Source organism: Balaenoptera acutorostrata, chromosome 11, assembly GCF_949987535.1.
Source record: "Balaenoptera acutorostrata chromosome 11, mBalAcu1.1, whole genome shotgun sequence".
NCBI classification, from domain to species: Eukaryota; Metazoa; Chordata; class Mammalia; order Artiodactyla; family Balaenopteridae; genus Balaenoptera; species Balaenoptera acutorostrata.
Window position 1 is genome coordinate 49950116 of NC_080074.1, and position 72089 is coordinate 50022204.

The window sequence follows — 72089 nt, forward strand, 5'->3', positions numbered from 1 at the left end:
TCTGTGAAATTTTCTCTTTTTCTTCCCTTTTACAATCTAGCCATAGTTAATTGCTCCATCTTCAGGACTGGCCAAGCATAATCTACATCTCTCTCTTAGCATTTATCACAACAAAGTTTAATTATTTATGTGTCTGTATTGAGAATGTTTCAAGGACAGGAACTATTGTTCATCTTTGTATTCCAGGAACTAAAAATGCCTGGCACTTTACAGGTGCTTGGTAAATGTTTAGTGGATGAATGCATAGAGGATGGAATAGGATTCTGGGCCCAAGGACCTGGAAAAGCAAAGGGTTGGAGACATGAAAGGGGACAGAGGGCTCAGGGGAAGGTCAGAGGTCCAGTGTGCCTAGAACTCAGGTTGCGTGGGCAGATGCATGAGGCACCTGGGCTAAGGCAATTCCTTACTAGAATCTAAGCTCCGTGAGGTTAAGGGTTTTGGTTTGTTTTGCTTACCATCTGGAGTATTGCCTGGAACATAGGAGGTGCTCAATATATATAAGGTCTGCATATATGCATATATATCTCCTATCTTAGTGATAAGATCTGCTATGAACAGTAGAATGGTGTGTGTGTGTGTGTGTGTGTATAATTTTGAAGGAATTAACAAATATACTGATTCAGGACAGAATCACATAAGACATTAGCACCAAAACAAATCCGTAGGAAGGATAAGAGACCTGTCATTAGCTGGTTCCTGCCATCAGAGAACACCCAGGCCTGTAATACAAAAACACAGATACATTTAACTGCAGTAAAGCAGCAGCTGGTGTATAGGAAGTTATGAGAGAAAGATACAGAACAAGAAGCAGTAGCCAGCACCCCCAGCGCAGAGCTGCATGAGAGGTTCCCATCAAGCCCAGATGCTCAGCTGATCGGATCCTCCTACGCATCTGGTTTGGTTTGAAATGCAGAGGAGAGACAGGAAACAATATCAAAGGCAGAGGAGGGGATGCCCATTGTGAGCTCTGTAGATTTCATAGGCAAAATGAGAAGATAAAGAGCTGCTTGTGGCTGCCCAACGTGGCTCAGAAGTGGGTCGAGCTCCCAGAGCAGAGTTTATTATCTTTATGTCAGCACCCAAACTTCTCTCTCCTTCCTCCTTAGAGCCCTGACTGTCTTTTGGTCTTCTCTCACCTCACAGGGCATTCCATGGTGATGATGGAGGTGTAATCAGTAATCCAAGAGCATTTATTGAGCACATACCATGGGCTAGTCTCTGTTTGGAACCGAGGCAACAGCAATGACCAAGCAGAAAAAAATTCCTGCCCTGATAGAGCTTAGATTTTAGCAAAGGGAGATAAACAGTAAACAAAATGCATAAGTGAAAGATATGTAAGATAATGGTAAGGAGTTTGGAAAAATATAAAACAGAAAAAGGAAACAAAGGAGCTAGGAGTGAGGTTAATTCTCTTTAGGGTACTGTATTAGTTTGCAAGGGCTGCCATAACAAAGTACCACACAGGCGGAGTGACATAGTTCTGGAGGCTAGAAGTCTGACATCAAGATGTCAGCAGGATTGGTTTCTTCTGAGGCCTCGCTCCTTGGCTTATAGATGGCCACTTTCTCTCTGTGTCCTCACATGGTTTTTCCTCTGTGTATGTCTGTGTCCTAATCTCCTCTTCTTATGAGGGCCTCAGTCACATTGAATTAGGGCCTGCCCCGATAGGTAATTAACTTGATTACCTCTTTAAAGACGCTACACCTCCAAACACAGCCACATTCTGGGGTGCTGGGGGTTAGGCCTTCAACATATGAATTTTGGAGGGACAACCTTCAGCCCATAACAGGTATCCTAGGAAAGCCTAGCTGGGAAGGTGGTATTTAAGCAAAGACTTGAAAGACTTAAAAGAGCTGGCCATGCAGATACCTGGGGTGGGGTGGGGTGGAGTGGGGAAACATTTCAGGTAGAGGGAACAGCCAATGCAAAGGCTCTGAGCTACAGGCATCTTAGTGAGTTTGAAGAGCAACAAGGAGGTATTGTGGCTAGAGGAGGTGAGCAAAGGGGAGAGCAGGAGGAGAAGCCAAAAGGCAAGGAGAAGAGCAAAATCAGACAGGCCCTTAGGCCATTGAAAGGATTTGGCTTTTACTCTGAGTGTGACAGGAAGTCCTTAAGGGAGAAATCATGCTTCTAGTGGCCAGCAAGTTCAGGTTCAAGTGCATTGCTTAGTCTGAGTAGAATCCATCAGGCACTTATGCTGACTGCCCCAGAACCACAGGGCTGAAGAGATGGACCAATGATTAATACATTTTGACAGAAAAGATGCATCTATTTCTAGGACTATTGCTATTGTGATTTCTAAACTCTATCTCAATTCTTGTGGTTTTTACTGCCAAACTTCTTTTTGATGCACTTAGAAAATGAGGTAGAAAGGCTATTTTTAAGTCATGTACTTTGATAAAATTTTGGAGGATGCTTGGATTGATGTATCCATTGCGTATCTTTTTCTTCTGCCGGGCTAAGAGTGAGGGGGACAGCAGCAGAGGTCTATTTCTGTCATCCATTGTGGTGGTTACTATGGGAAATCTGCTTCTGACTTCTTATTTTTTATTTTGAAATCATGGTTAGGGTACCATATTCTTCGCAGGTTTTAGGGATGACATGCCTTTCATTGCCGGAGAATAAATGGTCAATATGTACACTACCATCATGTCAAAACTGAAAATGCTAAGATAACCAAAAATCTACAAAGCTATGAAGAAGATCGGTACTGCATAAGAGCTATTGGAATGGATAATACTTTTTTTGTATTTGTGTGTTGGTTTATTCTCACACTGCCCATCAGAAGATCTTGGACTCATACATACATAATGTTTATTTATTAACCCAGAGTCAAAATGGTACAGTGGAAATGCCACTGGATTTGCTGTTCGAAGACATGGGTCAAAGCCCAGGTTTGCTACTTCCTGTCTTTGTGCCTTCAGACAGTCATTTAACCTCTTTCAGTCTTAGCTCTCTTACCTGTAAACTGAGAAAAACAAGACCTCCTTTACCTTTTATAGAAATGTTGGGAAGACCAAGTAAAGGAAAATCTTTATGAAGTATTACATAAAATTAGATATTCCTATAGTGAATATACAAGGGCTATAAAATACCACAAAAAATTTCGTTATACTATTCCTTAGGTTTTTTTTCTTTTTGTTCCTTTTTCCTTAAGTCTCTGTTTTCTGTGATCTCCACCACAGCCTCAGACACTCCTTGTATCCTGCTCTCCAGTGTGGAGGAAGGCTGCACAGGGACTGGGAAACACATGGGCTTGGAGTCTTACAAACATGGATGGAATCCTCTGCCTTTTTGAGCTGAGTGTCACTGGGCATGTGATTCAACTTCCCCGGACCTCAGATTCTTCCTCTGTAAAATGGAGCAATGCCAGATGCTCTAAGACTAACTACATTCTCAAGTATAATGGGGAGCATTTAGTTATACCTCGAACTTTAGGATATAAAAGCATTCTCCTCCCAACAAGCTCCAGTAAGCCTGGGAGATGACAAGCACTCAGTTTAGGTACTTGTTGAATGAGTCAATTAATGATGAAGGGTGAAAACATAAGAGTACCAGCCACCCAGCACAAGGCTGGGAACATAGGCTGAGACTCTCAGTGAATCTCCACGCATGTTTCCTCTTCATGCTGCTCATGCACCCGACCTCAATAGCTCCCTCTTTTCCCATGCAGACCATTGACAGCACTCTTCTTCCCCTCTCTAACCTGTTCTCATCCATCCCTCTGAGGATGTAAACATGAGATAAACAGGTTTCCTGGGTGGAAGTGTTCAATAGAATGGGATCTACCATTTCTGAGGGGACGAGAACCAAGCTATCATTGTACTGAACAAATTTATCTATCTATGACTATTTCTTATCTATATCTTCTGGATCTATCCTGGGAAAAACATTGGATTTCAGTGAGTTTTTGGTGTTTTTTTTTTGGATGACTGGTTTAAATAGATCTATCTGCTTCTTACTGACATCTGTGTTGATTTTAGGATTTATGATCCTGAGGAATTATGCCAATCACTGAGGTCATTAAACATCGTATTTCAACAAATTTAAGATACAATATATTGGAAGTTGCAGCATTATTTCATTTACCACTGAGAAAGGAAAAAAAAAATGTTGCTGAATAAACTCCGATGCAACGCTTTCTTAACATTGAGCACTTGGCTGTTGCTTTGCAAGAAAACATGTATTTTTGGTCATTCCTCCAAAGACAAATATTTGCTTCTCTAAAAGCAGATTTGCAGTTCACTGCTGTTCTGTGCCTTTCTGTGAACACATTAACTTTAGTTTCAATGCCAAATCATAGGGTGTCTTTCCAAAGGCATTTGAACAGCACGTAAACTCAACACCCACAGTAACAACCATGCGCGCAGTTCAGCGGAAGTGATGACGTCATTAGGGACCGCACAGAACGGACTCCTGACTCGGTGACGTAATTGTAAAACTCCGTGGATTATAAAACAGGCTGGGTCCCCTCCCCGGCCCCGACGGGCTGGCGGGCTGCCCTGAGGCAGGGGAGGGGAGGGCTGGGCCGGCCGGCTGGCAGACGACCATGCCGAACTTCTGCGAGGCCCCCAACTGCACGTGGAAGAGCACGCAGTCGGACCTGGCCTTTTTCAGGTTCCCGCGGGATCCAGCCAGATGCCAGAAGTGGGTGGAGAATTGTAGGAGAGCAGACTTAGAAGACAAAACCCCCGATCAACTAAATAAACATTATCGATTGTGTGCCAAACACTTTGAGACTTCTATGATCTGTAGAACTAGTCCTTATAGGACAGTTCTTTGAGATAATGCAATACCAACAATATTTGATCTTACCAGCCATTTGAATAATCCACACAGTAGACACAGAAAACGAATATAAGAATTGAGTGAAGATGAAATCAGGACACTGAAACAGAAAAAAATTGATGAAACTTCTGAACAGGAATGAAAACATAAGGAAATAAACAACGGCAATGCTCAGAACCCCAGTGCAGAAGGGGTGAAGAGCAGGATGAAGGCATTTTACCTTTAACCCTTGAAGAGAAGGAAAACAAAGAATACTTAAAATCTTTGTTTGAAAATTTTATTTATTTATTTATTTTTTAATAAACTTATTTATTTATTTATATATTTTTGGCTGTGTTGGGTCTTCGTTTCTGTGCGAGGGCTTTCTCTAGTTGTGGCAAGCGGGGGGCCACTCTTCATCGCGGTGCGCGGGCCTCTCACTATTGTGGCCTCTCTTGTTGCGGAGCACAGGCTCCAGTGGCGCAGGCTCAGTAATTGTGGCTCACAGGCCCAGTTGCTCCGCGGCATGTGGGATCTTCCCAGACCAGGGCTCGAACACGTGTGCCCTGCATTGGCAGGCAGATTCTCAACCACTGCGCCACCAGGGAAGCCCCTTTGTTTGAAATTTTGATTCTTATGGGAAAACAGAACACACCTCTGGATGGACATGAAGCTGATGAAATCCCAGAAGATCTCTTTACTCCTGATAACTTGCAAGCACTGCTGGAGTGCCAGATCAATTCTGGTGAAGAGGTTCTGAGAAAGTGCCTTGAGACAATGGCAGTGAACACATTGTTCTGTTCGAAAACACAGCAGAAACGGATGCTAGAGGTCTCTGAGAGCTGCGGTAACAGATTTTGATTTCATCGTTACCATTGTTGTTCTTAAAAATGTTCTATCTTTTACAAGAGCCTTTGGGAAAAATCTTCAGGGGCAAACTTCTGATGTCTTCTTTGCAGCCAGTAGTTTGACTGCAGTGCTGCATTCACTAAATGAAGTGATGGAAAATACCGGTTTATCATGAATTTTGGTTTGAGGAAGTCACAAATTTGGCAACCAAACTTGATATTCTGATGAAACTCCCAGGGAAATTTCGCAGAGCTCAGCACAGTCACCTGGAATCTCAGCTAACCCCTGAGAGTTACTATAAAGAAACTCTAAGTGTTCCAACAGTGGAACACATTATTCAGGAACTGAAAGATATACTCTCAGAACAGCACCTTAAAGCTCTTAAATGCTTATCTCTGGTACCCTCTGTAATGGGACAGCTCAAATTCAATACATCAGAGGAGCATAGTGCTGACGTGCACAGAAGTGATTTACCTAATCCTGACACGCTCTCTGCTGAGCTGAATTGTTGGAGAATCAAGTGGAAACACAGAGGGAAAGATATAGAACTTCCGTCCACTATTTATGAAGCCCTTCATCTGGCAGACATCAAGTTTTTTCCTAAAGTTTATGCATTGCTGAAGGTCCTATGTATTCTTCCTGTGATGAAGGTTGAGGGTGAACGCTATGAAAATGGGTGAAAGAGTCTCAAAGCATACCTGAGGAACACTTTGACAGACCAAAGGTCAAGGTACTTGGCTTCACTTAACACAAATTTTAATATAAAACACAATTTGGATTTAATGGTGGATACATATATTAAACTCTATACAAGTAAGTCAGAGCTTCCTACAGATAATTCAGAAACCACTGAAAATACCTAAAAGACTTTTAACATAGGCTTTCTCTTTGATATTTGAAAAAATTTGTAAGAAATTTGAAAATATCTTACAGAAAAGTTGTAAGGTGTACGTAGGCCACTTAATCACTGAATATCTTGACCTGTAGGCCTCCCATTGAGTACATTAGTCCTTGATAATCTGCCTGTTTAAATGGCCCGTTTGAAGTCCCATGCTTTGGAGACCTAACTGTTCTTCCAGAAGATAGCCTTGAAAGTACCACGTTACACTCTGTGTGATCTCTGCTAATGGCACTTGGGACTTGTATTAGTTAAGTCATTTTACACATAACATTCATCACTGTGGATCCAATTGTCAGGTACTGAGTTATCAGTTCTTTGAAGAAATAAATTTTGAGGAGGTATGGGAGGAAGGAATACATTCTATAAAACATTACAATGAAGCTCATGACTGACCTTTGAATAGTAGGAGTTTTAAGTATGCTGTTAAAAATTTGTAAGGGACAGTTAAGAAAATTATCAGACTGTAAGAGAAACGTGTGGGCTCGCCAAACAAGCATTTCAGTGTAGATTTCATCTTTATCAAATGAAGTTAAAGGAACAAGTTATAGTTAAAGTTTGAAAGGAAGAGCCTGCCATTGTTGTTCCACATCTGGTTGTTGCTGTTTGCATTCCTTTATTGAGCCTACATCTTCATAAGCTTTTTGGCAGGTATATGTTGAACACTTCAGTTTCATGGTCAAGAGAGGATCAGAGGCCATGGATACTGACAACTGGTTTGTCTGTTTTCTTCTGTCTTTTTCCATGACTGTATCTACTGCCTCATCTTGATTTACAAGCAAAACCTAGAAACTACAAAAATAAGTGTTTTGTGGTTTATCTAGGAATAATACAGAAAATCTTGCCATTATTTTTGGTGAAGAAAATCAATTTTGTATAGCTTATTTCAACCTAAATAAAATGTGAATTTTTTGTTTAAAAAAAGAAAAGAAACAGGCTGGGATTTCAGAGATACTAACATGTGGAAGGAAAGCATCTTAGAGTCAACAAAATGGTTTAGCAAATTAAAAATCCCCAATTGTTTTTTCCTCCAACAGAGGGGCAGATGCAACATTGTATCATCGAGGACTCAAAGTGAGCTGTGATTCTCTGCCTGAGCTGGTGTGCTCATTTTGCTTATTGGACATGCTTGACCATCAGAGAGGGCTGCTAGCATTCTTCTGGGTGGGAGGGGACTTAAATTTCAAGGGGAATGGCTGTCATGCTGGCATTTGGGAACTGGGGCAGCCAATTGTGCTTTGGGGCAGATAAAGTGTTTAAATGTTCTCCTGTATATTACGTAGGAGTCGCAGCCCTAAATTACCCAGTTAATTGGTTCTAGTCTGCCTTCTGGATGTGTGTGGGATAAATGGAATTTCTCATGCCCACACACTGTGAAATGTCAGATCGTTGTTCGTCCATCCCTTTTCTTGCTTTCTTCAACCATTTCCCAAAGCTTCTCAAGGATTGTAATGAACTTGAATATTATACAGGTATTACACATGCATTTTGCTATGGTCTGAATGTTTGTGTTTTTCTCCCTTGCCCCCAATTCATATGTTGAAACCTAGACCCCAAGGTGATGGTGTTTTGGAGATGTAATTAGGTCATGAAGGCAGAGCCCTCATGAATGGGATTCGTGCCTTTATAAAAGAGGCTCCACCATGTCAGGATGCTGTGAGAGGCTGGTGGTCTGCAACCCAGAAGAGAACCCTTCCTAGAATGTGACCATGCTGACATGTTGATCTTGGACTTCCCAGCCTGAAGAACTGTGAGAAATAAATTTCTGTTATTTGAAAGTTACCCAGTCTGGTATTTTGTTATAGCACCTAAACAGACTAAGACACATTTATTGTTTAAAAAATAAGAATGAAATAACTACCACTTGCAGAGTGCTACTATAGCTGCCATCGTGCTAAGCATTCTATTTCTATTGCTGTATTTTTTGCTCATGACAACCCTCTGCAGTAGGTATAATTATTGTCCTGTTTAATAATGACAAAAACTGAAGCTTAGAGAGGATTAGTAACTTTCCCAAGGCGATACAACTAATGAGAAGTGGATCTGAGTTTCAAAACCAAATCTCCTTGTAATTAACAGCAATTTTTATACAGTTCTGTATAAGAAACTTGTGAAAGTGATATAATAAAAATCGATCCAAATGAGCAGAAACCTCTCTTTTAAATCGGTGCCCGAAGGACATTATATACTTATTCCAGTAGTTCTGGAATTCAGTTCCAGTATTCAGGACATTTTTGGAACCCCCTTTTGGAATTGTCTTCAGGGCCCACGCTTTGAGTATCCTATTCAAAAGGATAATCCCTATTCATCCTGTGAGATGAGATTTGACTGTTTAAAGGACCCTAAAGAGGCAGGTCTGCTGACTAAGGTGTAGGATGACTGTGATCAACGGGGTGACACAGTTTTCAGTCATTTAAGAAAAGACCATGGTTTTCTTGAGTTGGTTGTAAACTAAAGCGGAAACATCCTTGGGATATGTATGATCTTCCTTGGATTATGAGGATTTGAGGGATATAAGGCATTTATGAAAATGCAAATATCAGAGGTGAAAAAACAGTCAGCACCCACACTGACTTTCTTTATCAATATTAGCAATTTGAGTTACACTTACATTTTGTTGGTACATATCAGGGGCCCCCAAATTTTAGTTGCTCAAGGCAGTATATGGCTCCTGGAAGTATTCTGTGTGGTGCTTTTATTGCACCCACACAGTGTGTTAATAGGCTATATAATTGGGCAGATTTTAGGTCTGGTGGCCATATAAGCAGTTTAGTCTCAATGGTCCTATGTCTACCCACTCAGGGTGCTTATGTTAATCCCATGCCCACTGAAGGCATTTGGACTTTTGATTCCTGATGTTCACATTCTTTTGTCTAAAAGAACTCTGAACAGTAAGCATTACTCTGCTCAAAACAAAACAAAACAAAAAACCTTAGGATATTTCATGTCCCAGTTCCAACAGCCTTTAAGCTACTCCCAGCTAAAAATAATTCTTCCTTTTCCTGAATTTCTATAAAACTTCAGTGATCCTCGCTTTGCAGTCTTGATCAGCTGTCTTCTGTCGTAGCTCTTTAGGAAGGGTTCCTATCTTATTTCAGAGGGAGTGTCCTTTATCAGCAGAGGTGCTCCTGTGGAAATGACGCTTGGGCTTGCCAAAGAGATCCGCTTACTATCTGAAACAGCCAAAAATACTTCCATGTGTTTGGACCTTTTACTTTATACTTTCTCTTTGCTCCTTTGCCAGCCCTGGTTGCCTTGATTTAGAAGTCAGTCTTGGGTTCTGATGCTTTATTGACCCTGCCTAGTTTTGATGAATCACTTACTCACAACCAGAGTCCTCATGTTAACTTGCCTGAGATGATGTTGGCTCCATTCATTCCGGGCTTTGGTGACTTAGCTCTGCTTCTCAGTATATGATTCTGAGCTGTGTCCACTTCTTAACCTGGGGATGCTACACAAAAGGAACCATATTTATCGCCATGGGAAGAACTGGGACAGAGTTGAGGATGGGAGTCCATGGAACACCTGCTTTCGTACGTAGCCCCCTGGTACCAAGCACTGTTCTTTGTAGACAGATCCCTGATAAAAATTTGTTAATGGAATACATGAAAAAACAAAGCAGTTATAGTAGCATCTCATGATGTGGAAAGGGAAGTACAATTCATCTAATGCTAATATGCTTCTTCTTTACATGAGGCATCGTGGTAGGCACTGAGAATTCAAAGATGAAAAGGTAAGGAGTTTGCACTCTCCTGGAAGTCTAGAGTTAAAGGAAAAGTCTGGGTGGTCGGCTTGGACAGAGATGATAGAGAACCTATTAAATTGTAGGTCTTAATCCCGGGTCCAGGTTCAAAAAAGTCTTGAATATGTTGGGGGAGTTGCAATTTCTGAGCTGGAAAAATTCTTGAGGACTTGGGTCTTGATGCCAGGCTGCAGAACGATGGCTTCTGAGGGAAGAGGGGGGCAGGTGAAGGATCTGGCAAAGGTCAAATGTCAAACCCATTTGAGGTCATGAGCGGGTTTCCCAGGGCTGCTCATTCTACCTTTTGGTCAAATTTTCCTGGGCTACTTGTTAGAAAAGGAGATTTTTTTCATATTAAAAAAAAAAAATCACATGGTGTCCTGGAGAACAAGTTCTTTTACTAGCATGACATGACTTTTAAAATACTGAAATCTGTTGTGACGTGCAGTGGAGGTTCTGAATTCTTTTTGGGAACAGGGCCCCAACCTTACTGGTAAATTTGTGCTTTTACTTAAGGTCACAGATGATGTGGTCAGCATTTTTTGATTATGAAGCAAGCTCTAAGAAAATAGAACAACTGAAGTGATCTTCCTCTCTCTAAACTGTAAGTTATCTTTCACAGCATCTCATTGGAGAGGCAACCTTGAGGGCTAAAGTAACTAGGTTATCCTCTCATCTAACCAACACGAGTAGCTGTCTGGCCCTGAGTGACATGAGCCCAGAGTGGGGTGGAGGGAAATGTGGGTGAATTGCATTTTGAGGTCTGGGTTGCTGTTTGTCACTCTGCCTCTTGCCATTGCCAGGCACAAGCAATCTTCCTTCGCCGCAAGTTGCTACCTAAGGGGAACACTGTCCCAGGCTGTTGATATGCTCTATGTCAAGGCAGCAAGGCTCAAAGCAACAATTCCAGTAAGTATTAGGCTCTGCTTAGAATGATGACCAAAGGGACGTTTGAAATTCTGGATAAATCTTATTTCTCTTTGTTTTATTGTAGGAAGATCACGTAAAAAAAGTACAGTTACTAAAAAAGAAAACAAAAAACTATTTATGGTAAGCCAGAGGGTCTTTTTCTTTCTCATGTTTCTACTTGTTGGATGCTTTTATTTCCTTGCATTTTATTTTTTCCAGATGGTCATGAAGTAATAATCGGGGGATGCTTCAGTGTCATTTTATGAAAGCTACTCATGGTTTACCTTATGCAATTTATTCTATCTTATTTATAGAAAAACGGCAGATTCCAAGAACAACTACTGTCCTTTTTCATGGAAGATGTTTTTGGTCAACTCCAATTACAAGTTTGCAACAAAATACACTTTGTGGAAGACTTTCACAGCCTTAGGCAGAAATTGAGCCACTGTGCAAGTATGCATAGCAAATAAGGTGAATTTGATCCTAGACATCTATCCAGAAAACAGCATGTAGGAAGTTGTCTTCACCCCAAAGAGTGGGTAAAGGGGTTTTCTAATTGTTGGCTTGTAGTCCAAATGGAGAGTCCATCACCAGGGAAACAGTATCAAATAACCCTGTATAACTTGTAATGCCACTATGTATTATTTCTTAAAGAATGGCACAGAAAACATGTTGAAGAGAGCTAAAGTGACAGGAGATGCTTCTCAAATGAATATCTAGTTTTTCAAATCATTCTCTCTTTATATGATTCCCAACTAATTCATTCATTCATTTAACAAATATTTCTTAAGCACCAACTATGTGCCAAATGCTATTCTAGGATATTTTCTTTCTTTCTCTCTTTTTTTCTCTCTTTCCCTTTCTTTCTTCTTTCTTTCTTCTTTCTTTCTTTCTTTCTTTCTTTCTTTCTTTCTTTCTTTCTTTCTTTCTTTCCTTCCTTCCTTCCTTCCTTCCTCCCTCCCTCCCTCCCTCCTTTCTTTCTTTCTTTCTTTCTTTCTTTCTTTCTTTCTTTCTTTCTTTCTTCTCCTCCCTCCCTCCCTTCCTTCCTCTTTCTTTTCTTCTCTCTTTCTGTCACCTCCTCTCTTTCCCATATTGATAAGAGCTTTTAGATTGATTTTTTATCTTATTTTTATATACGTTTTTAGAGTTGTACCCTGTATAAGGCAAAGTCTCAATCAAAACAAAATGAAAAAAAGAAGTGTGTCTTCTTTGGTACCTAAATTATTTGATGCTGCAGTGTGGTTGCTGTCACCCTAAGCAATGGGGAATTAATTAAGAAGGTAAAAGTGACCACACTTTTCTGTAAAAACATCCAGAATATTAAAGATTGGTATAGAAAAACAAAACAAAGCAAAACAACCAGGCCAGGATCTGTGCAGTATTAGTTGGCTTGCCTCTGTGGGAAGTGTTGAATCTTTTCTGTGACATTGTTTGGGCTCCAAGTGTGCTTTCTCAAGCCTCCTGTGGTTGTACTTGAAGGTGGTACAAACTGGGGTGTGGGCTCCTGAAGATACCACAGTCCTTGGGTTGCCAGAAGGAAATGAGCTTTCTACCCTTGGGCACCAGGGCTACAGAAACTTGAACTCTGGGCAGTGGGAAGTGGAGTTTTAGTTTTTAAGAGTTAGGACATCATTTTCTTGCGGTCCATGAAAGTACTCAGTAACCCAAATTCCAGTCTATAGTGCAGAGGCATTTTTATGAGGGTGAGCTGCTCAGTTAGGTAAAAAAATTCAACAAATTTATGTTCTCTTTGGTTAGTCTGTGTTTAAGTTACGTCCTTGTTTGGGACTTGGGTTGCATAGTTTTCCATGAACTCTCCTATTCCCTTAAACTAACAACAGGCATAAAAATTACAAACTGGTACCTCTTGGCAGAACACGGAGAGAATGCTCCGGGCCAGTTCCCTTGCCTGAAATAATGGAAAGGTCATCACTTATCTTTGGTTTATTCTATACTTAACTTATAAGGTCATCTTATTAAGACAGTGAATAGTATAGTCTCTCTTTTTTTTTTTTTTTTTTAAATAGATCTCTATTGGAGTATAATTGCTTCACAGTACTGTGTTAGTTTCTGTTGCACAACAAAGCAAATCAGCCATATGCGTACACATCCCCATATCCCCTCCCTCTTGAGCCTCCCTCCCATCCTCCCTATCCCACCCCTCTAGGTCATTGCAAAGCACCGAGCCGATCTCCCTGTGCTATGCTGCTGCCCAGCCAAATATTTTACTTTCGGTAGTGTATATATGTCGATGCTACTCTAACTTCGCCCCAGCTTCACCCTCCCACCTGATGTCCTCAAGTCCATTCTCTATGTCTACCTCTTTATTCCTGCCCTGCAACTAGGTTCATCAGTACCATTTTTTTCCTTTTTTTTTTTAGATTCCTTATATATGCGTTAGCATACGGTATTTGTTTTTCTCTTTCTGACTTACTTCACTCTGTATGACAGACTCTAGGTCCATCCACCTCACTAAAAATAACTCAATTTTGTTTCTTTTTATGGCTGAGTAATATTTCATTGTATATATGTGCCACATCTTCTTTATCCATTCATCTGTCAATGGACATTTAGGTTGGTTCCATGTCCTGGCTGTTGTAAATAGTGCTGCAATGAACATTGTGGTACATGACTCTTCTTGAATTATGGTTTTCTCAGGGTATATGCCCAGTAGTGAGATTGCTGGGCCATTTGGTAGTCCTATTTTCAGTTTTTTAAGGAACCTCCATACTGTTCTCCATAGTGGCTGTATCAATTTACATTCCCACCAACAGTGCAGGAGGGTTCCCTTTTCACCACACCCTTTCCAGCATTTATTGTTTCTAAATTTTTTGATAATGGCCATTCTGACCGGCGTGAGGTGATACCTCATTGCAGTTTTGATTTGCATTTCTCTAATAATTAGTGATGTTGAGCATCTTTTCATGTACCTCTTGGCCATCTGTATGTCTTCCTTGGTGAAATGTCTGTTTAGGTCTTCCGCCCATTTTTTAACTGGATTGTTTTTTTGATATTGAGCTCCATGAGCTGTTTGTGTACTTTGGAGATTAATCCTTTGTCTCTTGTTTCATTTGCAAATATTTTCTCCTATTCTGAGGGCTGTCTTTTTGTCTTGTTTATGGTTTCCTTTGCTGTGCAAAAGCTTTTAAGTTTAATTTAGTCCCATTTGTTTATTTTTGTTTTTATTTCCGTTACTCTAGGAGGGGGGTCAAAAAAGATCTTGCTGTGGTTTATGTCAAAGAGTGTTTTTCCTATGTTTTCCTCTAAGAGTTTTATAGTGTCTGGTCTTACATTTAAGTTTTTAATCCATTTGGAGCTTATTTTTGCGTATGGTGTTAGGTATGTTCTAATTTCATTCTTTTACATGTAGCTGTCCAGTTTTCCCAGCACCACTTATTGAAGAGGCTGTCTTTTCTCCATTGTATACTCTTGGCTCCTTTATCAAAGATAAGGTGACCATATGTGCATGGGTTTTTCCCTGGGCATTCTATACTGTACCATTGATCTATATTTCTGTTTTTGTGCCAGTACCATACTGTCTTGATTACTGCAGCTTTATGGTATAGTTTGAAGTCAGGGAGCCTGATTCCTCCAACTCAGTTTTTCTTTCTCAAGACTGCTTTGGCTATTTGGGGTCTTTTGTGTTTCCATACAAATTGTAAAATTTTTTGTTCTAATTCTGTGAAGAATGCCATTGATAGTTTGATAGGGATTGCACTGAATCTGTAGATTGCTTTGGGTAGTATAGTCATTTTCACAATATTGATTCTTCCAATCCAAGTACATGGTATATTTCTCCATCTGTTTATGTCATCTTTGATTTCTTTCAGCAGTGTTTTATAGTTTTCTGAGTACAAGTCTTTCGCTTCCTTAGGCAGGTTTATTCCTAGGTATTTTATTCTTTTTGATGCAGTGGTAAATGGGAGTGTTTCCTTAATTTCTCTTTCTGATTTTTCATTGTTAGTATATAAGAATGCCAGAGATTTCTGTGCATTAATTTTGTATCCTGCAACCTTACCAAATTCATTGACTAGTTCTAGTAGTTTTCTGGTGGCATCTTTAGGATTTTCTATGTATAGTATCATGTCATCGGCAAACAGTGACAGTTTTACTTCTTCTTTTCCAATTTGTATTCCTTTTATTTCTTTTTCTTCTCTGATTGCTGTGGCTAGGACTTCCAAAACTATCTTGAATAAGAGTGGCGAGAGTGGACATCCTTGTCTTGTTCCTGATCTTAGTGGAAATGCTTTCAGTTTTTCACCATTGAGTATGATGCTTGCTGTGGGTTTGTCATACATGGCCTTTATTATGTTGAGATAGGTTCCCTCTATGCCCATTTTCTGGAGAGCTTTTATCATAAATGGGTGTTGAATTTTGTCAAAAGCTTTTTCTGCATCCTTTGAGCTGATCATATGGTTTTTATTCCTTAATTTGTTAATGTGGTGTATCACATTGATTGATTTGCATATACTGAAGAATCCTTGCATCCCTGGCATAAATCCCACTTGATCATGGTGTATGATCCTTTTAATGTGCTGTTGGTTTCTGTTTGCTAGTATTTTGTTCAGGATTTTTGCATCTATATTCATCAGTGATATTGGTCTATAATTTTCTTTTTTTGTGATATCGTTTTCTGGTTTTGGTATCAGGGTGATGGTGGCTTTGTAGAATGAATTTGGGAGTGTTCCTCCCTCTGCAATTTTTTGGAAGAGTTTGAGAAGGATCAGTGTTAGCTCTTCTCTAAATGTTTGATAGAATTCGCCTATGAAGCCATCTGGTCCTGGACTTTTGTTTGTTGGAAGTTTTTAAATTACCGTTTCAATGTTATTACTTGTGATAGGTCCGTTTATATTTTCTAATTCTTCCTGAACCAGTCTTGGAAAATTGTACCTTTCCAAGAATTTGTCCATTTCTTTGTGGTTGTCCATTTTAATGGCATATAGTTGCTTGTAGTAGTCTCTCATGATCCTTTGTATTTCTGCAGTGTCAGTTGTTACTTCTCCTTTTTCATAATAGTTATAACCCAAACCAAGCAATGTTCTAGATGAAAAACTTAGAAACCATAGAGCTATATAGGAACTCTGGTTTTCCTTGATTTGTTTTGGGAGAAGTTATTTTCTGAAGGGACCTTTATCTGTCAAGAGATGCTTTTTGCAGTGCCTTGGACCACAGCGCGATGGGAGCAGGCGGTACCTCTCAGGCTGGTCGTGGAGGCTTTCCAAAGCGGCTGGCTCCCCCTTGCGGCCAAATATGAGCACAACCACCCCTAGCGCCACCTAACTCTGGGCTTTCCCTCTTACATTCTCCCACCCCAAGACAACCCTTGCTGACTTCAGTCACTTTGTCTCACAAGCTAAGGCATTTATGTGCTGGAGTAAACCAACCACCTCTGTGAAACTGTAAAAAAGAAGTCTAGGATTAGCCTGAGCTTTAGAAAGTCTCCACAGACATTGCTTTAGGGAAATAGGTTTAATTTTAATAATAGGCCTTGCATTTAATCTTTCTGCCAATTATAATTTTATATATATATATTTTAATTTTATTTATTTATTTATTTATTTATTTATTTATGGCTGTGTTGGGTCTTCGTTTCTGTGCCAGGGCTTTCTCTAGTTGTGGCAAGTAGGGACCACTCTTCATCGCGGTGCGCAGGCCTCTCACTATCGCGGCCTCTCTTGTTGCGGAGCACAGGCTCCAGACGCGCAGGCTCAGTAATTGTGGCTCACGGGCCTAGTTGCTCTGCGGCATGTGGGATCTTCCCAGACCAGGGCTCGAACCCGTGTCCCCTGCATTGGCAGGCAGATTCTCAACCACTGCGCCACCAGGGAAGCCCTATAATTTTATATTTTTGGCCACAGAAGCTAGTATCTGTTTAATATAAATTAACCGAGCATTTGCTCTGTGTGGAATTCTAAATTAGTGGTTGGGGCGGAGTTTAGGAGGGAGAAGTTATAAAATGTGAAGTAGGCGACATTAATTTACATGTGATATTTTCTTTTCTTCTTTTTTGACCATTTGCTTTAATTCAGGGAGACAGGGATGGGGGCAGCTTTCCTAAACAGAAGCAGCTGTGCCTTCCACCAGATGTGTAATTGTCATATTGTTTCTCTTTTCCCTCTTCATTCCAGGGACCTCAGGCTATAATTAATTCTTGAATCTGGCAATGAACCAAAGCTTTGCAAGTTACAGAAAACTTTTCTCCCCCTTCCCAATGGTTCTGCTGGTTGCTTTAAAGCTCTCCTCTCTCATACTGTGTCTCTAACCATCTGAAACGTGGGTGGACTTTCTAGGAATGGATTCTGAGACTAAATCCATGTCTTGGTCTATAGAATTTGGGGTTGAAAAATAAAAATAAAACCAGAAATAGCATCTATAACCCAATCTGGGTCATCTCATTTTTTACTGGATGCAGACACCCCCCCTAGATGTGCTGATTCTGAGTCAAGAATGACTCTCCACCGCAAAATGCAAACAGGTCGCTCTCAGCAATGGCTGTCATTTCCATTTTTTTTCCAACCTCTTCCCTTTGTTCCCTCCAGCCTGGAGATGGTAACTGCTTCCTGCAGTTACTACCTCTATGATGTCTCTCTTTACCCTTTTAGTTACCTAGTTAACAACTTTATATCTAATTAACTGTTCTTTTTAAAAAATGAATATAGTCATTGAATATATTTATATTCATGAAGCATGTTTCCATAAACAATATTTCAGGAAAAAATAACTTATGAAATAATTTGAAAGATGTGCCCATGAAGAGTTTTTGAAAAAGAACATCTTAATAAGGAAACACTAATGAGGAAAATATTTTTAATTAATTAATTAATTTATTTATGGCTGTGTTGGGTCTTCGCTTTCTGTGCGAGGGCTTTCTCTAGTTGTGGCAAGCGGGGGCCACTCTTCATCGCGGTGCACGGGCCTCTCACTATCGCGGCCTCTCTTGTTGTGGAGCACAGGCTCCAGACGCGCAGGCTCAGTAGTTGTGGCTCACGGGCCCAGCTGCTCCGCAGCATGTGGGATCATCCCAGACCAGGGCTCGAACCCGTGTCCCCTGCACTGGCAGGCAGACTATCAACCACTGCGCCACCAGGGAAGCCCGAAAATATTTTAAAATGATTAATGATGAAGAAAATATTCATGAGAATGTTGCTCATCTTCCCTCTCTCTGGTGCTCTCGTTGGACTGTTCTGAGATGTGATATTTTCTTAGTCAAAAAGGGACACTAAATATAGTCAATATAGAAACAGCCAATACATAGAAAATAATTAACACTTTTTGTATTTCCCCTGTTGCCCTTGCTATTTGGGGTATTGTGGGGAAAATGAGTAACACAGACTTTACCCTCTAGGAGTTCTGCAGTGTGTGTGTGTGTGTGTGTGTGTGTGTTGCTAGGAGGGTTCTAGGCAGAAGGAAGGGGATGGCAAGGTAACTTCACAAACAATTATAACAAGAGGAAGAAAGGAAAAGCAGCATAATATTAGTACTAGCAAAGCTCTGGGGTTTCAGAGCAGAAAACTAGAGTCTGGATGGAGCAGGTAAGTTTTCAAGAAGGAGGAACTTTGAGAGGGGCCCCAAGTTCTGCAGGTTCTATTTCTGCAGAACCTCGACACATTTCAAAACTGGTCCAAGGCTTCTTCCATGATCTGGAAACAGGAGGAAATGGCCCAGCCCCTGTTTCCAGGACCCAGAATTCTAGACTAATGCTTTGGTTATGTGATGCTTTAGGATAAATAGGATTCTGAGGGGTTGATTAAAAAACCAGCGTTGCATTTAAGATGTTGCTTCCAGAGCTCTAGACAGTTAACTTACATGCAGAATTTTGGCATATAGTAATTTGTTTAATGTGTTCACTTACTTGGGATTTGAATTTATGCCCACCATAAGCACTGGTGTTTGCTCTTCTGAAAACCACCCCCTCCCAAAAAACTTGTAAATAGCAAAACCAGCAAAATCTATGATACAAATTGCTTTCTGTAACTTAGAGAATCCAACAATTATTTATTTTGTATCTTAATAATTGAAGAAAACACTAAGGAGTAAGGATTACTACAGCCTCTTTATAAATTGTATATAGTATTTTTAAAATACTCTGATTCTATGTGGATGTTTTATTTCTGGTGATAAATGGACATCCAGAACTGTTAAAAAAATATTACTCTGCTGAAGATGCAAAGATATTTTACTTTGTGATAATAAAAATTTTCATATCATCAACCCTATTTTACCTAGTAGAATTTGTTGATTATATGTTGAACTAGGCGGAATTTTTCACTTATTTATAAGAGCAAAGTACTAAATTCCTTCTTTAACACTGACGTTGGACTTCGTCGGTATTATTAGGGTTGGGGAGATATTACAATTCCAGTGATGGAATGCTCATGTAATTTATTACCAAATCTCATTACCTTGGGGGTATAACCTGGGTTATATCTGAGTTATTCTTGGTGGAGGTTGTCTTGTATCACCAGAGAAGAAAACTAAGTTTAGAGCAACCAGGAATTAGATAGTGGATCACATGTCGTCAGCTAGAGTTGATCAATATCTCTTCCCCATTTTGTAGTTCCCATGGAACTTTAAGATTACTGGCTATAGATAATGGTACAACTCTTTTGACATTAATATCACCAATCAACCATTGAACATTTCTAGGCTTTAGATTTCTCAGTTCAAAATTCAAATACAGTGGCTTCCCTGGTGGTGCAGCGGTTAAGAATCCTCCTGCCAATGCAGGGAACACGGGTTCAAGCCCTGGTCCGGGAAGATCCCACATGCCGCGGAGCAACTAAGCCCATGCGCCACAACTACTGAGCCTGCGCTCTAGAGCCCACGAACCACAACTACGGAAGCCCGTGCGCCTAGAGCCTGTGGTCCGCAACAAGAGAAGCCACTGCAAGGAGAAGCCCACGCACAACGAAGAGTAGCCCCAGCTCGCCACTACTAGAGAAAGTCCGCACGTAGCAACGAAGACCCAGCGCAGCCAAAAATAAATAAATTTATGAAAAAAAAATTTAAACACAAAGTTAAAATGTCCATGGCAAATAAACTGCCCTGTTTTTCTCCCCTCATTTATTTTTTTCCACATAGCAGTGTGCCACTTATTACTATGTGCTGAAGGCAAGGAAATAAATAATTATCCACACTTTGAGGGTTTTTGGATTTATAGTTGATGGGTAGCCATCGAGTGTCTGAGACCAAGGGTTTCCTTCCCTTCCTTCTTTCATTCCCCTCTTCTTCCTTCCTCCCTCCCCCATCTTTCCTTTCCCCAAACATATTTTCAGAATATTTCATGTACCTGCTCTAAGTCAATTTGCTAAATAGCTAATTTACCAAAAGACCAACTTTTTGAATCCATCATTTCTTTTACTTCTTTGGCTTTAGTTTACTGGCTTTTATCTTCGTGTGGAAGAATTCCTTCATTTTAAGAAATATTCTAATTTGTCTCAGTTCCAGATTCCTACCTTTGGAATGGGAGACTGAGTAGCAGAGAGAAGGGGTCTGGGGAAATAAAGAAGAGTCATAAAAACTGAATCTTTTTGAACATGCAGAATTCTTATGTATATATTTAACATTAATATACTCTTATATATGGGAAGAATGCATTTGTAAGAATTTTCCAAAGTCAAGAACACATTCAAGTATATATACCAACTTCAATATCAGAGAGACACTAATTGCTGTAACAAATATGCCCACAAATTTCAGTGGCTTCACATTTTAGAACTTTATTTCTCACTCATGTAAAATTCCATTTGGAATGTTTCTGGATGAGGTCACTTTCCTCCACATCATGAATCAGAGATCCAGGGGCCTTCCACATTGCAGCTGTCATTCCTTAGGCCTTTTGCGTTTAGTCAGGCAATGGGGGATGAGAGCAGGAAGAAGACATATCATCTTCTTATAAGCCTGGCTCCCAAAATGACACATATCATTCTGGTCATATTCTATTGGCAAGAACTAGTCACCTGGCCACAATAACTGCACGGAATCCTGGGAAACGTAGTCTAGCTTATGGCTAGGAAGAAGAGGAAATAAATTTTGGCCAATAATTAGCAGTCTGTGCCATAATTATTCAAGAATTTTTCATTAGTATATTATTTATGACCAGGACCATCCTTAGCTTATAGGGTACCTTTATGCAAAGTAGAAAAAAGATATAGCCTTGCATGAGCATGTTACAATGAATGGAACACTTTCTTAAACCGGGCTCTCATGTGTGGGACATAACTGCACAATGGTACAGGGTGGTTCATGATTAGTAAATGAATGTTTTTTTGTTATGAGTATATTTTTTTCATGAGGAAGAAGGGAACTGAAACAGACAAAAATTGGTGTTATAAAGACAAAAGGAAAACCCAATCAATTGAAACTAAATGACTAAAAGAAACAAGCAAATTTTGGAAATTGACCTCTTGCAACTTGTCTTACAGCAGTTTGGTTTAATTGTATATTGTCTAGGTCCTGTCCTAGGTGCTATAAGAGAGACCGGGATGATTTGGTCCCTGCTCTCCAGAGCTTATGCTCTTTTGGGGAGAGAAATGTAAACAAAGAAGTTTAGTGAATCATGAAATGTGACATGTGCTCATGCTGAGTTTTCTGTCTGACAAATTCACTGGGGAAGTGCAAAGGAAGAAGTAGTTAATAATTCTACCTGCTCTGAGGCTTGGGGTGTATGTGGGGATAGACACAAATAGTGCTATTAGAAGATGTGATGATCGAATTTAATTTCCTGGGGAATAACGGGCAGGAATGGCAAGGGGAGAAACTTGAATAAAGCCTTGATGGTATAAAACAACATACCATATTCAGGAAGTTGCAAGTAATTGAATATGAATGTATGTGTATGAGTGTGTGAATGTGGCTTGGGGAACTTAAAGGGCAGGCTTGTAGTTTAGACTTTGGCCAGGAGATGCCGATAGGGGCCAGATTAAGAAAGACATGGTAAGACTGGCTAAGGAGTTTGGATTACATACTGAAGAAAGTGAAAAGCCACTGAAAGGCATGGCTTGATTAAATACTCTGTTTTAGAAAGACCTCTTTGGTGAATGGAGAGGGGTGTAGGTCGGGGTGAGACCTGAGGCAAAGGAAACAATGAACAGAGCATTGCAATAATGTGCCTGGACTAAAGTATGCACACTAGAGCCACAGGGAAGGGCGAGGGGAGTCTGAGGAGGGGAGCAGACTGGGATGGGACTAAGGTTTCCAGTTGGGGAGCTGGCTGGATGGTGGTGTCATCCACTATGAGAACAAAAAGAAAAAGCTTGGAGAAAGGTTAACAAATTGCTTTAGACCTGCTAGAAGTTTGAGGAGCCCCTTGCATAAAAGCAATCATAAGAGTAGTATGTACGCTCTCTCATGTATTGTGTGTATGCTTAATATTTATGATGTATTAATAGATTTATTGAGATATAATTAAAATGCAATTAACTGAACACATTTAAAGTGTATAATCTGGTAGTTTTGATGTATGTGTATATTTGTGAAACCACCACCGCAATTAAGATAATGAACATGTCCATCACCCCCAGAAGTTTCTTTGTGTGGCTTGGTAATCCGCTCCCTCTTTCCCCCTGACACTCTGCCTCCAGGGGACCACTGACCAGCTTTCTGTCACTATAGATTTATTTGCATTTCCTAGAATTTAACGTAAATGGTATTACAGACGATCCCTGACTTACAATGGTATGATTTTTTGACTTCACAGAGGTGTAAAAGCTATATGAATTCAGTAGAAACTGTACTTCAAATTTTGAAGTTTGCTCTTTTCCTGGGCTAGTGATCCATGGTACGGTACTCTCTCCTGAGGCTGGGCAGTGGTAGTGAGCCACGGCTCTCAGTCATCCATGTGATCATGAGGGTAAACAACCGATTCACTTACAACCATTCTGTACCCAGACAACTATTCTGTTTTTCACTTTCATTACAGTGTTCAATAAATTACATGAGATATTCAACATTTTATCATAAAATAGGCTTGTGTTAGATGATTTTTCCCAATTGTAGGCCAATGTAAGTGTTCTGAGCACTTTTAAGGTAGGCTAAGCTAAGCTATGATGTTTGGAAGGTTAGGAGTATTAAATGCATTTTTGACTTACAATATTTTCAACTAACAATAAGTTTATCAGGACTTAACCCAATCGTAAATTGAGGAAAATCTATGTATGTGTTATACTCTTTAATGTCTGACTTCTTCCACCCAGCATAATTATTTTGAGATTCATTCATGTTATTGAGTGTATCAATTACTTCTCCCTTTTTCACTGCCAAGTAGTATTCCATTGTAATGATATACCACAATTTATCTATTCATCTATTGATGGCTATTTGGCTTTTTTTCCCCCAGTTTTTCACTATCACAAATACAGCTGCTATTAATATTTATATACAAGTCTTTGTTTGGAGAGATATTTTCATTTCTCTTGGGTGAACACCTAGGAGTGGAACGGCTGGATCATAGGTTAGGTGTAGGTTTAACTCTGTAAGAAACAGCTAAACTGTTTTCCAAAGTGGTTGAATCATTTTACATTTCTACCAGTAGTGTGTGGAAGTTAAAATTGCTCAGTATCCTTGCTATCACTTCATATGGTCAGTGTTTAAAAATGTTAGCCAGTCTAGCTGGAGTGTAGTGGTATTACATTGTGTTTTCAATTTGCACTTCCCCAATCATTAATGAGGTTGACCATCTCTTGATTTACCTATTTACCACCTATATATTGTCTTTGGTGAAGCATCTGTTCAAATATTTCCCTCATTAAAAAAAAATGGATTGTTTCCATGTCTTGGTTATTGTGAATAGTGCTGCTATGAACACAGGGGTGTGTGTATCTTTTCAAATTAGAGTTTTCTCCAGATATATGCCCAGGAGTGGGATTGCTGGATAGCATGGTAACTCTATTTTTAGTTTTTTGAGGAACCTCCATGCTATTTTCCGTAGAGGCTGCACCAATTTGCATTCCCACCAGCAATGTAGGAGGGTTCCCTTTTCTCTGCATCCTCTCCAGCATTTGTCCTTTAACAGATCTTGTAGTACAGTTCTACTGGTGATGAATACATTCAGTTTTTTATGTCAGAAAAAAAGCCTTTATTTCCTCTTTATTTTTTAAATATATTTTTTCTGAATATAGAATTTGGGGTTGATAGTTTTTTTTTCAGTACTTTAATGGTGTTGCCCCATTGTCTCCAGGCTTGTTTCTGACAAGAAATCTTCTCCCATTCTTATCTTTGTTCTTATGTCGTATCTTTTTTTTCTGGTTTTCTTTCTTTTTAAAGATTTTCTCTTTATTACTTGTTTAAAGCAATTTAATTATAATGTGCATTGGTTTGTTTTCTTCATGCTTTTTGTGCTTGGAGTCAATTGAAATTCTTCTGTCTGTGAGTTTATAGTTTTCATCAAATTTGGAAGTTTTTGGCCATTATTTTTTCAGAAAAAAATTTTTTCTGTACCTCCTTCTATCTCTTCTAATCTTGAAATTCTAATTTCATATACATTAGGCCATTGGTAATTGTCCCACAGCTCACTGATTCTGTGTTTTTTTCAGGGTTTTTCTGTGTTTCATTGTGGATAGTTTCTATTGCTACATCATCAAGTTTATAAACCTTTTATTCTGTAGTATCTAATCTGCTTTAGTCCCATTCAGTATATTTTTCATCTTAGAAATTGTAGTTTTTATCTCTAGAAGTCTGAATTTGGTCTTTTTAATATTTTCCCTTTTCCTACTTAACATGATCAATCTTTCTTTTAGCTTCTAGAATGCACTATATGGCCTCTATTTCTATGTTAGCAGTCATTGATAATTATTGTTTTGATCTATTAATTCATAAAACTGAAAAATGATGCTTTTAAAATTCTATTATGCCTACTTTATTTATAAGTGGGGATAATTCTGTAAAGAGAACTTACCCCTTACTATTTGGCTGTCCTGAGGAACTTATCGTATAAGAAAGGCAGAATAAACAGGCAATTCTTTTTCTTTATTTACCACTTTTGAATATAAGGAATTGATTTTCTAACATTCTTCCAGGGTGATCAATCAGATGTTATTTTCTCTTAGTTTCATTACTAACTCAGGATTTAAATTATTTTTTATTTTTAAGAAGTCTTTCTGATTCTATAGGCTACCTGCCTTTGGGATTTCTTTATAAGTCCACTAAGACTGGCATCTTCTTGAGCCACTCTTAAGATACAAAACTACAGTAATTTTCGTGATAGACCCCAAGGTCTGGAATCCCAGTACCACTGTATTTGAATGTCATCTTATTGTTTCTGAGAACATTCTAAGAATTTTGCAGCACCTAATAAAATATTACATATTTCCACACTCCCAATGCAGGGTGCACAGGTTCGATCCCTGGTTGGGGAACTAAGATCCCACATGCCGCAGGCAGGGTGCGGCCAAAAAAATAAATATATAAAGTCACACAGATCTGTGCTTAAATCCTGAAAAAAAAAAAAAGAATAAAATGGTTAACCTGTATAGCACAGGGAACTCTGCTCAATATTCTTTAACAACCTAATTGGGAAAAGAATTTGAAAAAGAATAGATACATGTATAATTGAACCACTTTGTTGTACACCTGAAACTAACACAGCATTGTTAATCAACTATACTCCAATATAAAAGAAAAATTAAAAAAAATATTAGTCTGATTTGGGTAATTCAGGTGTATAACTGTTTAAAGAAAAAAGTTATGGGTAACATAAATATATTTATTTTTAATCTTTGTTAGCCATGGTATTTGCCCTAATGGTATTTGGAAAGTTGGTATATGTTAGAAGACATTTTAAAAATTCTTATAGAACTCAAATACTCTCAGACTTGAAAGGGAACTTAATAGTTGCTTAGTTGAATTCATAAAGTAATTTGCCTAATTGCTAGTGATCAAAGTTGAAACTGAAAAAAATTACATTAGCTTTCAAGATTTCATCATTTTCTTTAATTAACATTTTGAGAGCCTGAATAGTAATTGGTAATTAAAGAGCTCCATTTCTTTACATTAATTGTATGTAATTAATTTTAAAGTCTGGTAAGTCTTGGCAAATAGAATATTTGTCTCCAATTCCTGTAGGATGTTTGATAAGTAATTTGTATCCTCAGTTACAACTAGCTTATCAAGTTGTGAAGCACTGCCAATTGTTTATCCTTGTAATTTCAAATATTTTAAAAATTGCAATTGATTGAACTGATAAAAACAGAAGTAGGAAGTGAGACAAACTCTGTTTTATTCTTTCATTAACTGCAAAGTCCTAAACCTGTTTTCAACAATACCAATAATCTCATCTTGTTGTTGTTAGAATTAAATAAGATAACATATCAAAGCACCTAACATGTAGTAGTTCTGTAAAATTGTCACTGTCTTTTCTTATTGCTTTCCACACACAGAACTAATTTTCTTCCAATTACATTTTCTCAACAATTTCCAAAGGAGTGGTTCTCTTAAACAATCAAATACATTTTTAGTGCCTAATGTTAGTGTTTTGTTTATGGTATTACTTTAACTGAAAGATAAAGAGATCATTTATGAATCATTGGTTTTAATCTTGGTAAGTATATTTTCTAATTATAATATTATAGAATCTCTTTTCTGACAGATTCTTTCCTTGGTTAATGATATATAACTTTTCTGTCAAAATTATGGGGCATAGCTCTACCATTTCAAGTGCAAAGTTGCATGGATTCATTCTTTTTCTAAATTGAGGTATAATTGACATATAACATCATACTAGTTTCAGGTATACAACACAATGACTTGATATTTGTATCAATTGCAGAATAATCACCACAATAAGTCTAGTTAACATTGATGCATGGACTCATTCTGATGAATGATTATTATGCTGAGAATTTTTAAAAATCAGCAATAAAGTTATGCTTACCCTAGTATATGTTTGTATTTAAGGTATTTAGAAACTCTTTCTAGTTTTTTGCCTATGATTGGAACATGGAGAAATGTTTTATGAGGGTCTAAGATTATTGTAGGTACGTGAGATTATATATACTTTATATCAGATGATTCAGTTATAGAGAATATAGAAATAGGATGATGTTTTGTAAACTCTTCTGATACATATTTACTCATATATTGAATATCTATAATTATCTTTTAATTAAATGTCTGATTATGAATTTGGTTTTGAGGAAAAGCACTGGCTAATCGTTTAGTCATTTTTTCCTCCTTTCATGCAATCTCCTTGGTTGCCAATATAGTCCTGCTTTCTCCCAATAACGCTGACGTTTAAATTTTACTTCCAGCTTTCCTATGAACATTTATGGTCTCAGTACTTTTGTGTCAATGTCCTGGTGTCCATTTTTTGCTAAACTGACGTTCAATTTTTAGAAATCTATTTTCAAAACAGGCTACCCTGATATAATTTTCTCACCTGTTATTTTAATTGCACCTCAGATAATATTTGTAAGACCTCACAGGAAAAAACTGCAAAAAGTAAATAAGATTTGCTTAAAACTCTACATCCACTGTCATATAGTAAAATTAAGTTAATTTAATCTTTAATCTGAATCCTTATCTATTATTTGCAATATGGGGGAAAGAAAGTTTCAGGAAACCAAGGCCAGAGTAGGACCTATCTTAACTACTAAGGTTAACTAAAAACAAAAACCAAAAAACAAAATCCCCAAACAAAACAAAACAAAAAGAGATGGTTACAATCCTGTCTGAAGTTGTATGCTGAGGTTAAAAAAAAAAAAAAAAATATATATATATATATATATAAGATCTTATGTATGGTTTTACATTCCTCCAGTGGTTGTGAGAATACTGTATATATTCATAAAAGGCAATAGTATAATAAAACGCTTTTTGTAGAAAGGATTTGAGCTCGTTATTCATGAGACTACAGGGTGAGAGACTATGCCATGTGTAGCTATCCACTCCCTGGCCTAAGTATTTCATTTCCTCAGAATTATCAGTGGAGAGGAATTATCCATTTTTGCTTTAGTTATAATACACAGTACAAATTTGTATGATTTTTCAAACACATTGAGGATACTAGGGATGCAGATTTAAGGATTGTATTTATTTTTTTAATCCAATTGTTTTAAACAGTGCTCACTAATTCCCAGGATATGTTTCAAACTATTATTAAACCAGTGGGCTTTGCAAGCCCCAAAGCCATAGTATTATCTTTATTGATGCACTGACATTATTTCATCACGAGGACAGGACATCCTGGGACACCTTGGGCCTTGGTTTCCTTTTATGTAAATTGAGAAGAATTGAACCATATAATGTCCTTGGTCAATTCCAGCGTTAAGGTTTTATGAGTAAAAGCTAAGTAGATAAATTAGACACTTTCACCTTTTTATTCCCTTCCCTTTTCTCTATTTAACCTTATGGAAATTTGTGGGAGAAAAAAAGATGATGAAGAATTTCCTCCTACTTGACTCCTAAGCAATTCTTGTGCTCAGATGGGGTTTGAAAATTCACCTCCTCAAAGGAGACTGGCAGTTTCCCCCCCCGCCAAGGTACAAGCCATCTTCTCAAGACATTAGTTTGCTCCTCCTCCTAATTTAGAAACTAATATTTATTTCCTGGTGCTTTCTCCTGGCAATCAACACCTGAATATTGTACTGTGCAATGTATATAACAGCCAGGGTGATTTTTCAAAAAGTAAACTTTTTTCTTGTCATTCTCACATCTCCTATGCTTCCCATATCTCTCTTGCTCCAGCCGTGCTTTCTTTCTTTCAGTTTCTGGAAAGCACTAGGTCTTTCCTGCCTCAGGACATTTGCACACCTTTCACTCAGGTTACCTGAGTTATTCTCTCCTGTGCATCCTCCCCAAACCCCTATTTTCTTTCTTCACTTCCTCATATAGCTGGCTCCTTCTCCTTTTCCAGATCTTAATTTAAATGTCATTCCTTGAAAGAACCATCTCTGATCACCCAATTGAAAGCAGCTCATTTCTGTAAATTCCTATCATAGAATTTATGCATTACAAACACAGCTTTAATTGTAATTTGGAAATTTTAATTTTTCATTTGTTTTCTTTTTTTTATTTTATAAATTTATTTATTTATTTATTTATTTATGGCTGTGTTGGGTCTTCGTTTCTGTGCGAGGGCTTTCTCTAGCTGCAGCAAGTGGGGGCCACTCTTTATCGCGGTGCGCGGGCCTCTCACTATCGCGGCCTCTCCTGTTGCGGAGCACAGGCTCCAGACGCGCAGGCTCAGTAGTTGTGGCTCACGGGCCCAGTTGCTCCGTGGCATGTGGGATCTTCCCAGACCAGGGCTCGAACCCGTGTCCCCTGCCTTGGCAGGCAGACTCTCAACCACTGTGCCACCAGGGAGGCCCCCATTTGTTTTCTTATTTATCATCTCTCTCCCCTGTGAAACTATAAGCTCTGTGAGGATAGAGACAAGGTACTATTTATTTGCCAGTGTATATCATGCCCAGCACATTATACCTGCTCAAAAAATGTTGGTTGAGTGAATGGAAGAGTGAATATTATTAGCCCTTTTTCAACAATATTTTCTGTATTTACTTCTGATTTCTTAGTTTTCCTGTGCTTCATCAGCTAGAGAAATGAAATCCATTACCAGGATGAAAAGAAAATTTTATGAGGTAAGTATTCCAAATTCTTGTCTTTGAATGCTTTGTTTTTTTAAATGTGAAATATTTGTGCTTCTAATATTTCCACTTTATCCGCAGATTGGAAAGAAAGGAATCTACAAAGCCATCAGTGAACTGGATATTCTTCTTTCCTGGATTAAACAATTCCTGGAAAGCGTTAAGTAATGCAAGAAGCCAAGTGGACTGATTTGACTGTTATTTTGAAATATAATGAGAACAACCAGAAATCAATTTAAAGCAGTGTATTTCCTTTTTAAAATTTTGTACATAGTAGTAACAGCAAATTAGATGATTCAGAATAGACTAGAGGAATTTAATGTAATAAAATTTTGGAGGTAAGTAAGTTGTCACTAATATGCACATTTTCTGTATTTTCAAAGAATGTTTTCATCCTGAACATGTTTTGTCATTCCTAAGTGCATTGCATAAGTTTAATCTAAAGATGTATAACCAGAATTAAATCATGTAATATTTGTGCATAGAAAATGACAGATTTCTGGGATACAATATAATGTTATTGAGACTTACATAGATGCCGTGTATATGATTATTGTCTACTTAAGGGCTTGATGATTATTAATTATGCCCAGTGTGAACTTAGCCCCTAATAGATTTTGATTTTAATGAAATAAGCTGTGTTTCTTTCTCCTGGATGTCCTTTTTAGGACAGTGTGCTAGAATTTCATTGAGTACAATGGGTAACTACCAGATCAGATCAAGTAGGACACACATGCAAACTAACTGCTTGGAATGGTTTACTAGAAACGCCTTTGACAGATAACCCAAGCTACACAGACTACAAGGAACCAAGTTGGAATGATGCCGAAGCGTGATTATGTTCCTTCCGGGTGCCATACAATTAAGAAAGTTGGTAGAGGCCAAATAGAAGTCTGAACGGCAGCTCAGAGTCCACCACAGGAATCTTTCCTTACTGTCTACAAACCTAACCCACACAGCTAGCCCTTCAGTTGAATGAGTCATATTGCCTGACCATTGTTTTGCATTAAACGGATCCTGCCTCGGCATTGTAGGCATGGGCAGTTTCAGACAGCAATTTGTGTGATGGCCAGTTCGCTTCCCCATGCCTCTGCTGCACACAGACAACACCAGGACTTGGTGTTTTGTGATATGAATAGGCGGGACTTCCCGAAGGCCTTTGTGGATTTCATCCTTGGAACCTCCTCTCTACCTTGCTTTCCCACCATCCAGTTCTTCTTTTCAATCGCATGGTCATTAGTCTGTTCACCTGGGACTATCCTCTCTTGGTTTATCTCATAGTCCAAAATTACCTCTTTGTTTTCTGCCCCTTCTCTATTCTACCTTCCCCATCAACACTCCGTGGCCCCATGCCTTATCCTACTGGGGACCTCATTGTTAGACAAATCCACAGGCAGGGAAAGGTGTGGTGAGTGGAGGGGATTGGCGATGGGGAGACTGGGGGACTCTGTCTTCTTTTCGTGCTGTTGATTTAGGGCTTCGCAGTGCAGGCTCCTAGGCCATCAGTAATGGGGCAGCCTTCTTTGTTGAGAAACATCTGGAAGAGCTGGCAACTTGGGGATCAGGAATCTACCCCCTGGCTCTCCCCTGGACCTGAGAGGAAGTGGTGCACCCACGGCCTCTCATTGCCCCACTTTCAGGGCCCTCGGTGATTTCCAGGATCAGGCACCCTCACAGCTGAGTTTGTGCTGTACTTCCACAGAGCTGGGAGTCTCCATCTTGGTTACAAAGCATCCTTAGGTGTTCCATTACTTAGGGACGCCGGGTATTAGAGGGGCTGTGAAATGCTCATTTGCCAACTTCAGGTCCCTAGGGATAAAATTTCATCTGTGTTCCGCAGTACTTTGGGGTGATTGAATTCAATGTTTTAATTTGTTGGATCGTTTCCCAAATTCTTCCGTTTGCCCAGAAGAGTCAAAAGGCTGCTGAAGCACGATAGGAACTTAAACATCATCACCGAACAGAAAACCAACATCCACGTGCTGGTGCCTATTCACAAACTGTTTTCAGATACCAAAGGAAAAAGCGTCGTCTTAGTGTGTTTGAGTAAAGACTGGTATTCTGAAAAGGCAGTTAAGAAGGGAGAAGCTGTTATCCTTGTGCACAGGGAGGAAACCGTGTTTGGTGGGGTCACTGTGGGCTCAGGGTGAAAGCTTCCCTCTGATTACAGGTCCCACCCTGGACTTTACCAGAGCCAGAGTTGGCTGCATTTTGGGAAATGGCGGCACAACCCCAAACACCCACGAGATGCTCTATAATCCCCAAGCCATTCAGCATTCATAGGGGGAGATTCCTTCTAGCAGAACCCTCCTGGATCATACCTAGGAGACTATGTTTCCTATTAAAATGTTTTGTCTGACAGCAGATAATTAGAGTTAAGGGCATTGAATCTGCTCCTAACACAGGGAGGGCAGAAGGAGCCTGAGAACCAGTGAGTAGTGTGGAGTGGTGGAAACAGCCCTCAGTGTGGTCCAGAGACCCGATTCATCCCTACTTCCTCCAGGTCATTCATACAAAGCATCAACCTCCTTCCCCATCACTTTTCTCTAAACACTTCTCTCGCACCGGTGTGCTTGTACTGACTTGTTTGTTTATTGACTGTCTCCACCGTATCAGAATATAGGCTCTGTGGGGCAGGACTTTTGTCTGTTCTGTTCTCTGGAGGGTCCCCAGCATCCAGATCAGGGTCTGGACGCAGGGCACTACATCAGCACATGGTGAATGTGTGAACTCTTGAGAGAATGGACCGAGGCCTTGGCCCTGCTGCTCTTAGGATGTGTGACCAATGTCAGGCTAATTCACTTCCTGGGCCTCCATTTCTGGATGGATCCTGATTGAAATTAGCTACCACGGGTGATCTGTACAGATACCTGCAGAGTGGGGGACTGAGGTCTTTCTTTACTCCAGACACATGCCCTCAAAGGACCTCACACACTCTCTTCTCTCCCACCACCTGCCCCCACTACCCCGAGCCCTGCTCTGCCTGCTTCATTTCTCCTGAACCTTTACGATTTTATTGAAACATCATCCTGTTGTTAATGGTTTCGTACACTCTTTAATTCTTCACAGAACCGTCATAATTATAATTCTTCTGTAGATTTAATATCTGTTTCTCCCACTAGACTGTCCCTCTCGGATTCACTGCAGTTCTGCTCCTTATACATGGTAAGTGCCCAATAAATATTTGTTAAGTGAATAAAGTAGTAAATTGGATTAGATAGCCTCCAAGGTTTCTTTCAGCTCTGGCATTTCTGCTGCCATAATCTTCACTGGTTGGCATGAAACTTGAAGACTGTGAGATAACAATGCTTTCCAACCCAAGACCTCTAAGAACATCTATGTTATTATTTACATTAACAAAGAATTTAAATCAACATACTTTTTTACTTGCCCCAAATAAGAGGTAACTGTAAATACATATATGACTATTCAAATAGGTCACTCAACTTAAACAAGTATGTTCTTAACTAAAACATGTTCACAAGTGTACCACGTAGAATCATCTTGCGAAACCCAGGCGGGGTGTGCTTCAGACACTGGGAAACACTGCATTGTAATGAATTTCCACTGCCTCATTCTGCTCCAACTTAGAGAAATAGTTGGAAATTCGAACTTGATCATTTTAACCTACCCACAGAGACCAGTTTAGAAGAAGTCAAGCCACGATGTTTAGGTTTCAGACAGGTTTCAGAGCTCCTGTCATTGTTTCCAGAGATGGAGGTATGAAAGCACGCTCACCCAGTCAGTCATTCCATGGGGCCGATGACTATGGCTCTCCACAGGGGATGCTGGGATGGCAGGACAGCCCTGCTCCTGTCCTGTCAGCCCTCCAGGAGAGCAGTCTCTGTCCAGGTAGCCATGGTCCATGCGGCTTCCCAGGGAGGGAAGCTATGCGAGTCACGGTTAAGGAGGCTTCACGAGAGGTCAGATGTACACACGGTGGAGGGAACAAAAAGCGAAAGCTCAGTCAGGCTGAGCAGAAGGGCAGCAGAAACTCTCAAAAGCAGATGCAGAACTGTGCTGTGGACCACACAGCCTAAGAAGTCAGGAGAATCGATTCCTTCACTAGGGCTAAGAGTTGTTAACTAAAAACTAAAATGAAAACCAATCAATTCCGGAAACATTTACTGAATGCTTACTATCTGCTAGTCGCGTGGTCGTGGCTGAGGTCATAATTATCAATAAAACTCATAGTTTCTTTTAGCAATTTAGGATCTAGGAAGGGAGATAGGAAGGTAAACAATCACACGGTAAAATATAAGCAATAAAGGAGCTATGTAGAAGGTGCAGCGGGGTGGAGGTCGGACACACTGCACTAAGGAGGTGAAGTTTGAGGTAATTTAGCCTTGAAGACTCTGCTCAGGTGTTGCCTCTTCCAGGAAGCCTTCCTGGATCCCTCCTCCCAGCCCCGACTCCCAGGCTGTGTTCTATGTCTCTTGCACAGCATAACATTTACCACATCGTATTGTAACTCTCTATTTGCTTCCTTATCTCTTCCTCGAAGACACAGACTGAGTCTTATTCAGCATCATGTCCTCAGTGCTTAGCATGGTGCTGTCATATAGCAAGCATTCAGGAAGTATTTTTGGAATGGAACGATGGAAAAAAAACAATGGCCGTGAGACTGGAGAAGGGAAGTGGATTTGGGAGACATTTAGGAGGTAAAACTGATAAAACTCAGTGACCAACTGGTTGAGGAGGGATTCGTGCTGAGGAAATAGCCTAGGATGACTCTAGGGTTTTACATTTTCTACGGATTTGTAGTAAACCAGGACTCAGAAAAATAAACTTCAGTGAGATTCTAGTATCTCCTTTGGGCCAACAAAGAAATGCCTTGAAATTTGGACTTCATAGGAGCATAGAATCTCATAATTTGACAGGAACAATAAGAGCGCATTGTCAACTTTGCATGTTATACTGGAACCTTCTTTATAACACTGTTCCCATCTAGCATATGCTTGACCACTTACAATTAAGGAAGACTACCTCCTGGAAAAGCCCCCTCTCTCTCCAAATGATCTTGCCTATCAGACAATTATTTATATTGATCTGAAATCTATCCTCCTGAAATTTGTCATATATTTTTCCTAGTTCCAAAACTTGGGGTTTAGGGTAATTGTGACCCATCTTCCATAGGACAGGTGGGTTACTTAGGAGGTATGTTGGGGGAGGGGAGACTCAAAGGTTCAAGCTGGAAGTTACATACACCCTGTGTGTGCACAGACCAGGGCCAGAACTTAGAGTCACACCCAGCTGCAAAGAAGGTGGAAAATGCAGCCTTTATTTGGGGTAGCCATGCATCCAGCTAAAAACTGAGGTTTCCATACTGTGAGTGGTGGGAGAATGGATATCAGGTGATGCAGCCACACGTTAAATATTTGCAGACATCCATCATTTCCTTTTGTTTCCATCTCAGCTTCATCATCTCCTCCCACCTAATCTCTTCTCCAGTAAACAGCTTCGTTTTCCCACCTGTTCTCAAATGGCATTGTTTTGTGTGCTTTCAATAGTTAAAACTTACTCTCTTCCAGTTGAATCCGCAATTGTTCTTAACGAATCCTTGTTGAGTTCTTGGGGCCATGTTTTCTCGGCGTCATCCCCTTGCTTTTCTCTTTTATACTTTATTAGGGTTTTTAAAAATCATAAAAGTAGGGGCTGGAAGAAATTGCTGCTGCAGGAGGCCCGGGTTTAGGAAGAACAGCGTTAAGTACATCTTGGAAATGTTATCCCATAAAACATAAACCTTGGTCTGAGTTCCTGTTAAGAGGAATCCCACAGAGAAGAAATTCCTGGAGCATTTTTTAAAAACAATGGTAACAGCCTCGTTTTTATTGCAGAAGAAAGCCTTGGGTCATCCATTAAAAAAAGTCACACAACTATGACATGGGAGTATCCCACTTCCTGGAAACAGTCAATAAAATCAATTTGCAGGAAAAATTAAATTCAAGGTGAAGAGTAGAGAGCGGCCAAGATGGCAGAGTAGAAAGACCCTGAGCTCATCTCCTCTCACGAGCACACCAAAATCACACCTATCTGCAGAACCACCATCGATGAAAAAGATTGGAACCTACCAGAAAAGATCTGCAACTAAAGACATAAAGAAGGAACCACAATGAGATGGGTAGGAGGCGCAGACTCGTGCTATAATCAAATCCCATACCCACCCGCAAGGTGGGCAACCCACAAACTGGAGAATAATTAGATTGCAGAGGTTCTCCCACAGGAATGAGAGTTCTGAGCTCCATGTCAGGCTCCCCAGCCTGGGGGTCCGGCACCAGGAAGACAAGCCCCCAGAGCATTTGGCTTTGAAGGCCAATGGGGCTTAATTGCAGGAGCCCCACAGGACTGGGGGAAATAGAAACTTTGCTCTCAAAGGGCACACACAAAGCCTCATGCACACTAGGACGCAGGGCAAAAGCAGTAACTTGATAGGAGCCTGGGCTAGACCCACCTGCTGGTCTTGGAGAGTCTCCGGGAGAGGCAGAGGAGTGGCTGCTATTCCCGTGGGGACACAGACACTGGTGGCAGACGTACTGGGGAACACTCAGCCCCGTGAACACTGCTGCTGCTGGCGGCTGAGATCTTGGCTCATTACTGAAATACTATCAAGGCATATAAAGAAAAAACAATTATATGGTTCTACCTCTGTATCACCACCTTCCCAAGCGAGCCAATGGTGATGGTTTGCTAGAGCTCTTCCCAGTTTTTCTGTTTTCATCAGCAACAACAATAATACATATTATGTACACACACACACATCTTCCCCTTTTTTAGAAATAAAAGTGGTATCACACCATTTATTCCACCTTTTAACTAGCTCTTTCCACTTAACACATCAGGGATGTCTTTCCAAGTATGTATATATTATATATAAGTTGATTTTAATTAGCTACAAAATATTCTGTGGAATGAGTACGGCCTAATTGATTCAACCATTCCAGTTTGTTGTTTCATTTTTTTGTCCGTATAAAACAGGCAGTGACGAGCATCCTTGTATGTATATCCTGGTCTGTGCTTTTATTTTTATAGGAATACTTTCTAAAAGCAAGATTGCGGGGGCAGAATATACGCTAAATACCCGCAAAATTTCCCCAGAATATACGCTAAATACCCGCAAATTTCCCCCAGAATATACGCTAAATACCGGCAAATTTTCCCCACAACTCTTCCATTGTTAATTTCTCCCACATTTTTGGTAGCACCGGATATCATCAATACTTTTCCATTTTTGCCAGCCTGATGAAAATGGTTGAAAATGGCATCACATTGTTTTAGTTTGCATGCCTCTGACAACTTGTTCAATAGATCATCTTTTCCTATATATACTCCACTTACATTTTCTTTTTCTGAGATGCGTACCCCCAAAATGTCAGGCCATTTATTCAGTAATAAGTCTGAAGTCTTACCCAGACCTAACTAAAAATAATACATTTTAATTGGTTTTAACATTTCAAATAATTTAGTAGACGCATGCCCTGGATAATATATTGTGCTTCCTCTCTACCCCGACAAAGTCCGCATTGTGAGCAAGAGACTGCAGTGTGGATGGCTTCTGCCTGTGTGTCCCAGCTGAGACTGGGGAGTGCATCACCCCATCCCTCTGCTGCGCTGGGTGTGCAAGGGAGAAGGAAAAGCCCAGCCGTAAATGTAGGGGTCTGCATTTGCTGTGGGAGGGTAGAGGTGGGGACTCAGAGTCCTCCAGGGGTAAGGAACCCCCCCAGCTTGTTTTTTCAGCTCCTGTCCAAAGCTTTGCCCAATTCCATCTGCTCCCCACCCCCCAACACAAGACAGCCCATCATGCCAGCCAATTTGGGATGAGTCCTGCTGGCTCCATTTTCCCAAAAATGAACTCTGATCCCTGCACTCCCAGGAGCCTTTGAAAACCAGGGCTGGTAAACTGGGGTCCTCCAGGGCCCCATGCCTCCCCCTCCACGAAATGTCTTCATGCATCACTGGTTTCATGTTTTTAATAATTAGGAAAAAATTCTTCCTAAGTAAAGGTAGTTGGCACAGAAAAAAGTGTCTAAGAGAGGTGGCCAACCTCTTTAAATTTCACACCTCTTACCATAGCCCTCCACATCCCTTTTTCCCCTCTCCATAGTACACTCTTATATAACTTACTTACATATTATTTTTACTTAGTGTCACCTGTCTCCCTCTACTAGAATTTAAGTTTCATGACAGGAGGGATTTTTACATGATTTATTTACTGTTGTGTCTCTGGTACTTAAATGGTGCCTTATCCAAGTAGGTGCTCGATAAACTGTTGTTGAATGAAGAAGTGAGTGAGAGAGTGAACACTGCGTTCAGAGAGAAAGGGAAGAAAACTGAAAACCCTTGTTGCCAAGGATGCTGAAAATCCTAACCATGGCTGGTTCCTAACCTCACTTTCTATGACAGAAACTCTTCTATGATAGAAACTCTTGCAAGAGAGTGGGTGAAATGGCTTCCCAACCATGTGGTTACATTTCCTTTAAATAGAACTGTTTGCAAAGCGGTTGACATGAAATGAGGCTCTGGTGATTTTCTATTTTCCATTTACCCATATCATTTATGGTTGAGTCCTGCCCACTTGAGATCAGGCTTAGAGCGGCATAGACTGAGAAGGCATATTTGAGGGTTGGAAATGGGCAACCATGAGTGTGGGCAGCCTTCGTACGGTAAAAAAATTTTTTGATATCTTTGGAACAGGTGAGAAAGAATTCTCTTCATAGAAATCAGATCCCTCTAATACTTTACATCCATGGTAATTTTCAAAATTCTGGTGATAGTTTCATGCAAATTACAAGCTACAGTGGATGATGGAATCCCAGCTTTTCATCCATACATCATGAATGGGACCCTACCTTCGAGCTCCCTAGTTGCAGTGATTGGTGTAGAATTGAGAAATGGGCCCATGATTTAAGAAGGTCCATTCAGACAGAATCCCAGGACTTGCTTCCTGGGAAGAGTCTCTCTTTCCTATGAGTCTTAAGCTTGAAAGGTTATAGGCTGAACCACTGCATCCATGTTGCCACCATGAGGACAGAGCTTGGCTGAGAACAAGCCAATACTTTAATCTCTCAGTTTCTGGGAATCCATGTTCCTCTGAGTTTCTTTCTACCTTGCTTGAATGCTGCTTCTCAGTCTTTCAAGTGAGTTTCTATCTGAAAAATACAAATTAGAGGACCCCAGGACGTGGTTAGGGGGTTCTTCTAAACTGTATTAGAGATTGCTATTAGATATATCCAATTCAACCCCATGGCTTTAAGTACTATCTGTGTGCTGATGACTCCATTAATGTCTCCAGCTTGACCTGTCCCCTGACTTCCGTACTCACCCATCCAACTCTGTACCTGACATTTCCATGTAAGGCATCTAAAACATAATATGTCAGAAACAGAAATTTTGTTTCACCTTCTAAAATCCGTCCAACCTCTAGTCTTCAGCAACTTGGAAATACAAGATAGAATAATGTCACGGTTAAGCACACAAATTCTGGAATGAGTAGAGCCTGGGTTCAAACATAGGCTGAAATTTAAAAGCTTAATCTCTCTATTCCTCCCTTCCCTTATCTGTATAATAGGGGTGATGGTAATAGTGTCTATTTTGTAGTGTTATTTGTAAGAATTAAATGAGGTAATATATGTAAAGTGGTTAGAGCTGTGACTGGGGCATAATAAAAACAATAAAGCATGATTTATTATTATGATATGATAAATTAGCACATACTCAACTGCTAAAGCCAACAATCTAGGGTTATCTTTGATTTATTCCCTTCTCCCATACCCAAACCAAATTCACCAGCATGTCCTTTCAGTTCTATCTCCCAAATACATCCCCAATCCTTCTGCTTCTCCTTCCCCTATTGGTATACACTGGCGTCCCTGCAAAAGCCTCACATCTTACTGGTCTCATTGTCTCCACCCACTTCCTGCCCCTGAATCTAGCCTCAACATAGCTTCCAGAGAGAACTTAAAAACTGTAAGTCAAAGCATATCCCTTCCTGTTTGATACTTTTTAGTGGCTTCCCTTGCACTGAGAATAAACCTTATTATCTGGTGTAGAAAGTCCTACGTGAACTCATTGACCTCATCTCTTTGCTGATCTTTCTGTTTCTGAAACATCCAAGTTCACTGCCTGGGGCCTTTGCACTTGCTACGTCCTCTCCCTGGAATGTTCTTCTCCAGTTCTTTGCACAGCCGACTCCTCTCATTCAGGTCTTAGCTCAAGTGTCCCTTCCTTCCAGATGACATGCCTGACCATCTTCATGAGAACAGAGGTCTTGTCCAAATAGTTTGTGAGCTTACCTATCTACCTCATATTCTTACTCCCATCTCTAGCCTTGTTAGATTCCTCCCCTGGATTCTTCTTGCTGCCACAATACCTGCCAAATACAATATGTCACTTATCACGGCATACTGCAACCTTTGACTCCCTTGTCTAACTCTCTCACCGAATCAAAACTCATTAAGAGGAAGGGTTATGCCTCATTGTTCTTTGTTCTGCCAACCTTTAATGAGAGCCTAGCACATAGTAGGGGCTCAAAAATCACAGGGATGAATTAATGAGGCATTTTCCATTACATGTAGCAAAGGTTTTGACAAGTTTGTCAGAATGAAAAGAGGCATGATCAGTTCTTTGAGGATAAAAGTAATAAGAGATGTTTTGAGAAAAACGATTCTTGCTGTTAAACTGGTTAATTTGTGGCAGAAGAGTGCATTGAGGCACACGATGTAGGTTTGCTTTTTCTCTATTTTTCTAGTAGATGTTGGATCTTATAGACAGTGATCAGTTTCCTTTAGTCACTTGTAATTTTCCACCCAGCAACTTTTAAATGAGGTAACAGAAGAATGTTTTATTAGTTTCAGAACAATTTTTTTAAAGGTCTGGATCCATTCTGGGAAAGATTGAGTTTATCACTTAATTCTAGCAGTTTCTGTTCTTAAAGCGTGAAACAGGTCTATTGATTGATGGTGCTTAATCTATTTTATGGCTTTTCTATTTTCCCCACAACCATGCTTTCTAAATTCTGAAATACCATGTGATCTTCAGAAATATACTGTCTGTGACCACCTGGTTAAATATATGGCCTAACATGAGGTTTTCACCACATCAATCTCCAGCTGGGTAACAATAGAGATGTATATCATCATAGAATATAATGGCTTACAAAGCACCCTGAGTACACTATTTTGTTAATCTTGAAAATAGCAATAACCCCATGGGATAGCACAAGCATCTTCCAAACTGTTAGTCTGATGTTCAAAGAGTCCATCATCAGGCCCTCAACTATCACCAGTCCTCACTCAAATCCAGCATGTAGTAGGTACTCAATAAGTATCTGTTGAATAAGTGACTGAATGAGTTTACAAATCCATCTCTCACTAGTCCTTGAAATGTATTCTTCCCTTGAAGACTAGTCCATTTTTTAAAAAGCCCCCCTATAAGGCAAGCTTATTCTGCTTTCATGATCTTGTATATGCTGCTTTGCCCAGCTCCAATGCCCTCTTTATTCTTCCATTTCCCACCCAATTCTATATTTTCTTCATGATCCCCTTGGGTCTATGGATTCTTCTGTGGCCACAGTAGCCCACAATGACTATTTCCTATCAGTTAGTTTCCCAGTGTTATCAACGATTGGCTATAAATATATATTGAACTTTCATATGTACCTGATTTCATTGATATCGCAGTTGACCCTTGAACAGCATAAGGGTGGGGGGTGGGGTTAAGGGCACTGACTCTCCTGCAGAGTGGAAAATCCCCCTATTAGATTGTAGTTGGCCCTACAAATTTGCTGTATCTCCGTAACCACAGTTCCTTGGTATATGCAGTTTCACATCTGCAGATTCAACCAAGCGTGGGATCCTATAGTACTTCAGTATTTACTACTGAAAAAAAACCACATGTAAGCAGACCCATGCAATTCAAACCTGAGTTGTTCAAAGGTCAACTGTATTTCCAATTCTGCTGATTGAATCTAATATCACTTTCCAAGTGTTTCCATAAATTTGATCACTTAAAAATTTTATTTAGCCAACAAAGATTGATTTGTTTTACTTGTTATGTGTCAGGCTCTGTTTTAAAGGTTAAATAGATGAAAATGTCATTCTAGTTGAGGGGATATGAACAATAAACAAATAAAGAAGTAAATATAAAGGCAACCTATCGAACGGGAGAAAACATTTGCAAGGCATATATCTGCTAAGAGGTTAATTTCCAAAATATATAAAGAACTCACACAACTCAATAGCAAAAAAACCCAGATAACTTGATTAAAAAATGGGCAAAGAACTTGAATAGATGTTTCTCCAAAGAAGACGTACAAATGGGCAATAGGTACCTGAAAAGGTGCTTGACATTGCCGATCATCAGGAAATGCAAATCAAAGTCACAGTGAGATATCACCTTATACCTGTTAGGATGGCTATTATCAACAAAACAAAATGAAACAAGAGATAACAAGTGCTGGTGAGGATGTGGAGAAATTGGAAGGTTTGTACCCTTTTGCTGGGAGTGCAAAATGGTGTAGTCACTTTGGAAAACAGTATGGAAATTCCTCAAAAATTTAAAAATAGAACTACCATATGATGCAGTCATCCCATTTCTGGGTATGTATTCCAAAGAACTTAAATCAGGATCTCAAACAGGTAGCACTCCTATGTTCACTGCAGCATTATTAATCATAGCCAAGATATGGAAACAATATGTGTCCATTGATAGATGAATGTATAAAGGAAATATGGTATACATATACAATGGAACATTATTCATCCATGAGAAAGAAGGAAATACTGTCATATGCAACCTCATGGATGATCTGGAGGACACCATGCTGAATGAAATAAGCCAGTCACAGAAGGACAAATACTGCATGATTCCACTTATCTGAGATATCTAAAAATAGCCCAACTCTTAGAAGTGGAAAGTAGAGTGGTGGTTTCCAGGGGTTGAGTGGGGAGGGGGAATAGGGAGTTGCTATTCCATGGGTGTAAAGTTTCAGTTAACACAGGTGAATTAATTCTAGAGATCTGTACAACAGTGTGCCTAGGGTTAACAATACTATATTGTACACTAAAAATTTGTTGAGGGTAGATCTCATGTTAAATATTCTTACCAGAAAAAAATAAAGTATGTCAGATGATGACAAGCATTAAAAAGAGCAATCAAGCTGGGAGGGGGGTCAGGGCAGGGGATGGTTCACTTCTTTAAAGGGTATGGTCAGGAAAAGGCTCACTGATGAGGTAGCATTTTTGCACAGATCTGAAGGATCCTCACGATGACTGAGAAGTAGCAAATGTAGTATTATTTTTGTTATTAATTTTTTTTTAATTTTAATTTTAATTTTTAAATTATAGTTGATTTACAATGCTGTATTAGTTTTCGGTGAGCAAAGGTATTACTGATTTTGTGTTTTCTGTGGCTATAGAAACTGGGGCTTGGGGATGTTAAATATTTTCAGTAATATCACATAGTTATTAGGAAACAGACTAAAACCGTAACCTACAAAGTTTTACTCTGAGCTGCCTTTTGTGCCTTACTTTTTCTCATCTCAGTTATCTGATGACTTTTAATAAACAGCAGAAACAACTTCTTAACTGTGGAAAACCATGTTCTCTTGATTGACCAAACTATTTTTTTAAATACATGTAGTGAATGTGTTTTCTGAATCAAAAATTGGGCAACAAATTAGGAAACATTTCTAAAGTACTTAGAGGGACAATGGACCAAGTAATTGAAGTTGACATCAAATCAAGAATATGTGGCCACCCTAATAATACAGATCCTTTGGACTTGACAGAAAGCATTAAACACAAACTAGGGTGTACCTTGCTCCTAAGGAAAAAACAAATATGTGACTAAAACCAGAATTTCTCACTCTGTTCCATGGAATATTAGCATTTCCTCAATATAGTAATAGTTTTTATTTTTAACTTACAAAAAGTGTTTTCTTATTTAACAAGTTTGGAAAAGTGATGTAAACTATATTTTCTACCTCAGGAATTATATTACACATTGGAATATTAAAGGCTTGGAGAAGTTCTGCTTTAAAATAAATCTTTAACTTTGTTTAACCTGTTTTCAGAAGTTGTTTGACCCAAGAATATGTTAGCTTTATCACTTAGCAACATCTGTGTCTTTCTTTCACAGAAAATAGTTTTGGAAACACTGGTCCACACAAATGATAATCTTTAGATGAAGCAGAGCTAGAAAAGATTTAGCACTTCTGACCTAACTCTAGATGTCACTCAAGGAAAAGACAATAAGGATTAAACTTGCTTTGCCTTGCTTCTTGAAATAAGAGATGGAAACCAATTTGTTCCTCCGGTTACATTACATTAGGAGTGTGCAGTACATACTTCAAACTCTCCCCTCTCTGGATCTTTTTCCTCAGCATACGTAAATGTGTAGAAAACTCTCTTCTTACAAAAAGAAACCTTGTCTCAAGCTCACCTTCAGTCTCTAGCCCCAGCCTTATTGTTCTTCCATTTATAGCTAACATTCCTGCAAGAGCAATCTATGCCTCTGCTTCCTCAATAGCCATTCACCACTCACACTACTACAGATCACCCATCCATCCATCCATCCATTCATCCAACAAATAGTTATTTATGTCAGGCACAGTTCTGGGCACAGGGAACAAATCAAAGTCTCTATCCCCATGGGACTTACATTATTCTAATGGGAAATAGGCAACGTATAAACAAACGCAAGTATATAATAAGCTAAATGATCAGACCTATAGAGTAAAAATAAAGCAAGGTAAAAAGGATAAGGAGTGGGGAAAGATGAGGATAGAGTTGGTCAATGTCTTTGCCACAGTGAATGGTTCAGTCAACACAGGACCGATGGAATTAACCTGACCATGGAGATTAATTCAGAGGGAGCCCAGTCATTTTGAGGTTTATAAATTTGGATCAATAATTGAAAGAAGGAATACTATCTCTTCCTGATGTGAATGAGAAAGATTGTAACACCGGTTACTGTTGTGGGCCTCTCATTACCAGTAAGAAATTTAGCCTAAGGATGAAGCCAATACAAGCAGACCAAAGTTTAGAGAATCACCAAGAAGTGGAGCTGTATTTTAAATTAAACTGTGCCCCAAATCTTCCCTATGTTTTAGTCAGGTGGAATAATTTATCATTGTTTTAGGCCAAATTGAATAGAATGTTTTGTTACTTGCAACCAAAATCCTCCTAACTCTATAGTTTAGATTTCCACCCACACAGACATGGGATCTGTGGGCCTAGGTACAATTGTTGGGATTCTGAGTTGTTCCTGGAGGTTCCTTTGTTGTTCCTATTTCTACATCATTGTCCTTTTTTTTCTGACAGTTATGGTGTCCCACCAATGTCCAGGTGCTGGGACCAGGTTTCAGAGGTTCTCTAGCTGCCCAGGACCATTCTTGGCTTAGGTGCTGGGGTGCTGTGTACCCATGGACCCTGGGCTACATAAGTCCAAGGAGACAACTTTTAAAGTCTGAATGGGCAGTGAGAGCTGGCTGTGGGCCACTGAAGTATATTTGGGCAAGTTTTCCCAGAGAGAACATATCCCCTTTGTAACACTCCAGAATCCTCTGGAGCAGTGAATGATCTGGATTCCCAACCGGGCACTTGCTTCTTATATAAGCACCATCAGCTGTCCACACTGGACCTTCTTGGCTAGCATCTTCCTTGTCTGGATAGCCAGGGAGAACTTTGCAAAGCACAAATACTATCATGACGTCCATCTCCATCACCCTTCAAAACATGGCTTTTCATTGTCCCTATCATAGTGAGCAAGTTCCATGAAATGATCTCCAGCAGGGCTGGCACTAGGGTGAGGCCAGGGGGGCACCTGGTGTGCACATTTTAAGCGGGCGCTCACTGTCAGCATTGTGCAAATGGAACTTACCTGATAGTGATAGTCAGAGTCTCCTTACACTGTACGTCTAGTCACCTCACTCTCCTCACCTTCAGTCCGGCCCTGGCTTCCAGGACACTACGTGTCCTCATTCAACCTCATCTTGCAACACCCTTACCCTAATTGTGCTTCCTCTTTGAGATCTAGACCCCTAGTCTTTTCATTCCCTCTTGTTGGAAACATTTGCAAGGGTCAGAGTTGAAACATAGAACATGGGCTTCAGCTGATCAGAATGGATGCCCAACCACTCAGAATGGATGGTGGCTTGAAAGCAGCCGGCAAGATGCTAATGGTGTGTGCAAGCATCGGCCCTGCGCGCCTGCACATTCTGTTCCCTCCCCGTGGAACATGCTTTTTCCCCCACTTTGAACATTAAAAAAAAAAGTCTTTCCATGGTGCATATTATGGGCTGGGCACTATTTTGAACACCTTACAAATATTAACCTATATAGTCCACATAATAATACCATTATTATAAGTGGTTTAGGTGAAGTACACCAGTTCACACAGCGGCCGACCAGCGTTTCGTATTAGCATCTTGGTGTTCCAGCTCCAGGGTCTGTGCTCTTAGGCACCATACAGCCTTTGCAATAATTCCCAGTTTAATCAGATTTGCTTGTTATACCTTCCTTCCTAGAATTTTATTATCAATCAATCAATCAATCATCCATCTAACTAATCATCTAACATTTCCCTACCCACATTAGAATTAATTTCCAAAATGCAGGAACTTTTGCCTGACTCGTTCATACTACATCCCCAGCACGCTGAGTCAGATTTAGCACTAGGAGGTGTTCTGTAAATACTAGTTAAATATCGACTGAATTACATTCGGTAGTACATTTGATGATTATCTCAACTCTCTCTCCCCAGACTGTAAGGTCCTTGACAGCAGGAACTTTGCTCATGGTTGTATCATCAGCCTGAGCACAGTGCCTGGGACATGGTAGGTTCTCAACATTTGGGCGCTTAATTAATGAATGCAAAATATGGGAGGATTTCCTGGGGTGGGGCTCCTCTGTTACCCATTGGTCTCCTTCTGGAGTAGGCATCTTCTGACTTCCTGAAACCTAGAGGATGTTAAAGTCCAAATAATAGCTGAAAGAATGCAATTTGCCTCACACAGAGTCACTGGGATTGTGGGGCTGGTCTTGATTATTCTAGATTTGGTGATTTGAGCACATGCTTACAAAGGTATTTTCTTCCCTCTGAGATGCTCTTGATGACTCATGTTTCTCCTTCTCCCATGACATTGGTGGCCTCTACTGGAGCAGCGTTCTAGGGGTTTTATTTTCTTAAATGGTGGCAGGAGCCAGGATGCTGCCGAGATGCTGAGAAAGAGTAGACTAGACTGTTAACCTTCTAGATAAGGCCTTGGTCCTTCAAGAAGTTGTGTTACTAGAAAGGCCAAAACAGAGATATAAAGGATGAAAAAGGAAATCTGCATAATTTCACAAGTAACTAGGTATTTTTCTTTGTTCTCAGGACTTCTAAGTCAAAATTTCCAGCACCTAACCTTGTACTCTATCAATATCTTAGCTGGGTAGAATGTGACCCATGAATTCCACCATTGTGTCCTCAAATACAAAACCTAAGAAATATAGATATTCCCAGAGAAGAACTTCTCTCCCCTTAATTGTAATAGCAGCAATGCACAAAGGCATAACTGTAGAAAACGTTCCAAATTTATACGAAGGAACTGAATATGTAAATAAATATGTTCCAGTCAAAATAGAGGTATTTAATTGATCTTAGGTTGATGACCAATTTTGCAAATACCAAAATAATAGGCAACACCATTAAGAATAGACCAATATGTTTTATTATATCAAATTAAAAAAAAATTATATGTGAAGAACAACTTTTAGCACATTTAAAAGATAAAAACCATGTTGGAAAAAGATTCTTTGAAAAATTATGACAAAGGTTTAATATCTTTAATGCTTAAATAGATCTTATCAATAAGTAGGTATAAAAAGTGGTGTAGATAAATGACATGAGAATTTTCTTTTTGAAAAATGCAAGTAGGGATGTCTACCAGTTTTTATGATCACAAAATTCTGTGTAACAAACATCCACCAAATCTCAGCGTCATACATAAGCAGTCTTTTGGCTCTCAACTCTGCATGCCATTGGGGTCCATTTGCCAAGGTTTGACTTATCTGGATGGCATTGCTTATCTTGGCTTGGCTCTGCTTCCAGTAGTGCTCTCCTCCTTTGAGGATCTAAGGTGGTGGGTGTAAAAATGTAAGGTCTCTTAAGGTCTAAGCTCAGAACTGCCAAATTGGCATGTCCTCCTTATTTGATTGGCCAATGCAAGTCAAATTCAGAGACAAGTGGCAGGGACATATTTCTGCCCCTTTAGTGGGAGGAATTGTAAAGTCCCATGTTGACAAAGGGTGTCGATGAAAGGTAGGGTGAAGAATTAGGGCCAGTAACATAATCAACAATAGGAAGTAATAGCTTGGAAGCTGCTTCTGAGAAGTAAACTGTGAACTTGGAGTAGGTATCAGTGACTTGTCTCCATTCGCAAGGGCTGCAGGAGCAGTGGGCTGGAGGAGACCACTACAGAACAGAGATGGCATGAGGGTTTTACATTTTGAGTCAAATTTGACATGGATACAAAGCATCAACCTACTAGAAGGTTAAAAAAAGCTTGAATGCAACATTGCTTTGAAGTTATTGGAATATCAGTGAGAACTTGTTGTGAGGCCATCAGAAAAATTCTTGATCAGGTGAATTAAGGGTAGTGTAGGTTAATTTTCCAGATCTTTTCCTCATGTGAAAACAGTAGTAACTCCCAAAGGAAAAGGGCATAGGTCTCTTTTGACAGAGTTTTATAACCTGCATTACTTTGTATAATTGGGGAATTTTCATTGGGTCATCAGACCATGGGCTGCTGATGTGACTGAAACCTTCCTCAATTGAGAAAACAACAAAGACAAGTTCATTAATGAAGAGGACAGAAGGAATCATTTCACTGAGCTTTGATTTTTGAAGTTCTGTGTGAGATTGAATATGTTCTGTGATAATGCTGTATAACAGACAACCCCCAAATCTCGGTGTCTTAAGACAGTGCCTTGTTCCTGGGTATCTGGGTCAGCTGGGGCTGTTCTGGTGCAGCCTTCAGGCTGTTGGTCTAGATTCAGGTATACTCTACACATCTTTCATTCTGCAACCTAGGGCATGTCCTTCTCATGCAGATGGCAGAAGTGCAAGAGGCCAAGCCAAATCATGCAAGCATATTGTAAGCATCTGTTTTTGTAACGTCTGTTAAGATTCCGTTGGCCAAATTCAGTTAGATGGCCAATGCCAACATCACTGGGGTGGGAAAATAAACTCTGTCTAATCTAGTGGTTGTGATATGGCAAAGAGGCATGGATGAATAGTTCTAATATAAAGATAAAGTGAAGAATTGAAGCAATAATCTAATCTACTTTAAGGGCCTCACTGAGTTTATATCTACTCACTAGAGTTTATGCCCACTCACTTCCATATTATCTGATGGGACTGACCCGCGATGTGTAAACCTTTGGTGACTTGGGTGATAGTTTTTACTCCGATTTACTGTGCTAGCACCATCTGTGAACATTGCCAAGGTTGTCCTGCCTGACATAAATGTGCCAGAGCTGTCCAGCCAGCTTGTGATCTTGGGAAAGGCATTCTCAGAACAGGGAGCCAGAAAACTATTGTCTTATCAGGACTGTGACCCTGTCATCACTCTCAAGTCAGGAATCCGGGCCCCAGGTAAGAAGACATTCTCAAATTTAGAACTGAGACCAGTTTTCTGGGAATAAATCAATAAGAAGCTTTTGATGTGGTTCACCTTAAACCTAAATATCACCCAGTAGTATTTGTAGGGATAAAAAGAACAGGAGTTATTGCTGTGCTAATGTAATGATGCTTTCTCTTGCTCCATCCTATCCTGATGTATCAGTTTACTTTGAGGAGTTCAGGTGTCCATGAGTCTTGATCTCTTGGAGACCTGAAATTTCACGTACCTTTAAGAGGGGTGAGGTTGGGGAGAGACAAGTGATGCAAGTTCAGTCACGCTCTGCCTCCTGAAGCACCTTGTGAACTGGTGAAGTGACCGGACAAGTATTTATATATTTAGATACCATCTACTAGCCTCATGATGACCCCACTACTCTGGAAATTCTGGATTTCATTAGACAACAGTCATCTCTGAGCCAAATGAGAGGAACAGTTTTGAATACTCTGAGCCAGTGCTCCTGCCTCATTTCAATCCAGGAAATCTGGGTCATACTCCACTTCTGACTGCCTAGGTGTTTAGTTTGAAACAGGACTCAATTGATTAGCTAATTCAAGGTCTCTGATATCAGTTCTTTGTCCTGGTTGTTTGTTCATTTTTAATACACTATTTGTTTATTCAACATATATTTATTGAGTGCTTATTGCATGCTAGGTACTGTTCTCATACCGGGGAACAGCCACGAAAAGAGACTATACCCCTGCCTTTAAGGTTCTTACAATCTAATGGGGAAGCAGAAAACAGAGAGCCATACAACAACAATGACAACAAAACCGATAATTTCAGAATGTGATAAGTGCTATGAAGGAAATTACTGGGGTAATATGATAAAAAAACAATTAGCTGAGGGTGGGTGGGTGAGTATGTAGAGGGTTATTTTAGCTAGGGTGCTCAGGGCAGATTTCTGAGATGAAATGACATTGATATTTCAGCTGAGACTTGCAAGATCAAAGTTGAGACAGCTATGTGAGTTCCTGGAGAAAGAGCATCTGAGGCAGAGGAAACAGCAAGTGCAAAGACCCTGAAGTGGGAAAGACCTTGGAGTATTCAAGAAACAGAAAAGGAGTCAGTGTAGCCCGAGCACAATAAACAGTGGGAATGGGACAAGATAGGGTAGGAGACGCACGCAGGAACTAGACGATGTAGGACTAGGAGGACAGGGCAAGGAGTTTGAATTTTATTCTGAGAGTAAAAGGACATCTTTCTATTAATACCTTCATCTTTTTACTATAAAATCTTGAAACTTACAAAAAAGTAGAGAGGCTATTATTTTAAAAAAAAAACCAAAAATACAGACAGACCCTAATATACTCAGCATTCAGCTTAAAAAATTCTTAACATCTGGCAATCTTGATTCACCTGTACCTCCTACTCCTCCAGCCCAGATTATTTTAAAGAAAATTCCAAGTTTTATCCATAAATACTTCAGAATGTCTAAGAAATAAAGACTAAAAAAAACCCACCGCCATTGAAATATTGTCATGACATGTGAAAAATTGACAATAATTTATTAATATAAAATTAAACATCTCACAAATATCTTTTTTATAGTTGGTTTGGTTGAATCAGAATACAAAACAAATGGGTAGATATATTTCTTAGATCTATAACAGTACCCACATGCTTCTCTTTCCCTCTCTCTCTCAATCTTAATATTTATTGGTTGGAGAAAGCAGATTACTTGCCTTATAAGATTTTCCAACTTTGCATTTTGCTGCTGGTATCCCCATAGTGACACTTAACATGCCCCTCTCATCCATAGAATTTCCTATAAATTGGTTATTAGATGCAGAGGCATGGTCAGATTCAGTTTCAATTTTCTGGCAAGAATACTTCACAGTGGTGCTATGGATTGCCTATTGCATCACTTCAGACAGCACATAATGCCTGATTGTTTCTCTTTTCTTGATGTTAAGATAGATCAGTGGTTTCAGATGTTGTCAGCTAGATAAAATCATTATAATCAGGGGAGTGGCAAGCCATGATTTATATGGTAAAGATCACTCTGGCTAGTACGTGGCCAAAAAAAGTTGTGGGCAGGGATGGTAATACAAATATTTAACAAACTGTATGACATGGGTTTTGACCAACCACAGGGAAAGCAAACTTACTCATGGATTCTCAGCCCTCATTGTAGGAGTGCGAGCTTGGGAAGCAGTTAAAGGGCACTTGCAGTGGCGCATGTGACAGATGGTGGCAACTTAGACCAGGGAGGAGGTAGCAGAGATGGAGAATGGTGGATTCAAGGAGGCTTTGGAAAGGTCCAGAGGTGCCCAGTGTGTGGGTTTTCCAAACTGGAGTTGTCATTTCTGTCTAAAAACCACGTATCATGGGGCTCCTTATTTGAAGGCCACCCAACTTATTATTGTTAGGTTCTCCTGTCATAGCCCTAGAAAAAAGCCTGGTTCTAGAAACAACGATGTTATTTCTCATTGTTCTTTGAGACACCAACTGAGTAGGAAACTAGAAGAATCGATATACCATTGATGGAGCAGAAAAAAATCTGTTGGACTTCTTTTCAAAGAAAAAGGAAACATTTAAGAAAGCAAAACATTAATATGGTATGTGTTGTTGTGAGGCGATTCAAAGGAGAAAGTTTAATAAGTATATAGAAATAATTTTTATATTTGCTATTTGTATTAGTAAAACAAAGTGAATCACGTAAGTGTCAAATTCACTGATGATACATCTCATGTTGCTGCTTCCTGCTTAACTCATCTCTGAATGAAAAAATGGTGTCACCACAGTTACTTGCCTTTAACCACAAGTGAAGAACTAAGTTTTATTTCCTAGACAAAAATGTAAGAAGCCAATATTATTCACTTTTTTTCTGTTCAGGTGTAACATCTTGGGGATGACCAATGACACTTTCCTACTGAGAAAGAAAATTTTCATGGTAGTGGTAACCACAGGTTTGGTTGATTACTCACATTACTACATTAGTAACGTCTTTTACTCTATACTCCACACAAGGAAAAAAGTGCTGAATGCGAAACCACAGCCTCAGCTGTTGGTGGAAATGATAGTTAATGGCACCTTGCTGCTGCATCAGTGGGCCAATTCTCAGTAAAGAGGATTACTTTGAATATGGTTTCCAAATCAATGGATAAGAGTGAGTTGTGGCAAAAGTTAAATGATCCATGGAAGTAACCTAAGTGTCCATCAACAGATGAATGGATAAAGAAGATGTGGCACATATATACAATGGAATATTACTCAGCCATAAAAAGAAACGAAATTGAGTTATTTGTAGTGAGGTGGATGGACCTAGAGTCTGTCATACAGAGTGAAGTAAGTCAGCAAGAGAAAAACAAATACCGTATGCTAACACATATATATGGAATCTAAAAAAAAATGGTTCTGACAAACCTAGGGGCAGGACAGGAATAAAGACGCAGATGTAGAGAATGGACTTGAGGACACAGGGAGGGGGAAGGGTAAGCTGGGATGAAGTGAGAGAGTGGCATGGACATATATACACTACCAAATGTAAAATAGCTAGCTAGTGGGAAGCAGCCACATAGCACAGGAAGATCATCTTGGTGCTTTGTGACCACCTAGAGGGGTGGGATAGGGAGGGAGGAGGGAGACGCAAGAGGGAGGAGATATGGGGATATATGTATATGTATAGCTGATTCACTTTGTTATAAAGCAGTAACTAACACACCATTGTAAACCAATTATACTCCAATAAAAATGTTAAAAAAAAAGTTAAATGACTCAATTGTTTATCACACTTTAAACATAGATTGATTTATCTTTTTGGTATGAGAAATCTGGTTATAAACTATATAAGTAAACATATACAGATAAATTAGGTAAACAAGTGCATATATATGTATATATATAAATTATAAACAACTCGAAAAAATCCCCAGGTACAGAATCAATTTGTGCTTTCTAAAAGATATTTCAAAAGCAACTCTAAGTTATGGTGGGAACAATTTGGGGCCTCAAAGTATCAATTTAGAAATCTAATAGCCTATATTAGAGAGTTAAGGTCATCAAAATAACCAAGACAAGTCCTAAAAAATAACAGCTTTTAGTTGGGAGCCTTCAAGAAAATATAGATTTATCAAATAGTCTGTCAAATTTCACAAACATCACTGAAACAAAATATGTTTAACCATAATATTAACTATTTCTACACTGGTAAAGTATAATTTCTAAAAATCTTAGGATAATAGTTTTTCTCCTCAAGCATCACTTAAAAGACAGCTTTGAGGCATAAAATCCACTAGGATTTTTAATTTATCAATAGTTTTTCAAAGAATATTCTCCAAGAGTGTTGTAACAGCAAATCTTAAAAATGTATTATTTTAAATTTGTCATATAACAGGACATTTTACTTCAGAGCTCATAATTTGGTGACTGTAGTATCAAGTGTACAAGAAAAATCAATTACTACTGTTGTGTAATGAGAAGTTATTAGAGTCACCATTGAAGCAGCTACTGATAATTATGCGGCCAAGAGAATTTTAGGTGGATTATGCTAAACATTTTAAAACAAGTTTTGCCTATTTCCCGCTAGCGAATTTCCCAAATAATAAATCAGTTCTCCTTTAAGTGGTTCATCATTTTCTTTTTGGATCATTATTTTTGAGGAGAACTTTCCAAGATATATTACATAGGTCCCTACTTATCATGTTCACTCTACTTCTTTGAACTCCAGTTTTCTGCTTATTGAAATGAAGACATTCAGTTCAGAGACTACTAAGCTCTCTCATAGCTCGTCTCCTACTGGCCCCAGGCCTGCTGGTCTGTTGGTGTGTGTCATATTTACCCCTTCCTTCCTGGGTTTGTCTTTACATGGCTTCTCTTCCTTAGGAGGCCTTCCTCCTATGGCTCCATCTATAGATATTAATGCAGACGTGACATCCTCCTCCCCAGGGGGTCTAGACAGAGCCCGGAGCTCCGGTCCTTCTGGGAGATAAGACCACTGCTCCCTCAACCTCCATACAACCACTGGCAGGAGTGGAGAGGGGACCCATATCTCCTTGTTCTTAGTAGGATCCTCAACATGCATAACCTCCCCAGCACTCTGGACTCTGAGAACACCAGGGATAATCCCATGGTGCTCTTATCCCTGTTTAAGACAGATGCTACAGAAGCCCAGAATCCCAGGTCCTCTCTCACCCTCAGGCTTTCATCTCCACAATGGCTCTGCACTTCCTTTTCTCTGACCCCATCGCCAACTTTTGGAACCCTCCCATTGTGTCCTCTGAACTCACTGTCAGTAGCCAGCAAAATCCTTTAGACCTTCAACACTTTTCCCTGAACTTCACCTTCTTGCTGTAACTGACCTGACTCTTCCCTGGTGACCTGGCTTCCTTGCAGCTCACTCTATATGAGGCTGTTTTTCTTCCCTTTCCTCTTATAACCCTAGGTATGGAGGTGGAGGGAGTTTGCCCATTTGTGTTTCATCACAAGCGTCCACACCATTCTCCCTCTCTTCTTTCTAAAATGCATTAGCGTCTTCCTGTTTTAAATATCATATTAGACTGTGTCACCCACTGGTCCTCTGGTGGTCGTTATATGCTGACCCTTCAGTCACTCCTCCTCATTCTAGAAAGATTTTACCTATGGATTCACTGTTATTCTCTCCAGCACCATTCCTAACACAAACTTTAATATCTATATAGATGGTGACTCCAACATGCTGATCTCTTAATTCCATGATCTCCCTGCCACCGAGATCTTGCCTTCTATCCTCCTCAGCCGGCTGTCCCCATGGACAGACCCCATAACTTGCATTATAACAACAGCCTTCACTCCCCATATTATCTCAGTTTCATGAATCCTACTCTATGACTTCCCAGTTTGTCCCCCCTGGTACCCATTCCGGCAATCATTCAACCGCAATGATATTGAAAATCCATTAATCCTTATATCTTTTCATTACCCCTCACCCCTTTTATGTCTTTACTTCTCTTAATAGCCAGCCTACATTTCATGGTCTGTCATCTGCCCTTCTCTTCCTTCTTCATATTCTCCTGGCAAAACCTCATTTATGGCTAAATCCAACTCTCTGTTGCGTACCCTCAGGTCTGCACCTGGTGGCAGTTTCTCAAGTCATAAGAGTGATATTTATTTCTTTGCAGCACTTGTATTAGAAACTGAAGCTATCAAGCTGGCCAGTGCCATCATCATCATCATCATTAACAACAACAACAGCAACAATATCGTAGCTCACTCTCTGCCTACCAGGGCTCTAAATGCTTTACAAAGACCAACATGTTTGTTCTTCACAATAATTCTATAAGCTAGGTGCTGTTATATTCCCTATTTTTAAACTGAGGAAAGTAAGGTCCTGAGAGGCTAAGTAACTTGTCCAAAGTCACATAATCACTGAGTAGTGAAGTTAGGATATGAACCATCGTTCTCTGGCTTTAAGGTCTGGGCTGTTAATTGCCATCCCAAATGCCTCCCAACTTAGGATTCACACAGTGAAAAACATAAATCAAACCAAACCACAAAAGAAAAGAAAAAGTAGATGTTTCTACATAGGAATGTTACGTTAAGTGTAACCTCTGTAGGGAGCCAGCCCTCCAAGCACTTCCAGCAAGCTCCCTGAAAGTGGCTTCTTAGAGCTATCTTTATGTGTAGCCAGTATGAAATGCTCTGTGAACTTGCTGTGCAGATACTCTGATGTTTTACTACTTCTCTATTTTTGCTCCCATTATTGGGGTAGGACTTTTCTCTCCACCCTTGTTGGGGAAGCTCCATGAGTGTAACACCCCTGCTCTCTCTCTGCCCTCTCACTCACTCTGCCCTGGGGTGTGGAGTGTCTCATCTGGCTGCCATGTTTGGGAAGACAAATGGGACATGCATATTTTAGTCTCTTCCTCTTCTCTCTTCTTTCCCTCCTGGGAGTGACCTCCTTAGGTTTTGTTCTGCTCCTGCCAGGGGCTTGGAGCGTGTGTCCACCCTGTCTAGCAACACAGGATGGGTAAGTCTCTAATTCTGAGGTTCAGTTTTAAGATTCCCACTTGCCCACAGATTTGAGCCACATTCACTAATATCAGCTCAATCAGCAAAAGAATGATATTCTGCTCTTTCACTGTTCCATTTTTCTGTCTTATTTTTCAACTGGCACAGAACCAGGAAGAAAAGAGGGATGTTATTTATTGGATGTCAGATTGAACTCTAAAATTCACTCAACTTACAGCAAGAAATCCAGCATTTCCTTCTTACAGGTTCTTCAAACTTCCTCTTACAAAAGCCCTGGGGACTTATAAATCCAAAAAAGTAGTTGCACAATCAAGTGGCTTTAGATGACTATTTCCTCTGCTGCCACTTGTTAAAGAGTGACCCAACACTGCATGATGAGCAAGGCTTGCATAGGTCATTGAAGCACTCCAAGGCAGATGATTTCAGTCTCCCTGTGATAAACTGCCAAGGTACCCCAACTTCAGCTTCAAACTTGCTGCTTTTAATGCTGAGTTCTTTCTGTCCCCACAGCTGGCCACTTCTCATGTTCCTCCTGGCCCCAGGAGCACTTCTTCAGAACTGGTTCCAGCATCTGTCCCCTCATGCTCTCAACGACACTTCTCTGCCCCAAGATCCATTCCATGGCCACGACAGCTTTTCCCTTTTAAGTTATCAAATACAAAAGGTCTGCTATTCTCTTTATTTTTTTCTTTCTGCATAATGACAACATTTGACCTATGTTGACACTCTGTGACTGTTCGATCATCTGCAAAATGGAAATAAAAATAGTACCTACTTCATAGAATTGCCAGAGGACTACATAAGTTAATACATGCAAGTGGTATATAGTAAGCACTTATTAACTAATCTGATAATATTTGTCATTAGAATTTCTTGTTAGAGAAGAGGCAATGTCCTCACTACTTGATAAAATGCAATTGGTGGGGAAACCAGCTACATGTGTATGAAAGGTAGTTGTACTGGGTTGAATGGTGTTCCCCCCAAATTCTTGTCTTCCTGGAACCTGTGAATGTGACCTTATTTGGAAATATGGTCATTGCAGATAGAATCAAGTTAAGAGGAGCTCATGCTAGACTAGGGTATTCCCCAATCCAATGATTGGTGTCCTTTTAAGAAGAGGGAAATTTTGACACAGATACACACAGAAAGGAGTCAGCCATGTAAAGACGGAGGCAGAGATTGGAGTTAGGTTGCCACAAGCCAAGGAACACCAAACATACCGGCAAACATCAGAAGCCAGAAAAGGCAAAAAAAGATTCTTCTGTAGAGACTTCTGAGAAAGTATAGCCCTGCTGACACTTGATTTTGGACTTCTAGACTCCAAACCTGTGAGACAATAAATTTCTGTTGCTTTAAGCCACCTTGTTTGTGGTAATTTGTTATGGCAGCCATAGGAAAATAATAGAGTGGTAAAAAGAAAAGATTAAGAATGAAATATTTACCAAATAAACCCTTCCTTGTCTTGAAGAAGCTCCTAACTTAGCGGGGAAAACACACATATAAACAAAATTATAATATGATATGATAAATACAACTATGGAGATATACACAGTATATTGAGAGTACAGAAGAAGAGAGCTGTATTCAACCTGAATGAATCCATGAAAGCTTCCTGGAAAAGGTGATGTTCAAGGTGAGTTTGAAAAAGTAGGAGTTATCAGGTGACAGAGAGTTCAACACGAGCTGGAGACTGAAATCACTTTGGTGATGCTGGAGCTTAAGATGTGAGTCAGAGAATGCTGAGATGAGGATGGGCAGGTGGTCGGAAGCCCAGGGATGGTTTCTTGCATTACATTAAAGAACTTGTAGTGAAGAGTAGTTCTTATTTGAGGAAAGGCATGCCATAATCATATTCACGTTTGAGAAAAGAATCTCTGTTTGGAAAGAGTTGAAAGGACCATGAGCAGAGACCAGAAGCCGGTTAGGTAGCTCTTGGGGTTTAGGAAAGATAACAAGGTTGTTTCCAAAGCATGGGCAGGAGGCTAAAAATACTAGATTAGGAGATAAAATTGGAAGACCTAAGAGACTGATTAGATGTTGGATGTTTCTAAGAAAAGAGGATGCCACCACACAGAGAGAGAGAGCACAAGTGGAGGCAGCTTAGGGTAGATGGATGATGTTTGGGGTAACTGTCAGCCAACAAACGGCAGTAAACTCATTTGGGTGTATATTCCCCACTCACAACTGTCTCCTTTGAGATCAACCCTGCACCTGGCAGCCATGGTTTGGTTCTCACAGGTTGTAACAGTCAGGGTTTGATCAATAAAATAGAAGTTGCTTTAGGTATTTCATGTAACGAGGTTTTAATGACGGGGATTAGAGTTTGACTGGATCATTGTTGGGAGCTTTTGTCAGCCTACAGCATTGAGCTGTCTGGTTTTTAAGACTGGCCCTGAAGCAACTGGGAAGCTCAAAAACCTCCAGGAGGCTTCTATGGACCATTTCAGTCTGTAGAACTGATGTGGGAAATTCTCAGGAAGCTTGCTCAGAAGCTGGTTTGAGCCCCATGTCTATTCATGTGCACTTGTGTCTCTTCTCTCTTCTACCTTCTAAATCTTGTGCAAGTGCCTTAACTGGCCCACTCTAACCAAGGAATATACAGAGAAGAGGATTCTGGGAAATGTAGTTTCTGGCTTCATTGCATCACAGAGGAGAGAGACCTTAGAATGTATGCGGGTTCTGCAAAGCTGACAACAGGCAATCCAGATGGATCAGTTAATTCCACTGGATATTCTAATTTATGATTCAGGGACAGTAGAGTCTCTGCCTCTGGCTAGAACCACAAGTAAAAGCCCCAGAGCTATAAGGTGGCCATCTTTTGTCCTGCGAAGGCAGAAACAGACAAATATTCAGGAAGAGAAAGAATGAAGCAAATGAGCAAATGTGCACAGAAAGGTGACGAGAAATCATGTAGCCTACAGTCAGAAAGAGAGAGAGACAGAGAGAGAAGAGATCTCTTGAACCATGGCTGAAATTCCTGCCTTGGATTCTGTGAGAAAAACCTGAGTCCTTAGAATAAATTATCTTTTTAAATATTTTTGCTTAAGGTAGCTCAGGTTGGTTTCTAATCCTTCTAAATAAGGGAGTCTTAAGAGAGGTAGTATCCACTGGGGGATGTCTACTCAAGAGTGGGACAAGTGGGTCAGAGGTTTTGGAGAGAGAGGTCTCTGCCAGAGGTGGAGATTAAGAGGCCATCAGTAGAGAGAAGTAGCAGAACTGTGAAAATGAAGAGCTCAGAAAATGGTTACTTTACTCGAAGGTAAATGATAATGTGGATATTAAGATTTATAAATGGATCTTTAGAACACTGTAGTGCTGGCATGAAAAAATGATAATCAGTGTTGTATGAACTAATGAATAAAATTATAGCATGAAATGAAGTCGGAAGGATGAATAATATAGACAAGTGTGTAAATAAACAAATATGTCTTACTTGATAAATGCTATAGTAAAGTATATTTACCTGCAGAAATGCTTTTCAGGCCTTGATTTTTGGCATGCTACTTGGTAATGAATGAAAAGAATCTAATTTTGAACTTCTTTTCCAGTACAACTAGTAATAATTTTGAGCTAAGTGGGGTTTTTGTGGTTGTTGTTATTGAGAATGCTCTGAGAATGCTGTGTATTTTTATTTAATAGATTATAAAACTTAAAAATTGCCAATTAAATTTTAGCATGTGCACTTAAAAGATTATTGATGTAAACAATATTGTAAACAATATTTTCATAGATTTTTTTATTTTAGGAGGAAGATACATCTATCTTCAAAAAACAGAAATTTCAAAGCTGTAATCACATTTCTTTTACACACTAATGTTGAAATATGATCATGAGTTAACAGGATATATTTGTCTATCTTTTAAATAATCATTTTTTGTGAGGTAATTTGTAAATTAAACCTATGTGATGGGCATATACTATTTGCCTGTCCAGCATCTTTCCTTCTTTATATAACCTGGCTTATATTGTATACATGATTTATTGGGAGATCATCATTTTTTATATGACTCCATAGTTGATTGTCTCTGGGGTTGGCACTTGACTTAGGTTTGACCGTTTTGGGCCTCACTTGGATTTTTCTGGAAGACTGCAGGAGCCTCCTAATTGGTCTCTCAGTTCTACTCTTGCCTCACTGGAGCTTAATTTCCTTTTGCCAGCCACAAGGATCCTGTTTAAACATATGTCAATCAAAATTGTGAAAATGACTATACTACCCAAAGCAATCTACAGATTCAATGCAATCCCTATCAAACTACCAATGGCATTTTTCACAGAACTAGAACAAAAAATTTCACAATTTGTATGGAAACACAAAAGACCCCGAATAGCCAAAGCAATCTTGAGAAAGAAAAACGGAACTGGAGGAATCAGGCTTCTGGACTTCACACTATACTACAAAGCTACAGTAATCAAGACAGTATGGTAGTGGCACAAAAACAGAAATATAGATCAGTGGAACAGGATAGAAAGCCCAGAGATAAACCCTTGCACATATAGTCACCTTATCTTTGATAAAGGATATACAATGGAGAAAAGATAGCCGCTTCAATAAGTGGTGCTGGGAAAACAGGACAGCTACATGTAAAAGAATGAAATTAGAACACTCCATAACACCATACACAAAAATAAACTCCAAATGGATTAAAGACCTAAATGTAAGGCCAGACGCTATCAAACTCTTAGAGGAAAACATAGGCAGAACACTCTATGACATAAATCACAGCAAGATCCTTTTTGACCCACCTCCTAGAGAAATGGAAATAAAAACAAAAATTAACAAATGGGACCTAATGAAACTTAAAAGCTTTTGCACACCAAAGGAAACCATAAACAAGATGAGGAAACTACCCTCAGAATGGGAGAAAATATTTGCAGATGAAGCAGCTGACAAGTGCTTAATCTCCAAAATATACAAGCAGCTCATGCAGCTCAATATCCAAAAAACAAACAACCCAATCCAAAAATGGGCAGAAGACCTAAATAGACATTTCTCCAAAGAAGATATACAGATTGCCAACAAACACATGAAAGAATGCTCAACATCACTAATCATTAGAGAAATGCAAATCAAAACTGCAATGAGGTATCACCTCACACTAGTCAGAATGCCATCATCAAAAAATGTACAAACAATAAATGCTGGAGAGGGTGTGGAGAAAAGGGAACCCTCTTGCACTGTTGGTGGGAATGTCAATTGATACAGCTACTATGGAGAACAGTATGGAGGTTCCTTAAAAAACTAAAAATAGAACTACCATATGACCCAGCAATCCCACTACTGGGCATATACCCTGAGAAAACCATAATTCAAAAAGAGTCATGTACCACAATGTTCATTGCAGCTCTATTTACAATAGCCAGGACATGGAAGCAACCTAAATGTCCATTGACAGATGAATGGATAAAGAAGATGTGGCACATATATACAATGGAATATTACTCAGCCATAAAAGGAAGCGAAATGGAGTTATTTGTAGTGAGGTGGATGGACCTAGAGTCTGTCATATAGAGTGAAGTAAGTCAGAAAGAGAAAAACAAATACCATATGCTAACGCATATATATGGAATCTAAAAAAAAGGAAAAACTGGTTCTGACAAACCTAGGGGCAGGACAGGAATAAAGACGCAGATGTAGAAAATGGACTTGAGGACACGGGGAGGGGGAAGGGTAAGCTGGGACGAAGTGAGAGAGTGGCATGGACATATATACACTACCAAATGTAATATAGATAGCTAGTGGGAAGCAGACGCATAGCACAGGGAGATCAGCTCGGTGCTTTGTGACCACCTAGAAGGGTGGGATAGGGAGGGTGGGAGGGAGACGCAAGAGGGAGGAGATATGGGGATATATGTATATGTACAGCTGATTCACTTTGTTATAAAGCAGAAACTATCACACCATTGTAAAGCAATTATACTCCAATAAAGATGTTAAAAAACAAACAAACATATGTCAGATCGTTTCACTGTCTTGCTCAAAACCCAGTGGAGACTACCCATTTGTTTACTACAATAAAATCCACCTTTTTTTTTCCTATGGCTGCATGAGCTGGTCCCTGGCTATTTCTCTAACCCCACTACCTGCTCCTCAGGTCCAGCCACACCAGCTTTCTTGCTCTAACCCAGCCCCGGCTCACGATGCTCCCATGTTTTGATGTTGCTATTTTGTTATTTTCTCTGCCTGGTCACTCTCCTCCCAGTCATGACCCTGACCCCCTCCTTCCCTTCAGTCAGGTCTCTGCTCAAATGTTCTTTCCTCAGAAAAGCTTTCTTTGACCCGTCTGTTTAAAGTAGCACGGTCCCTTGTTCACTGCAGCATTAGTCACAATAGCCAAGACATGGAAACAATCTAAATGTTCGTCAATGGATGAATGGTTGAAGAAAATGTGATATAGGTAGATAGATAGATATGTAATGTATCTACCTATAATGAAATATTATTCAGCTTTTTAAAAAAGGAAATCCTGCCATCTGTGATAATATAGATGAACTTGGAGGACATTATGTCGCAAGTGAAATAAGCCAGACATAAGATAAATATTGCATGATCTCACTTACGTGTGAAATTAATAAAAAAAAAAAGGTCAAACTCATAATAACAGTAGAGTGTTGGTTAACTGAAGCTGGGATGTGGGGGGAAAGGGGAAGTTTCAAAAAAAAAAGGAAAGTAGAATGGAGGTTGCCCGGGGCTAGAGGAAGGGGGTCATGGGGAGATATGGTTTAATGGGTACAGAATTTCAGTTTTGTAAGATGAAAAGAGTTCTGTAGGTGGATGGTGGTGATGTTTGCACAACCATATGAATGTACTTCATAGTACTGAACTGTACACTTAAAACTGGTTAAGATAGTAAGTTTTATGTTATGTGTATTTTACCACAATAAAAAACAAAAGGTACCAGCCCCTTCTCCTACTTACTTTTTCATACAATAGTCCCTTCCGGACATTATGTTACATAACTGTTTGTTTATGTATTGTCAATTTCTTCCTCCAGAACATAAGATCCACGGGGACAGGGGTTTTGTCTCTTTTTAAAATTATTGCTGTATCCCCAGTGCTTAAAAGGATGTCTAGCACATCAACAAGTATTTAATGAATTAGTACAATGTTTCAAACTGGAATTGAAAAAAATGTTAGTCTATCTCTGGGGGCAAAAATCTGTGAAATAAGAAGCTTTGGAGGAATGTTTTGACAGCCAAGTTTCCTTCCAAGGGGAGGGTGCTGCTCTGTGGTAGGTGAGATTGAAATTGTCTCACTAAGAGAAGCAGAGATGAGAGCCAGGGAGACGAGTCCTTGTCAACGGGGGTCCCTGGTTCCAGGTGTCCCTGAGGTTCTCCCTCTGTTACCCGCGATTTCTCAGATTGCTTCCAATAAACACTCCTGTTTGATAAAAATAGTGTAGCTGGGATTTCCATCACTTGCTGCCCAGAGAGTCCTGACAAATGCAACTTGTCAGTGTACTGTTATTATGACTGAAAAATAAAGAGTATAATAAAAATGGGAAAAATTATTAGGGAATAATTAACAGAGTGTTAACAGAATTGACCACAGTAAATGCTGCTGGTGTCTTGCCCTTATCTTTTCAGCAGCCTCCCTTCCTGTCCTTACCCACTGCGCTAAACGTTAAAGGGTAACAACTTACTATTCCATGGCCTGAGGGTTTCTCTCTGTCTGCGTGTGGGGAGGGCCGGAAGTGCTAGGAAGTTAGTGTCCCTGGGAGCAGCCCTCAGACAATGATGAAAAGAGTCAGAGGATAAGTAGCCCAGCTTCCTCGCCCCTTGTGTAGGATGTCTTTTAGGTATGATCTATACCCTCGCCCAGAGGTCTTTTGTGGGTTGAGTCCTGGTTGCCTACTGTCGCTCCTGTCTGTTAACCTCCCTCTATGGACTTTCTCTCTCCCTTGAGTCACCTCATTGCTTCCTGCCTGCGCTTCCAGGCGTCGTCACCCAAATGATCCTTGGCTCAGACTCTGTTTCTATTGTAACCCAACATAAGGCATAAGGCATATAGTTTCTCTATATAAAAGTTTCCATTGACGTGAACAAATAAATTAAAAATGAGGAAATGCATAAATATAAGTTTTGTAAATCTGTTTACAAATAAAAAAAAGATGAAAATGAAATAAAAATAGTGAACATGTTTAGGGCTTACAATATGCCAAGCGTTGTTTCCACAAGGTTCATTTGTTTGATTCTCACAAAACCCCTGTGAAGTAGTTGCCATTATTAGCAGCTAAATTCAGAGTTTACGAAACTCTCCTAGGTTCACACAGCTGGAGACAGAAATCAAACTCAGTCTGGCTTCTTTGTCTGTGCTATTAACCGTGCTAGTATGTTGAAGAAATAATTTTAAAAATTAATTTTTATTAATCCTATGCCATCAAGCAAGTACTGTATATAATTAAATTGTTTGTATATATAGTATATATGAATAACATAGAAAACTAATGACATTTGAGATGACTGTATTCTCAAGGAAGAGAGGGTCACCGTATAAACAGGAGCAGTTATGACATGAACACTTTCTTTAAATCCCACATTAGTCAGTCATCGTTCATGAGAGTGCTTTGTTATTAGTATGTAATAGTGAAAGACCATTAGCAGCAGCTTCTGTGATTGGCGGTAACACAGTTCTTAGGAAAATAGAGGGCAGGTATAGAGTAAAGCTAAAATCAGCATGTATAATGAGGTATCACCCTATTCCCTGTATGGATTTGGCACTAAACTGCAGCTAAAATTTGAGCTTGCAGCCCTGGTCAAGTGGCCTTGATGGCTTCATCCTCCAGGCTGGTGGTCAAGAGTTATAGGACATTACTGGACACCCATGCAAAGTTGGCACTTTGAGAGAGATAAAGGAGACTCAGATACTGGGTACTCCCTCTAGGACCTTAAGATCTAATGGCTGAGGCAGGCATGTGAGGATAACTTGGATTTTTTCTTTTATGAGCAAAACTTCCAGTGAGGTTATTTAGAGCATTCCACTTCATATGGATTTAGACACTTTTGCCCAGTTTCTACTCCTCGGCTTCAGCTGTTGCAGCTGTAATAGTGGGTGTGGTTACCTCAGCAGAGGGAAGATGCAAAACCAACTGTTGCAGCCCTGGGAGCGTGGTTTTCTTATAGTTCTTCAAATAAGAGGAAGTCAGCCTCATGACTCTGCGACAGAGAACACTGCCAAACAACGCTGTCACCAAAAGCCTTTGCCCTGTTGCAGAGGTTGAAATATCTGAGGGCATCAAGATGCTGTGCCAAAGAAGGAAGTATGACATCAGGCCAGGTGGGGAGATAAGAGCAATTTCATTCTTTCTCAGGGTGACCCACAGGAAGGAGAGGGGAAGTCAGGTCAAATTGGCTTGACCTGGGAAATCCTATCAGGTGACTGAAAAGAAAACCTAACTAGCCAAGTCACTGCTTATTGCCAAGAGATGGAAGGCAGCTTGGGGGAAACCCCTGACCACAGGCCAGTAGAAGAGAGTGGAGCTAGTCTTGCTGAGAAAGCAGACTAGAAAAGTATTTCTTCAAATTACATCTGGAGTGACAAGAAATATTTCCGTCTTGAGTCTTTTCACTTTCCTAATGGAAGCATAGACTGAATGCTTTGTAATATGTCATTTAGATTTCCCCTCTTGCGATTGACTTTTTTTTTTTTCTTCTTTGAAAGAAGATAATCTGAGAGGATGCAGGGCGTGCTTTTTTTTTGGTGTGGGTTTAATAAATTTCCCAATGAAATCAGAAGTCTGACCAGAATATAAGTCATGATCAATGATTCTAAGTAGCAAATTATGTTTCTAATGTTCAAAAAGGGCATATCATACATTATCAAGCTTGAGGACGCTGAATCTTAATTAAAGACATTGACATATGCTTAGTGTTGTCTGGAGTAATAAATCTGCTATAATTGGAAAGAAGCAAGACTACTTGAAGAAAAAAGATGAGAACTTTAGTTTTCTTACTTGACAGTGTGGTACCCATTGCCTTTCAAAATGATAAGAATAGCCAGAACCTTTAAATGTCAGTCACCTCAAATCCTTTGTGGAACTAGGAAAATTCTGTTAAAACAAGCAAGCAAACAAACCAAAACAGGAAAAAAAGAAAAAATATCAGAATGTGAAAAAACAAAATTAGAAAGTGTGTTGAGTAACAAATGAACAGAATAGCCTGATAGGCTTCTCAAATTGAAAAAGTCCTAGGAAGATATTCCTAAGAGGAAAGTATATTAGCAAATATCTTTCAGCGTTACTATAAATATGAAGAGAAAGGTTTTTAAGAGCCAAACAAGTCTGAACAGGCAGTAAGTGTTTGCTTTAAAGCCTTTAAAACACATTACAATTTTTATTTTAAAGTATGAAATACACATTCCTTTATTTAGGTAAAAGCTGTAGTCAAGATACAGGGCTTCAGAAGCTATATTAGTTGATGTAATGTGAATGCCTACCAAATGTATAATGGCTAAAACCTAAGAGAAGTTTATTTCTTACTCATGTAAAATCCAGAATGTATGTATCAGAGCAGCAGGTATCTTTCTTCTTGCAGGACTGGGGTCCTTTCATTCTGTGACTCTGCCGTCTTCGGTATTTGGACTGTGAGGTCACTGTGTGCATTTGTATCAGGCTGGTAAACAGAGAAGGATCATGGAAGACTGAACATGGAGGGTGGAAAACATCACTTTCACTCATATTCCGTGGGCTAGAATTCAGTCATATGTCCACACACAGCTGAAAGGAAAGCTTGGAAATATAGGTGAGCTCTGCACCAGGAAGAAGAAACAGGTGTGGTGTTTGTCAAGTCAGTCTTAGCCCCAGAAGTCTTCCCAGGTGGAATGTACATAAGCTGATTCAGTATCTGAGCAGTCACTGCAATGATGAGCTTCTTTGCTGTTGCTTAGTCAAGTGCTGAAAGTTTCAAGGATTGTCCTAGAATGTCAAAAAGAAAGATAGTTCATAAATTCCACTGAAGGTTTTGCCATTCCATGAGGTCTTCTGAAAATCCCCGTAGAGGTCATTTTTCCCCTTTTGACAATCAAATATCTTCTCCCTTCCTAATGGCGCTTTTGCTTTCTTTTGGAGAATCTCATCATCCTCAATATGTGTAGTCAGGTTGGTAAATCTGGGTTTCTTGCACTCCCATCATGAAATGCAAAGGAGTACCTGGAAGATCCTTCTACCATATTTCTTTTTTTTCCTCATCACTAAGGATTGACTACCAAAGGACAGTCAGCTGACACAAGATCAGTCAATTTGACTCACTCCCTCTGGGTTTGATTCTGGAGCAGGAATGCCAAGATGGGAACAAAAGCATTAGAGTTTCCAGATTCATTCCTTCACGGTGCCCTACAAAAGTATTGAGTAGCTTCTGGGGCTGAGACCTGGGATTGCCAGGTACAGCTTACCTGTTTTGAACATGGTTCTTCAGCTTTGTCATCCATCCATGAACTCCTCCTTATACCTTCATTAAGTGTTATCTTTTAACATATTAGTCAGAATTGTTTTTAATACATATGAACAAACGACCCTAAATGATATAATATTGAATGCCTCAAGCTTTCAGGACCAAATTAGAGATGAGTAGACATTCCATGATCAATTTCTAGCTTCACTGGAGGAGAATGGTTAAGAGCCCAAACAGTGGATTCAGCCACAACTGGTTTTGTCACTTATTAACTCTGTGACTTTGGAAAAGTTGGTTAACCTCTACAAGCTTCACTTTTCTCCTCTATAGAATGAAAATAAATTTATCTTTCTTAAATGGTTGTCACAATTAAAGGAGATGATGTACATAAAGCACTTACTGTGGGTAGCTCTTACTTACTATTAGGTACCATTACTTTTACTCACAGAAATATTTGGCTGTACAAAGTTTTATCTCTAAGGTCCATTTCCCTGAGGCTAAATACAGATTTGTTGAGATTTTCTTGGATTTTGCAGTCTTCACATTGAGGCTAGAAGCCTTCAATTTACATACTGTTCTGCTTATAATGACCTCAGCTAAATTGAGAAATTATAACATATACGTGAGGCTCACCCTTAGTAACCACAACAAAGTAGCAATAATGATTACATCTATCATTTAAAGAATAGTTTTTTAAATGATTTTACTTTTATCAAAGTAAGACATGTAAAGCTATTGCTGCTTTAACACTTTATATTTTCTTGAAAAACCTCATGTTCTAAAAAATCTCAAACGAAAAATAACAGGGCCTTTGCGGACAATAAGGTTTGGGACAGTCCATTCAATACTTACTGAACTTTATAATCAGAATATCAACAAAACCAATAAAAATTCTAATTAAAATACAAGCATTGTTAAACCTCTAGGGAAGTTTCCATCTATCATCACAGTGAATCAATCCTTTGTAACATTACAACTTGGGCTGCAGCTTCCTCCTTTGAGATGTAGGACATTTGCCTTTGATAGAGAACATTTTCATTCCAATTCGAAATGCTATCTGGGGTGCAGCCTTTTTTATTAACCCATTGTTTTTTAACAGGAGGGAAAATCTTTTCAGTTTCTTTGCCTGCACTTGCTTCTTCCCAAGTAGTGGAAAGTTTAGCACTATTTGCATTAAAGTAAAATACTTCTCTAACTTTTGACTTTTTCCTTAAGGTCTTCAAATATTGCTAAGGCTTTCTCCTAATGGTGAGAAAACTTGTACTTGATTGTACTTTATTAACATGCTGGGAAAAATCCAGTATGAACCAAAACGAATTCCACATTTTATCAACATCATTTTCCTATTTGTCATTTGGGTATGAGGCAATGATATAAAAAGAAAACACATGTTACAGCAGAACAAACTGTATAAAAAGAAAAAAATCAAATAATATTGTGCAGTAATGGATTAACCTTGTTTGCAGAGAGATGTGGTCTTTCCTCTCAGCAGCAGGGAGGTACCACCAAAGCCTTTGGACTGTCCTTCCTGATAAGAGTATCATTGTTTACTGGGGCCTTGGGCCATGTCAGATAGTCTCTACTACCAATGTGATTTATGGCAGGGGCCTTGGGCTACAAGGTATCTTGGGAACTATAAAACTTTGCAAATACTATAAAGCTTATGACAAAAAGTCAGCAGTTCTCTGATCCATGCATTTCTATTTCTGAAACACACTTCCAAGATAATCACTTTCAATTCATTTAGCTACCATTCTTAGCTCAATTTCTACTTAGCTCTGTATCACTAAAAATTTCTTACAGTGCATTTTCCACACTTTAGATAGCATCTATATACTTCCTACTACAGAAAATTATGATTGACTTACTTTGCCCTATATACATACACTCAGCCTACCCTCTCTCCTATCTTCCCATTATAGCTATATTACATTTTTCAGAGTAAAGTTTATATTATTATGATTAGGTAAATATTGTTCACAACATTTGTTCTTGCAAAACATTTGTTTTTCTTGGAGTTAATAATTGGTGTTGTTTGGTTGGTTTTCTTAGTTTTCCACATACCCATCACTAATTCACCATCTCCTCACTCCAAACTCTGATAGGGATGAAAATTTTTTATAGTATAGTGAAACACATTTAGTTACATTTTTTTTTCCTTGGAGGTATCCCTCGGGAACTCCTCAGTCCTTTAGTTCCAAAGAGTGCTGGTTGCCCTGTAAGTCTGCTGCACATCTATCTTTTTGGGTCTACCTTCATAATGTGCTTGAAAATCCCCTAGTTTCTTTCCTGTGTTGGAGCCTCTGTTTCCTGGATCCCAGGTCTTCTTCCTTGATTTAGTTTTTTATTTTGGTTAAATACTTTCTCAGCTTTCTCAAGATCCTTCATGAGAAAACGTACATGGGAAATAAAGTTATGAGATCTTGCATGAATGAAAAGTGTCCTTATCCTAACAGTTGATTGATAGCTTGGCTGAGCATAAAATTCAAGTCTGGAAATGATTTTATTCTGATTTATTCAAATATTTGAACATACTGTTCCATCAATCTCTAGCTTCCAGAATTGCTATTGAGAAGTTTGACAACATTCTGTTTCCTTATCCTTTGCATGTGACCTGCTTTTCTCTCTTGAACTTTGAGAATCTTCTCTGTTTACTAGAGTCTCTGAAATTTAGTGATATACCTTGTGGTCTGTTGTTTTAAATTCATTTTGCTAGGAATTCATTGGGTTTTTCATTTTGGAAACTCATGTTTTGCAGCTATGAGAAATTTTCTTAAAGTTCCTTGATAATTGTCTTCCTTTAATTGTTTCTTTTCTTTTTCTGGAGCTTTTCTTATTTATGTGTTGGACTTCCTGAATCATTTCTTTAGAAGTTTTTGTAATTTTCTTTACATTTTCCAGCTCTTGGTCATTTTGTTTATTCTTGGAGATTTCCTCAAACTTACATTTCAACCCTTCTATTGCTTTTTAAACTTCTGTTGCTATAGTTTTAAGTTCTAAGAGATTCTTTTTTCTCTATTTGTTTGTTTCATGAATCTTCTCTTACTTAAAAAATATTTTTTTGCATTTTTTTTTCTTCTGCTTTGTCTCTGTTTCCTCCAAAAGTGTTTCTCTATTTGTTTCTTTGAATTTTATCTTTTATCCTAAAGTGTTTTCTAAAGTATTTTGTGGTCATTCATGTTTTCATATGTAATAATGAAGTCCTAATTATTGGAAGGTGTCTTATATGCATAGATGGAGCTTCCTGACTTACAAGCATTCTCATAGGGTAATACTTGAAACTAGTGTGCTTTTTTGAAGGATACATCAAATGTCAGTATGTCTTTTCCTTTGGGCTGGGCAGTTTTTCAAGAGGGGAATCTTCTAGTCACTTGCCTGGGGGATGTAAGTCTAATAGAGTAAGCATTTTGGAAGCCTAGTGGTCTCACTGTTCAGTATGATGACTTTTAATTAAATCCTAATCTTATCAAGATACTTCACTTCCTCCTTGACTGTGTTAGATATCTAGAACCTTGCTGAAAAACAAACTTTCAATCTTCAAACAAAGTGTGGCATGGGTAGTGGTCTGGCTGAATTAGCTAGAAGGGATCTAACTACATCTTATGTGTATGTATTTTCAAGGTTGTTCTATTTTCAATCTTACCTTGAGCTTCTTCTTTCAGAGGTGATTGATAGCCCAATTCTTGAATCTTCTTCAGATCTACCATGTGAACTGATTTTCAGATTCTTGAGTTCCTTTCAGCTTGTTGTGGTACTTGTCACAGAGAAATCTAAAGTTGAGGTCAGTTATCACTTGCTCATTCTCTTTCCATCTTTCATAACTTTATTGACATTTATCACCTACTGTTGTCTTATTCTCTTTCTCTTTGAGGCATTATAACCTTTTTATTCCTTTAGGGGTTCTGAAAGAAAGTGGAGGTAACATATATATTCCATCTTGCATGTTTCATGGTCTCAAAACCTATGACCTCGACCATCACTCCAGCAAGGGAGGAGAGAACTGGAAGTTTTCCCAGGGACTTTACTTAGTCTTGGCCCAGAAGTGACACACATTACTTAGACTCCAACTAGACTGGCCAGAAAATGTCCCAAGATCCCATTTAACTGCAAGAGGCTGTGAAGTGTTTTATTCCATGTGCCAGGAAGTTGAGATCTGGATATTGGAAGGCAATAGTTATGTTGACCACACATTTGAGCTCTTATTATATGTCAGGCATTGCATCATTGCACGTATTAACCTAATTTATACTCATGTAATCCTTTGAGACAGCTACTGTTTATATCACCTTTTTATGTATGAGAAAACTGAAGCACAGAGAAGTTAAGTATCTCACTTCAACTCAACAGTTTAGA

General features: G+C 39.4%; 1 protein-coding gene and 1 pseudogene across 1 annotated transcript; both read left to right on the plus strand.

The window, feature by feature from the left end:
- The first annotated feature begins 4549 nt into the window (after nt 1-4549).
- On the plus strand, nt 4550-6479 carry LOC103019733 (52 kDa repressor of the inhibitor of the protein kinase-like; annotated as a pseudogene).
- A 4515-nt stretch (nt 6480-10994) lies between these two features.
- On the plus strand, nt 10995-30156 carry IL26 (interleukin 26). Its single transcript, XM_028162058.2, is given in 5 exon segments — nt 10995-11165; nt 11251-11297; nt 11455-11614; nt 29672-29737; nt 29825-30156. Coding segments are annotated over 5 exon segments (531 nt in total). The 3' UTR covers nt 29912-30156.
- Nucleotides 30157-72089: the final 41933 nt, after the last annotated feature.